Source organism: Lepisma saccharinum, chromosome 13 (assembly GCF_977018435.1).
Source record: "Lepisma saccharinum chromosome 13, izLepSacc3.1, whole genome shotgun sequence".
NCBI classification, from domain to species: Eukaryota; Metazoa; Arthropoda; class Insecta; order Zygentoma; family Lepismatidae; genus Lepisma; species Lepisma saccharinum.
Window position 1 is genome coordinate 48,706,833 of NC_139241.1, and position 72,089 is coordinate 48,778,921.

The 72,089-nt window shown below is 38.0% G+C and overlaps 2 protein-coding genes across 3 annotated transcripts in view; both read right to left on the bottom strand.

Annotated features, from left to right (window-relative positions):
• Positions 1-10,594: 10,594 nt before the first annotated feature.
• On the bottom strand, positions 10,595-49,770 carry eIF2Bepsilon (eukaryotic translation initiation factor 2B subunit epsilon). The gene is made up of 12 exons (XM_083134133.1): positions 49,421-49,770; positions 43,094-43,218; positions 41,336-41,521; positions 38,586-38,760; positions 33,126-33,367; positions 29,204-29,326; positions 26,228-26,381; positions 22,102-22,258; positions 17,529-17,732; positions 15,496-15,791; positions 13,627-13,779; positions 10,595-10,785 (listed from the first exon to the last, which is right to left on the bottom strand). Exons 1-12 carry the CDS (start codon positions 49,547-49,549, stop codon positions 10,723-10,725), a joined length of 2,007 nt encoding a protein of 668 aa, XP_082990259.1. The 5' UTR covers positions 49,550-49,770; the 3' UTR covers positions 10,595-10,722.
• Positions 49,771-70,782: 21,012 nt separating this feature from the next.
• LOC145997267 (uncharacterized) overlaps positions 70,783-72,089 on the bottom strand; it is an 18,828-nt gene continuing 17,521 nt past the window's right edge. For both annotated transcript variants that reach the window (XM_083134134.1, XM_083134135.1), the window contains exon 3: positions 70,783-71,437. In XM_083134134.1, coding sequence (XP_082990260.1) covers positions 71,333-71,437 — 105 coding nt within the window. In that variant the 3' untranslated portion in view covers positions 70,783-71,332. The remainder of the gene's footprint in view (positions 71,438-72,089) is intronic.

Below are 72,089 nucleotides of genomic sequence, written 5' to 3' on the forward strand. Positions count from 1 at the left end.
GATGTTTCTTGCAAAACTCAAATGAGCATTATTCTAAGGTTCTGTACACAAGATGGTCCTAAAGAGAGATTTATTCGCTTATATGACGTTTCTAGTGATAAAACTGCTTTAGGGCTATCAGAAGTTACTATTAAACAACTTAATGCTTGGAAAGTTTCTGATAAAATAGTGAGTCAAATCTATGATGGGGCCTCTGTAATGGTAGGTGATCGAGGAGGCGTGCAACACTTTTCGAAGCAAGTATGTCCACGAGCTATATTTTTACATTGCTATGCTCACAAATTAAATCTAGTGCTGTTACATTGTTCAAAAACAATCAAACAAGTCACGCTTTTCATTTATAATCTTGCAGCTTTCCATACATTTTTCAGTAAATCCTCAAAGAGAACAGTATTCGTAGAAAGTAAAGGATTCAGATTGCCACAAACATGTAGTACCCGCTGGAATTTTAATTCCCAAGCAGTGCATACAATTTATGAAAAATACAATGAGCTGAAAGACATTTTCCAGACAATTACAGATAATATTGAAGATTGGGATGCAGATTCGTTCAATTGTGCCTCGGGCCTGCTTAATACATTTAATAAAATGCAATTTATTTTCCTGCTTTACCTTTACAAAGACATTTTTACATATATAGACCACCTTTTTGCACTCCTTCAATACAAAGTTGCATCAGACATAAATATGTGTTACACAGAAATCAAGAAGACTATCGAGGTAATAAGGAATATGAGATCAGAAAATACGGTGAAATTATGTTTTGAAAACTCTAAAAGGATTTGCAGTCAAATAAGTGTGAGTGAACAAGATTTCGTGGCTCTCAGATGTTTAACCTACGAAATCTTGGACACACTGACTGTACAAATGGAAATACGTTTTGGAGATCTTGAAAAGATAAAATTTGTTGAATTGCTAGACCAAAATAGCTTTGGGGGATATAAACTACAATTTCCTGTGATGAAATTAAATAACCTTCTGTCCACATATCCATTTTTCAACAAAGAACGATTAGAAAATGAATTAAAGAATATCTATGCTGATGAAGAAAAGCATTTACCTCCTGCAGACCTTCTAAAATTCATAGTTAGCAATGATCTTCAAACAATCTACAAAGAAGTAACACAACTTATCAAGTTGGTCTTGACATTCCCTGTTACAACGGCTTCCTCTGAAAGAAGTATGAGCACCCACAAGAGAGTAAAAAATTATCTCCGTAATTCAATGAAAAATGAAAGATTAAGTTCTCTCAGTACAATAGCCATTGAAAAAAAAAACTGGTTAAAGAACTTTCTATTGATCAAGGCTTCAAGGAAAGAGTAATTGATAATTTTGCGACCAACAAGAATCGATGCATGGACCCGCTGTATAAAAAAATATAAGGTAAGCAGATTTTTCAGCCTACCCAGCCTTAGCTTCGCCACTGGTCTCAACTCTCTGGGCAACTTGTTATACAGGTCAACTGCTGAGTTTTTAGATCCTTCATTCGAATTTTATCTTTATTTCTCGTGTTCAGGCTATGGATATCTTCATTGGTTTCAAAAGTACTAATATTTTGTTTGATGTATACCAGACATTCATAGATATACAAACAGGGTAATGTCAGCAAGCGGAAGTTACGGAAGATATTTCTGCACGAATATTTCCCATTGACCTCTGCCACAATTCGAAGTGCTCTTTTTTGTAATTTAAACAGTATGGAGCTATGCAGTGACGGCTCGTGGTGAACCAAAGTGGAGGGGCGATAGCTCACAAATTTGCTCTCTTGATTTGCTATATTTTTACTTCGCCTTTTGTGCCACATTTGGCTAATTTGCGAAGATGGGGATGAGTGATATGATTAAATTGATGAATGGACACTCACAAACATCCATACCCATGCTGGGATTTGAACCAGGGACCCCTTGGGGTCGTAGCACGATGTGCTAACCACTCCGCCACGGGGGCCGGCACAAATTTGCTCTACTAGTAATATGAGTTTAAATGATGAATTTCGTATAACAGCCAACGTGATAAGAAAGTGATACGTTCGTGTTTACCGAATATCGTGTTTTACTCGTTTGCACATATAATAAATTAATACTTATTTAACAGTAATGTGAAGAAGATGGAAGAAGAAATAGAATTCTAACAGATTTAGTCGTTTACCAGGGGAAAATTCAGAAGAAGGGATATTAATTTTTCCACAACTTGATAAACACAATGATGAATATTTACATGCATTGATCGTGAAAATTTCTAGTAAAAAAGTTACACAGAAAAAGATTCCTGTCCAACATGACTAATTGATATGTGAAATAGGGCACCAAAATAAATATCTCACTGGAAAGGTGATATCTGTGTTACCAGAAGCTCTAAAGTAAAAACTTCAAACTTACCAGAAATCTTCAGACATGCTTGTAACTGAAATTCATCCTTCTGTCCTTCAATGCGAAATTTGCAAGTGAACTCGCGACCTCCTTTCTTTGACACTTGTTCTAGATTGAAATTCGGCCTAGGTTTTTATGTTTATTTCTTCATCCAGACTTCTGGTAGAAAAACTTCGCACCAACAATTTCTCCACACTGTTCATCGCGACAAATCAAGGAATATATGCACAACTACCGAAAAAGCTTCACTTTTCAGTCCATGGAACAAGTGTCAATACTATCGTCTTCCCATCCGGTCGTTTAATTGCTTTGGGGTTGCCAGACAATTTTGCCAAATTTTAAGAAATTTGTAGTTCACAGGTTCCTGTAGCGGCCCTTGGTGAGTTTAGATGACGAGTTTCTAATTTATTTAACATCCGCCTTGAAAAGAAATTGGACAACTTTGTCACATGATCAGGATTTTTCTCAAACGTGCTAATCAAAACATGTAATTAAATCTACAGGATGTACTCCACATCATTGTAATCCAAATGTACTTTTCACTAAACTCAGAAAAAAATACAACGCATATATACAATAATTTTGCGTGTAACAAGAATCTATAGCTACCTTCCGTGGCTAGCATACTGCATTACAAAGCCAGGGCTCCTGGGTTCGAATCCCAGCATGGGTATGTGTGTTTTTTGTGAGTGCCCCTCCATCAATTTCATTATATCATCACTCATCCTCATCGTTGTGATTACCGAAAAGTAACAAAAATCAAGCAAGAATCTGTACATTTTCAGTTACCGATATTTTCTTTCCTCATTGGAAATTGCGTTATTTATTGCTCTACTCTTATGTCATAAGTGAATAAGATTATGGAATACAGAATGATTTTTTTCAACGGTTTGGTAATTTTCTTTCTAATGTTACCTTCATTGCTTCTGGCAACTCTTCATTGTTTACCGTTCTCTGGAGAGAGGGCCAGTTTTGCCTAGGGGGTGGGTTTCGAACGACAAACCCTCCGTCCTCCCAGCCACAGATCCCGCGCCTGAGAATGCTCTACGTCTCGTAAAGTGGGAGGACGGCACCCCGCCACATTTCTCTCCATGTTGCGTATTCCCCCGCACGGTTACGTGCAAACTTCGCAATTGTCGCGGAAGAATGAATACAGAACTGACTAACCAACGATCTATAAGCAATGGAATATTTGCAATTCAGACAATGTAAAAGCTAATATATAAATGTTAATGTAATGTTTGTTCACTTGTGGTTATACACGGCAGTGCAGCGTCCGTATCGTCCATATGAGCGGCCACCCCTGGAGCTATGTGCCTTGTTTCCTCAGCTCATGATTCCATACCTTATTACTGATTCAAAGTTTGCTACAATGCATTGATCCCTGCTTCTTAAGGGCAGAAGTTTATCCAGAATTTTCCATTTGGAGGGGTGTAAGTTTGCATTGTAAGGTGGGTGTAAGTTTGCATTGTAAGTAGGGTGTAAGGGTAAATTTAGAGCCAAAATTACCATAAATTGTGCATGTCAAAAATTTTAGGGGGATTGGAGTGTGTGAATAAATCACTGGTTAAGGTGTGTTGAATAGCTGAAGAAAGACTCTCCTGAGTAACCAAGTGATCGAAATAACCTCCAAATCCTTGTCATAGAGTTCCCTGCGCCTTTCTCTTTTGTTGCTGGGTGAGGTTATTTGGCACTCATTGCCAAATGGCAGTTTTTTCTCATTTTCAAATCTTTTGTGGTGATGTTAAGGATCATCACTTTCCCCACCCCCTTTTCATGTTGCAACTGTTCAACTCGGTGACGTCGAAACTTGGGCTAGCAATCAGTGGCATGCCCAAGGGGGGTTGGTGTGGGTCATACTCCACACGTTTTGCGCCCAATATATAAAAAAAGAACGTCAAAGACAGGAAAAGATTGCAAAATTAGGAATGACTACTTAAAATAATTACACGTAACTCCCACCCCCTTTAGAAAATCAAAAACGATTTGATTTGACTACTAAGCCAGAGATCCCGAGTTCGAAACCCAGCTTGGCCATTGGTGTTTTCCTTATGTGTGTCCATTCATCAATTTTATCTTATCATCTTTGCGATTAGCCAAAAGTGGCAGGGAAGTGAAGTAAAATAAACCAAATCAAAAAATGGATCAGTGATTCGATTTGATTTTTATTACCTAGTGTCACTTTTTGGTCTCATTTGGTTAATGGCGAAGATAATACGATAAAATTGATAAAGGGACAAACACAAAGAACACCTATGCCCAGGTCGGGGTTCAAACCCGGAATTCCTGGTGTCGTAGTGTGTTGTGATAACCACTCCCCCACGGTTGGTTGTTTTGGTTCTTTAAGCCCACATTACGCACAGAAAGGCTAATCAGGACTGGCCCTACAGTTTAAAGTGAGATCCGAACCACTATATGCCTCCACTGGGTACCCATCCGGGATTACTTACACTCCCTCACGGAAGCCGGCTGCCAACGAAAAAGAGAGGAAAGCGTTAACCATTCTCATATGTGGGTACCGGTAAAGCAAACTGCATTTTTCCTCGGTGACAATTTTCAATTGGATTTTTCAGACACCATCTTTGTATATGATTAACGTTTTTTCAAAAATTTTGCATAGCTTCATTTCCCTAATTTTTCCATCTCACGATCTCGTTACTGAAGGATCCGGGCTAAAGCCCTGGCCTGTGCATGAGTGTTTCTTTGTATCCACCCTTCACCCATTTAATTTAATCAACATTCATCGTCATGGCACAAGTTAGGTAAAGTGATGGAAGAGCAACACAATAAAAGTTTTTTTTTCTTTTCTTAATAATAATAATAATAATAATTTCCTCCCAGTGCATCTGTAGGGCACCCTGAAATTAGGAGTCCAGGTTTCTCTGTTCATAATTGTCCCTGAGGACTTCCATAACCTCATTAGCTACTTATCGCGATTAAATTTATACAGCTAGAACAAGTAATGGGAGCTGGCAAAAATTCAATATATTACAGGGGGATAAGCAGGTAACAAAACACACTTTTTTGTAGTTTCTTCAAAAATATTCATTTGGCTTTTTGAGTTCTGGGATACATTTTTCATTCCAAAAATTATTTCATTATTCACTGCAGAGTACAACACATAGGAACAAGAATGTGTGCTCGTCATGGGTTCGAATCCTGGTCGATTGTTCTTTTGTGAGGTCCCTTCATCAATTTCATCATATCATCACTCCTTATTTTCGCGATAACCAAATGTGGCAGAAAAGCGAAGTAAAATAAACCAACAATAATAAGAATGCCCGTTCTCTTGCCCAAATAAATACATCCGTATTTATGACTGTTTAGCTTAACCATTTTCTTTTATTGGAGGCCAAGAGATCAGTATATTTAAATAAAACACTACTAAAATGAGAGCAAGAGAGAGTGTAAGCAAATATTTGTTATTTAATCATTATATATTCCATATTTAAAAAAAAAAGAAAGCATAAAACTTTTGTCTGCACATAATACGTTCCCATTTCATAAATAATAAAACTACATCCCATAATATACATACATATTGTACAACATGTAAAAAGTTGTGGTGTAAACACAGAGAACATAAGTACTGTAGAATTTTTTCCCGGAGTTCTTTAGAGGATTTATAAAGGAATCAAGGAGAAACCAAGCCCCTATCCGTTCCTATAGGAGATAGACTGGGGGTCCTGAAAGCAGGGGCTTTCAATCATTGCAGTGGGGGGGGGGGGGGAGGGGGTAGAGGCAGAAATCTTCCCTTTTTCCTTCGGACGGCTGTTTCTATGTGGAAGTGATGAGGCGGAGGAAAGGACAACTAGAGTAGCTCCTTCCAGCCTTGCCCGCTGATCGCACCGAGGGATGCGAGTGTCGCATGTGAACTGTGGCTTCAACAAGACAATAAATATTGTGATTTGATAATAATTAGAGATGTCAGATTGATTGATTGATCTATCTCTGCTAGACTAGCTACTCCTCAGTGCACGTCACTGGTTCAACTGTAACAGGTCTGTTGTGTATAATAATGTCAAAAACTTTCTCAATGATGGCCAAGATTTGAGATGTCTGTAGGTATCCTGGACTTACTTCCTTGGACAATTCCACACAATGTCTGTAAACGATTCAAGATCTCTGATCATGATACACCCTCTATCCAAAAAGAACAGGTTGTTCACCACTATCCGTGATAGTCACGTTCCATCATGGAACAGCACGAGGAACCCTTATTGTCACAACTGAGCAGAAGCCTTATAAACCTCATCTTCTTTTCAAAACATCAAGGTTTTCCTCACAGAATATCTTAAGAATAATCAATTTAATAGGAAAATCCACTTCACAGCAGAAGAGATATTTTTAGTCAAAAATTTAGATTGTGCTGGAAGTACGTTTAATAGACAATATATTTTTCAAAATGCACAATGTAATATGAGCATGAAAAAAATAGGTAGAATATAATTTAAGATATTCTGTAGATCTGAATTTATTTTTCAGCAAATTTTTGCTACCTGAATTTTCTTGAACAGAAAGTTTTGCCATACAAAAGCGACTAATTTCAAAGTTTGTAGAGGACATCAAGGCGAACAACTTTTCTTAGTAACAGTTTGCTTGTTGAGAACTCATTTCGGTGCTACAAGCCATCGGAAAATGTTGAACGTATGCAATTCCATGCATTGTTTCGTGGTTGTCACTGGCATGTATTTTTACTAGGGCTGAGTCGATACCGCCATTTGCCGATACCGATTGCGATACCTTATCCGATTCCAACCAATACTGATGCCGGTACTTGTATAATTCCAGTAAAATAACAAAGGCTAGTTACAGAGTCACAAAACTCATCACATCACTTTTTTATTAATGATATCAAATACTCCTAAATTATTATCATATAACATTAAAAAACTTAAAATGTCCTGTGACATTTTATGCGAACTTCTTTCTACCTCCAGTGGATGCAAAAAAAGAAGTTTTTGAAATGTTGCAAGCATTGTTAGTGTTGCAGATACACAGAAAAAATTGGTGTATTATTATGAGTGTCCCTGCCAGAGAAAATTATAGTGTGTGAAATAAAATGTATGTAGTGCATATAGCGTTCAGTTTGCACAAGGAATGCAAAATAAATACAAATGTAAACAACATTTTTATCATTTGGATTAACCTGGGATGGAGGAAAACGACGTAAAAATATACACAAATACACATATATATTTAATGCTCATTTAGCAGCTCTGTATATGTTTTGCTGTCCATTATTCTCTTGTCATTTGCAATAAAAACAAGTCACTGCAGTGTAGGCATCGGGCAACAAGTCACACAGAAGGGTAAGAGTACATGAAGAAAATCCACAACCCTCCCTCCCACAGCGACATTCATCCCTTTCCCAGGAACTCAGGAATGAGCCTTGTATTATAATAATGCTGGTTTTGAAAACCTCACGTTCATAACCCACGAGTTTGCGAGCAAGAATTGGCAATGAATGGTTTCTATTATTTCTACATAGCGTTGACCACCAGGCAGTTGCATGCCTTCAATGTCACTTTTGGCCGCAGCACTTTCACTTTAGCCCTGCCTTTGATCTTGTCATCTGCTTCCCAGGAGGGTGCATCATTTTCGGAAATGAACATGGAATTCTTGTGCGGGACCCCAACCTGTCACAAGGAAGGGTGAACGAACCTTTGAAAAGGACAAACCTTGATAAATGAGTTGTTTCTCTTGGCTGCTCTAGCCACTAAAAATCTTTGGTATCATCGCCGGCCCCTGTGGCAGAGTGGTTAGCACATCGTGCTACGGGTCCCGGGTGTGTATCCTGGCCTGGGCATGGATGATTGTGAGTGTACATTCATCAATTTCATCATACCACCACTCATTTCCATATTCGCAAATTAGCCAATAGTGGCACAAAAAATGAAGTGAAATAAAACAAATCAATCAATCAACCTTTGGCATCGGGGAAAAAAATTGAACCGATATTTACCGATGCCAATACATCAGTATCGGCTCAACTCCAATTTTTACTAAATATGACAGTATGCTATGGAAACAATATCATGACATCAATGGCTCTGTCATTGATCTTAGCAGTTACATTCAGTTAGTGCATTTATCACCACACACACATGTTGCTTTCTGTATTTAATGCGTATTTATAAAAGAAAGAATTCATAACATTCCACAGGATGTCTAGTCTATCCTTATTGTATTACAAATTTTGCCAGTTTCCATAGGCAGTGGCAACCGTGAATCTCCTCACAAGATTGCATACATATAGAACAGAAGATGGCATTTTTCTAGGATGTTCTATAATGGTTTGTCAAGCCTACATGAAAGTTAGGCTGTTTTGAGTATTTAAGATGGCATACGATCCTTTCAGATGGAATTCCATGTTACCTGAAGCTGATATAATAAAGTTATTTTTTGATTTAGTGTTTCTTGCATGTATTGTGAGAGGCCTGTGAGAGGCTATGATCATCTTGTATTGGCCTATATATTGCTTGTAACACAAACAAGTACATTTATACACAAGAATATAGTAGGGAGCAACTTAGTTCCTCTTATAGTAGGTAGGTTTTTGTTAATTTGGTTGCGTGCTTTCCTACTTTGAATACATATTGGGTGAGGAGTTTCTGTAATTTTTTGTGGTTGAAAAATAATAGGTAAACCCAGTCCATACTTGTTGATCAGTTAGTGTTATTTTATCTTAATTTCTTTATTGATTATGTCTGTCCCCCCCCTCTTATGCCAACTGCTAGTAGCAGGCTTGCTCAAGCTTCGGATTTCTAGCAAAATATACAGGAAAAAGCAAGTGATACCAATTATACTGTACATAAATGGGAAAATCTTGTTACTACCTTGATGAATGTACACTCACAATCATCTGCTTGTAAATTTTAATACTGAAGAAATTTTATGCAGGTATATATTTTCCGACCAGAATAAAACCTTGCATTGAAGAAGTACAGCTAATAAGAAAGGGACAGTTGGTTGTGCAGCCAACCTGCATATTGATTTAAGTGTTCACATCTGCAAATTTCATTGCAAAAATGAAAATTGAGGTTTCCAATATACCAATACTATGAACAGGGTTGTTGACTAAAATCAATGAACTTTTGGGGTGAAAAGAATGTATGGTACTTCTATATGCCCAATGATGCGACTAGGGCAAATAAATGATGTTAAGATATTAGATAACACCTAAGTGCCATTACATTTTTTACATGCACACTTGTCCATAAATTAAGAATCTACCGGACTTGAGGGGAAAACTTGCATGACTGGCATCTGTTCTGTTTAAATCCATTTTGCACACATAGTACTCTGCCACACTTGACACCTATGGGGAACATGTGATGGTGCTAGTAGTGTGGAATCATACCTCTCCAGGAAATGTGTATGTTGTGTGTGTTGGGTGCATGAATGCTATGTAGACAAATTGGGTATGGCACATTGCACACATCTGGATGACATTCGATAAGTTTGAATCATCGGTCGACTGGAACTGGGTGTAATGTGTAACACAACAGGCAGTGGTGCAGGAGATTATCGTTCCGCAAAGTTTCATTGCAAGGTTGTAGCGGAGGATCCAAGAGACCAGACATACGACGATGGACCAGCCGACGATACAGTAACCTCTACCCAATATCTCCTAACATCATTGTTACTACTGTGAGGAGCAATGCAGGTACAATATTCATAGTAATACTGTATATCCCATTTTTCACATACTGCAGTTTTTCATTATATTATTTCGCTTCTTCCATTCTCCCCATAGGTTCCCCAGGTAAAAGGTAAAGTCCTCCCCTGTGCATAGGGGGTGTGGGGGTAACGCCCCACACTTTCTTGATCTGGTCGTGAGTGGGGGTGATGTGATCAGCATCATGCCCCTGACCGCCTTTACCCCCCAGGGTTTCCCCCAGGTACCCATGTTATTCGACGCTGGGTGGGTGCCAGGGCAGCTTCCATCGTTAGAAAAGTTCCCGGATTTGAACCAGCTGGGGATCGAACCCGGGATCTTTAGCATGGTAGTCAGACGCGTTACCAACTGAGACACCGCAGCCACTATAGGTTCCCTAGTCAAGAGTTTTTTGTAATTCATGGTAGACTCGAACCAGTCAACCTCAAATTATCAGGACTCTACTGAATTTGCATTTCTGGATGAAACGGATAAAATGACCATGGAGTTAGGTTGCAATTGACATAAACATGGGAGTATTTACATTAAAACATATATATGGTTGTATAAATGTTCATTTTTTCAACAATTTTTATAAATATTCATCACATTTTTTCCTTACAAAAAATGTTGTGCAAACATATCACCAGTTCCAATACAATTGTCAGACTGAGGTACTAGAGTCCGTCACATTCAATCGGACTCTGCATCAGATTCTTCATCAGCCTCTTCTAGCCATTGAATAAATGGCGCCACCTTAAAAAGATCAAAAAATAATAATTACTTATGAATTAAGTATGAAAGTATTGGTGTTACTCTTTCTTAAATACAAACAAGTTGGAGGTGTACTTAATGCACAACTCCAACACGATTCAGGGGTACTATCTGCACTATGGATTGACTCTTGAACCAACCTGGGAAGAATTTACACAATAATAAAATAATAATAAAAAAATCTTTGTACATGTTGTAGTTTTTGAGTAATCAATAGGTAACAAACAGTTCACTTGCATCAATTATTAACATATTCAACACAAGTACTTACACTAGATATTCATTTATCCAAATTAATTTTCAGTAAATTTTAAAAAGAATATATAATTATTTTTCCATCTCTATAATTAATAGCGTACACAAGCAATTCCATACGGTATAATATTTTACACAAAAAGTACAGTGGAACCCCAATTTTACATTCCTGGATTTTACATTTTCCCACATTATACATTCAATCTTGATGGTCCCACTGTAGAAAATGCTATAAAATTTTCTTGGATTTTACATTTTCCCACAATTTTCAGCTTGGTCCCATGAAAAACTTAAAATCGAGGTTCTACGCATACTGTAACTTAGGGATGGGACAGATTAATTGCTACTCTATCGGTATCAGCCGATATACGCATATCTGTGTGTATTGGCTTATTGGTCAAATTACAGACTATTTTACTGATCCAATACATTTATCAATAGCTTATAATTTGGTGCAAAATTTTTCAATTTTGTTATAATTTTTATGTGTAATCTACATGCTCTACTTTTTTAAAAAAGAAAATGTCTAAATGTCCTTTGCACTTCACGCACCTGGAAACAAACATTATTAAGAAAGTCAATGAACCATTCAGAATTTTTATCGGTTCAGTACAATATCAGTTATTAGTATCGGTAAATTTTATATCAGTACTTTATCGGTATTGGTCCATCCCTACTGTAACAATTAACACCATTATTTTATTGTTTATCGTCATATTCACTGTAATTTTTAACATGCATTATATGCATATTACAATATATTCCAGAATATTCTAAATTCCATTTTTCTGAAATGTGCACACCCCCATGAAATTTGAATAAAGGTGTTTTGAGCATCCAGGACAGACAAAAAATTGAGAAATATTGTTCAGAAGGACAAAACATTCAATATATGAAGTTGTTGTGCCTCAAGAAGAAGACAATGTTGACATTTGAACCCATTTGGAAATAGATCATCCTTTACACCTTTGAATTAGAATTGGAACCTAAAACGTAGGCAGATTTGTACCATAAATCTACATATGTACAATAAAACTCTAGGACCCTGTAGTTATAACATTGAAAATGCAGACACGTAGGCTTAGGTTTCCAATAAATACAAAGAAAGAAAGAAAAAAAGGATTTATTCGTAAATACAAATAGGACTTGTTTAGGAATCATGGGCAGTGGTCAAACAGGTCTGTTCCCTGGAAATTTATATCATTCATTTCATGTTCCAAAAAAGAAGAGGGCTTGTTATTTTATTATTAAAAACAGAAATAAGGTTTAATTAAGATAAGGCATATGCCATCATTTCTCTAAGTAATAAAATCCAATTTTTTGGCATGTACTTACTTTGCTTTCTAGCTTTCACCACATCATGTGGCTTCTTCAGATGGACAAGATTAGTCAAACATGGGGAAGGTTAGTTAAAAAGGTTAAAACGATAAACAAGAGGATACAAGACAATGCAGTGCCCTGTCACTCCTTCCTACTCCATCTCTGGCTGGCAACTGACTTTTTTTCTTTTTTCAACTTACCTTTCCCATGTTTTAAACCTTGACTAGTCTTGTCCATTTCCTGAGGATGCCACATGATGTGGTGAAAACTAGAGACCAAAGTAAGTACATGCTAAAAACTGGATTTTTATTACTTAGAGAAATGATGGCATATGCCTTACTTAAGGTTTAATTACTTAGTTTGAACCAGGTTATATTTCCATATTCTACCATTTAATTCAAAGAATAAAATATTCCACAGTTTCCCAAACTCTAAAAATTAGACTGACTCCCTGATGGCATAGTGATAATGTCATTGCTTTGTAATCAAGGGGACCTTTGCACTAGATCCAGTCCTGATTAGCCTTTCGGTGCATAACGTGAACTTGTATAAAAACTAAAAGTTAGAGTTTTATGTGAGACATCACACAACATAAACTTTATGACTAAAATTTACCCCTAACTTCTGTGTGGAAATGTTAGTAACAAAATAGAATAACTATGCATTTGAGTACACTAACTGTAGAAAATATATTCAAAATAATGAAAAGTGGTTGTGCTAGATATTCATGTGGTGGATCGAGAAGAAGAGTCTTCTCAGGGATAATAATAATTAATTTAAAATAAAATTGGTTTTTACTGTTAGTCTATAATACATGTAGATTATTGTAAAATAATAATAAATATTATTATTATTACTATTATTTCTCCAGGCTTGTCCCTGCATAAAGTGGCTCTTGAGGTTCACCCACCTCAAATCAATGGGCATCTAGGGGCAACCTTGGGGGGTAAAGGCAACCATGCGTGATGCTAATCACATCATCCCAACTATGGCGAGTTGATGAACCTCCACATCACCCCATATGCCTTCATGGCATGTACAGGGATACCTTTACCTTTTTTATTACGCTATTCAACTTTTATCAATGCCTGACCCCTCTACAAAAATTATGCCGATTCGCATGATAAGAACATTGACCAGACAGCACTGAGCAATAGTGAGACATTTCTACTAGTATATCACAAAATAAGACTTATCGGTAATTTAATGTGAGTGTTTGAATCTTGTCCATGTAGTTGCATACACTACCTGTTTCCGAAGTTCAACCCCAGCAGTGGAATCCTCAGGAGGCTCATTGTACCATTCCAAGATAATATCTTCGCTCAGTATGTCCTTTTCGTATAGAACATGAAGTACTTTCATCATTACTTCGGCAAAAGCTCCATTATTGCACGAGAAATCCTGCAAGAATATTCATACTGCCACATTTTACTTTCCACATAATAAAAACTAAAGAACAACTCTAAAAAAGAACTCTGGCAATCAATTTAAAAGAAAATTATAAACAATTGACATCTAGTGAACCAATAGTTCTCTGAGGGTCGATTGTATAAAAAAGTCGATCCTCGATTAGCCAGTAAAATTGACCTGCAGTCACGCTGAACTGATTTTGTGTTGTAAAAGAAAGTTGAACTGAGATTAAGTCTCTGCAATCTCAGGTCGAAGTTAACCTGTAAATTTTCTCCGATCAGCAGACTTAGCCATTGTACCACGGTTGTACTAACGAACATTTGCTTTAAAAAAATGTGTTGCAAGTCAACATATGTGGCAAGATTCAAAGACGGGAGGAAATCAATTCATAAATCCTGTTTCCATAAAAATAATAATAAAGAAGAACCAAACATGCACAACGAAGTGAACAATGATAAATATTACTTTCCATTTTTGAAATGAGCAAAGAATATTATCATATGGCATTGTTATTTGATGTTTGAAATGTCATGAATTTTTTTTCTCAAAATTTACCTTAAATGACAGTTAGAACATATTGTTTAATTTGGAAGATTACGTATGTTACTTACACAGGAACGAATGGTCCACATGTACCATGTTATTGTGTAATCACAAAATACATGCAACAAATATCTCCTCACATGAACAAAAGCTCCAAATCAGAGTATAATAAAGTTGTTATATTTCTCCCCTTTGCAACTGATAGTTGCTTTCATCATTATTGACAAATCATCCATGTGATATGCACACCAACAATAAATGGCTGTATAGTATCTACTTTACATCATTTTAATAAATTTGCAGTATGTACAAATATTTACTACATCCAGAACCTCAGATTTATTCTTTATTCAAATACTACCTTTATACAACATGATAGAAGCTTGAACTTAGTTTATTCTCAGATCGTGGATCAAATCTGATCTCCAGTTAGTGATGTTTATACAACCGGTCCTGAATATTAGTGACAATAGTTCCACATCAGCATGCAATGTTAATTGGCATTATCTATTGTCTAGTGCTTTAAAATATACTTATGCTAACACTACGAGATGAGAGAAGAGGTGCTCTCTTGAAACATAGTGTTAGAATAAGTATAGTTTAATGTTCTAGACAATAGATAATGTCAAATTAACATTGCATGCTAATCTAGTGAACTGGCCTGAAATCAAGATCCCAACTATGGACAAAATTGGTCAGACACTTTGCTGTAGTTGGTCTATATATAAAACTGATAAGAATGCCAGTCAATACAGAATTTGATTGATTTTTCCAGGAAGTTAAAAATAAATTTCCATAATATTCTGTGGTGCTTAAACATACATACTAATGCTCAAACTTCAAGTATTCAAGAGAATAAAGTATACTCAACATTGTTCAAGATAGACGAAAGCAAAATATAGAACATTTTTGTACAGAATAGCTCCCTACAAGAACCTGAATCATTCCTAGCAAATACAGAATAACACTTCATTTATCCTGATTTTTTCAGCTTTTTTCATGTATTTTTAAAATTTCATGATTTTTTCACACGTAGGTTGAATTCTCTGACCTTTTCAGGATTACCAAGTCAGTGGGATCCCTGCGCATGTAAATCAAATAAGGCAACAAGCTTCTGAAAATAATAAAGATTATGTAACATACATTATGAAAATTTACACTAACCTCTAACGACTGCATGCAGTCCATTTGGGCTTCTTGGTTCCGAATGTAGTTTTTCAAGATTGGAAGAAAATATAACAGCAGGGGCCTCAATTTTATTAGAAGGTCTTTCGCATTAAGCTGTGCTGACGACTTATGCAGCGGAATGGTGAGAATAGCCTTCATCACAAGGAAGTTAACTTCCTTCACAGACAAGTTATATGCATAGCGTGAGGAATTAATTTCCAGTATCAAGTTGTCACAGGGCAACTTATCTTCATAGCCTCGTATTAAGCTATCAACAACCTCACTGAAGAATACTGTGGACATGTAAGAAAAGAGAGTGATTAATACACATCCATGTTAGCCAACTGATACTAAATACAAGTACATATTAAGACTAGATACCTAGGTGCATGCATATTTAGTTTTTGACGAAAACACGAATGTTGAAAAAACACATTGTAGTGTTAAGTTTTCATGTTTTTGAAAGGTGTGCGAAGCATTTTGCTACCATGTTTTGTCACGCAATGAACTGCAAAATGTGAAATAAACAACTCTTTAAAAATTTAGGCATTATTATTTACCAATGCGACACCTTCCGAGGTCTGAATTATCCTGAGTGTTATGTGCGATATATTGCAATATCAACTAGACAATATATCGTCACAATATTTTGACAATATATATCATGTTGGTGATATATTGTCATGATATTTTAACAATATATATATATATATATATATATATATATATATATATATATATATATATCATGTCGGTAATATATTGTCACGATACTTTACTTTGGTAATATATATTGTGGGAACAATATATCGCTGATATCACAATACATAAAAAATATCGTATCATATTATCTTTTACAATATTTTCTTGACTATATATATATCATGATATCAAATTCCCGATATCGCCCATCCCTATTAAATGATTATGTCACGTGCAATGATGAATACTTTAGGGCCAACTGTGGTCGACTGCTATCGCATAGTTCCAGTGGAACACTTATATATTAAAATATATAATTACACCAAACTACTTTGAATTGTTACAATTTTCAAGCATCAGTGTTGGTGGAATTCGGTAAGAGGATCAGTATGGTATTGGTATCAGCCAAAAGTGGTAATGCACTTGATATTCATGTGAATACAGTTAATTTATTTTAAAATTGCATATATTTGCCAGTTCTTACAGGAGGGTGTCCATGAGGCATTACCCTCTTCCAAAAAGAGTTATATTAAATTTAAACATCCTGCAAAGGAACTAAGGAAATGTTTTTAAAAAAATATTGGTCATTTGTTTTTAAAAAATGGGTCTTTTATACCTATTTTTAGGTCAATAAATGCCTTTTCCTAAATATTAGTATCCAATTGCCAATTCTTTGCAATATACTGTAGTTCTTCGAATAGAAGACGCCATCAAATCTAAGGCGCACCTGAATTTTCGCCTAATTTTTTCAGAAAAAAAAATTCTTTGAATTTAAGGAACAGGAATATGCACAAAGACGTTCATATTTTAACCTTTGCAGTGTTTATTATAGGGTGCATGTTTATTTGTTTACAAATACCTATACGGTACTTTACCTTGCAACATCGGTAACTTCTGTTTTTACAATTTTTAAAAAAAATATTTACTCTTTGTAACTACTGGTATTAGAGACTGCAGTAGATTCTATGTTGTACGTGCATGAAATACGTATATTGCAGTATATACACATCGAATTGAAGATGCCATCAAATCTAAGGCGCATCTGAATTTTGGATGTCTAAAATCTGACAAAAACCTGTACCTTAGATTCAAAGAACTACGGTATATCTAAAACTTTATCCAGGACTCCTAGTGTACAATCCATGGTCACATACATCCACACGGAACATGAAATTACTATAGATGTAGGGTTAAAACCATATGATTGATAATGCTGTCTTAGATATGTTCTCCCAGTCTAAAATTACCTGTACTAAAACAACCAAAACAAGGTAAAATGTTGACAAACAGCTATTTATGCTGTCTCATAAAAGACATGGCTGACGTACTGTTTGTATCATCAGGAACAGGAGAAGGGCGTTCGGAGAGCTCGCTGCTGCTTTCTGAGGATACGTCACTCTGTTCACTGTCGCTCCGTGGCATGAATCCCATCAAGGCTCCACTGGTTGGATCAATGCCCTCATCTTCAGAATCAGAATCTTCTGGGGGTTTGTATATGAGAGCCTTATCACTTAGTTTCTCAAATTTCACTCCTGAAAAATGAAGAAAATTTAGTTTAAAATAAAATAGTTTGTTACAAGAAAAAAAAATATTATGAAGAAAACTTATTTTTTCACTGTTAAAAATATGTAATTACAAGTTTCCAATTATTAATACATAACATGTTTCATAAGTCCCACCCAGGTTTTGAAGTTTGGCCATGCAGTAGCAACCCCACAGATGAAAGCATGCCAAGGGATAGGGGAAATGTACAAGTTTGTTTCGTGACAGATGCCATGGCTTAGTTAACCATTTCTCCACTAGGAAGCAGTAGTGTGCAAACATGGGGTTTACAGGTAAACAGAAAGCTTTTCATGCCCTGTAATTTGCTAGGTCACCTGACCTTACTCCATGTGATATTTCTATGTTAAAGATTGTGTTTATGTGCCTCCTTTACCAAGAGATTTACCAAAGCTTCGAGGATACAGTTTCTACATTGATTTTGATATGTTGGAACGTGTATGTCAGGACATATATTACTAGAGCTGAGCAGATACCACCATTTGCCGATACCAATGCCGATACCATGGCCAATACCCACCAATATAATTCCAGTATAAAATAAAAAGGCTAGTTACAGAGTCATACTAACTCGTCACATCACTAGGCAAGTATTTAGAAATATATAATTTGGGGAGCCAGTCCGAGCCAAGTGTCTCAGAAATATAATAATAAATTTGTTTCTATTTAATACGTTAATATAATTATTTGTAATAATATGAAAATTAATTAATTAGTACTTAATTTCTCTGATGTGTATGGAGTATTGTTGTATGTAACCACAGACTAAGAAACAAAGGAAAGACAACGTTAATACTTATTTTGTTCTTTCTATCTTGACTAAAAAATATTGTTATTACATAAATAGTGAAAAGACACTATAAAATCAGAGAGAAAACAGCAAATATTCATCATCTAGCTTACGTGTAGTTAAGTCCACTAAAATTTGAGTAAAAACAACAGTCATGGCAAGGAAATTTGTCAAAGAAGTAAACAAAATTAAATATTTATTGAATAACAAAAAGAATGATGAAAAAGTTCCTGATAAATATTTTATATACATTATTGTAAGTAGTGGTGTACATAAATCTTTAGAGGGGGCCTCCCGATGGTGTAGTGGTACCGCTGCCACCCTGTAATCAATAGATCCCAGGTTCGATACTCAGTGGAGGTACATAATGGTTCGGGTCCCACTTTAAAATGTAGGTCCAGTCCCGATTAGCTTATCTTTCTTAGTACTGTCATTCAAAGCCATATGTTCTCAATCTAATTTTTGCGGAAATTATTGATTAATTTGCTTTATTTTACTTCGCTTTTTGTGCCACTTTTGGCTAATTTGCGAAGCTCGGGATGAGTGATGATGTGATAAAATTGATGAATGGACACTCCCAAACATCTATGTCCAGGCCGGGACTCGAATCCTGGCATCACAGCACGATGTGCTAAGCACTCCGCCACAGGGGCCGGCTTTTGGCGGAAATAAATGCCCATCGTTGGCTGACACCAGCAGTCACACGGAAGACAGAAGTGAAGAGGATAAGTATAAATCAAACCCTTTTGCGCTTGAACGTAGATAAAACAAAGCTAATTTCACAGTGACCTTCATCCCTCTTTTCCAAGAACTCCGCAACTACCTGACCCGGCATTAGTGCGGCGGGGGGTTCAAAACATCCACCTTTCTTACCACCAAGAGCTTCAAGCAAGAATTGGCAATGAATGGTTTATTTCCCACAACGTTAACTAAGCAGTTACATGCCTTCATAGTCACGTTTGGGTTCAGCATTCACTTGCCCATGCCTTTGATCTTGCCATCTGCTTCCCAGGAGGGTGGGGGTTTATCCCAGTGTTTCTAGGAAAATCTATGTAACGTCCTGTTCTGGTCTCCCAGTCTGTCACAAGGAAGGGTGAACAAACTTTTAAAAAGGACAAATGTTGACACAAGCTGTTGCCTTTGCCCGCTCTTCTAGCCACTGAAAATCTTTGGTATCGGTAAAAGAAAATCAACCGATACTCACCGATGCCGATACCACCGGTATCGAGTCAGCACTATATATTACAGAACTGACATCTGTCGAGTCACCAAGGAAGAACATATCAAACATTTGGTCCCAGAGTTCCTGATTTCTAAAATCATGGAGGGACTTATAGAACACCCTGTATAATGTTATATATTTCACACAAAATCTTAAACAATTTTCAAAATCCAATAAGTAAGCAATAAGTTAGACATGGAAAGTGATTACCATATTTACGTGTGTATAATGAGCGTGCGTATATAATGCGCACCATGGTTTTTGATGGGGAAAAGCAACAAATATATAACTCGTATATAATGCGCAGTACAGGTTTCAGGTTCCAAGAAATGGCTTTCTTAGTTATTATCTTCTATACAGTGAGTCACCAACCCATGCCACCTCCTCCTCTCCCTTAACTCCAAAACTATCACTTCTGTAACCACCTTGTTGATTCTGTAGCAGAAGAGAGATCAAAATTATGTTATGCATTTGCAGCACTCAGGAAGTTATTTTCTACAATTTTTTGCCTGACAAATACCACTGATGTACATCCCATGTGACAGAAGGTGCATACTCGAATTCTGACAGAGAGGCGCAGTTACTCTCTGACAAAGAATTCTGCTGCCAAGGACTGGAACCATCGTGCACGCAACTTGCGAACTGCAGTCGCTGGGTGACGATCTCATTCAGCAGGGAACGGGAGATCTGCGGAAACTGACATGAAAGTTTGGACATTGTGAACCGCCGGTTCAGCAGCATTGCTTGCTGCACACTTTCCACCAATTCAGGCATCACCATGGACGGTCGGCCACTACGGTGTTCGTTGTACATATTGGTGCGGCCTGCTGTGAATTTTCTGCACCATCTTCGGACCATTCCTGCACTCATGACATTCTGTCTATACACTTCACACAACTGCCGGTGGATCTCTGCCGCCGACAGCTTCTTAGCGTGGAAAAACCTGATAACCGTGCATACCTCGCACTTGGCGGGACACTGTATGCACGGAGCCATGTTTCCCGTACCACACAACTGCGCTCACGCCGGGTTATGGCTGGCTACATGTTCCTCCTCCACTACTGCTCAAGCCTTTCCTGCTCTGACCACTCGTGCCATCTTGGGGCACTTTCGGAACTTACTTTCTGGATGCACCTCATATCTTCTAAATATACTATTGTCCAAGTTCAATGAGTTCCAGCCAGTTGCAAAATGTTACACTGTACACTTTAGTCCTACATGGGACCACTTTCACTCGCTCATATTCCAACCCTTGACTGTACTATGATCGTGCGTACCACATTTGTAGTGAAACGATTGACAGATATCGCCACATACAGGGTCATCCCTATTAACGAGCATAATAAGTAGCACTGCCAACCTAAAACCCATATATGGAAGGATACTACTCCAAGCAATTATAATTCTCAATATTAAGTCCGTACATTATATGCAATATCTGTAGACTGAAACATAAAGTGGAACCCATGGATATGCTGACAGCCTGCCAAAACAATTCACATCATCTCATCACAATGCAACAGATACCTATACATCATTGTTCACTACAGAAAAAGATAATCGTATTGTGTGGAATAATGAGATACAGTAATAACATATCTTTGAACACCATTTTAATGTGACAATAAACAAAGAAACACATGTAAAATGTCCACCTAGGCAGTTATAGCCCAGAATCATCTAGTCTAGTAAGTATGGTATCTGACTGCCACACAAGAGACCTGGGTTCGATTCCCAGGGTGGGTGATCTAAGGTCGGAATTTTTCTGGCCTTGTCCCCACATGAAGTGGCACCGGGGCTCAATCAGCCTCACATCAATGGGTAATGGGGGGTGTAAAGATGGCCGGAGCATGGTGTTCATCACATCAACTTCAAAATGGCCGAGATCAAGAATGTATGGGGCCCAACCCCACATGCCCTAAATGCTATATGCACGGAGAACTTTACCTTCTTATATTTCTGTATGGATAAGATACAACAAACTACATTTTAACATGGAGATGATGACTATGTTGACTTAATTTTCAATTTCACTTCACGATCCATATTTGAGGGCCCATTGCCACAGACAAATTATGGTCATACGTGAACTACTCGGCTTCGAATGTATACTGTTAATTTTGCTTGGTCGAGCGTTATTCGCTCAAATAAACAGCTTTCAATTCCATATGCTATCTAGCATCGTCAGTGCGAATTACTGTGCACTCAAGCGAAATACTCTCCCTGCAGCCTTCTAGTTTCATCGGAAGGTCTGGGAGATATCCTTGTAATGCAGATGGGCCATAGCACCAAGCCATTTACTCATTATAAGATATCTCTTGGTACTTACCAGTGCCAGATGCTGAAGCCACAAGAATCAGATTACTCTTTTGAAGATTCGGGGGGAACACCACTCCTGTACCAAGTATGCAGTTCCCTTCTAATTTTGAATTTGCTTTCGCAATAGCATTGTCATCCAGGACAGAGTATTCAATTATACAGTTATCCTGAAAGAATATGAAAAGCATATGTAAGGCAGCTATATATTACAGAGGCTCTTTAAAAACTACTTTCCCAAAGCAGCAATACTTTTGCAAAACTTTTATTACAGTGAAACCTTGATTTTATGTTCCCCGGTTTTACATTTTCTCCATTTTATACCTTCAGTAAAAAAAAGTACCTGGAATTTGGCTGGTAAAAGTCCCACATTGGAGGTATCGAGAATTCATTTTGTTCTTAGGATGGCAGCACTGTACTGAATTACCACGCAGAAGGGTAGAGTAATCTATCCATCAGTTTGTGCACAGCAGCTGTTTACGTTAGTTGTGTTGATGAGTATCCTGCGATTTGCAGAATGGAGACAAATATCGAGCAAAGAATTTGTTTGAAATTTTGTGTTGCCAACGGACTGTCATGTGCTGAATCGTTGAAAATGCTACAAAACGCCTTTGGTGATTCTGATTCGTGTCTGTCGAAAACACAAGCGTATGCATGGTACAAGGTTTTCAAAGAAGGATGAGAAGTTGTTGCTGATTTGCCCCGTTCTGGACTGATGAAAACGTCGGAAAAATCACGACAATGGTGCTTGAAAACCGGCATGTGAGTGTGAGAAAGGTGGCTTGTGAGCTTGGCGTATCACACATGTCCGTTCACAACATTTTGACTGATGTGTTAGGCATGAAATGCATCACGGCACGACTTGTTCCGAAGGAGCTGAATTTTGTGCAAGAAGCACATCGCAGGGATGTTGCTGACATGATTTCGCGAGCCTCTAGTGATTCAACCTTCATGAAACACATCATAACTGGTGATGAGACATGGGTGTATGAGTGACATGGAAACAGGTCAACAATGTTCGGAATGGCATTTCGAAAATGAACCAAACTCCAAAAAACCACGCCAAAGTCGCTCAAAAATTAAGGTCATGCTCATTGTTTTCTTTGATTATTGTGGTGTTGTGCACTCAGAATTGCTTCCAGCGGGACAAACTGTGAATAAAGAGTTTTATGTGACTGTGATGAGGCGTCTGCGTGAGAATGTTCGCCGAAAAAGACCAGAGTTTTGGAAAAACAATTCTTGGATTTTGCACCATAATAATGCGTCGTTGCACACGTCGAATCTTGTTTGCAAGTTTTTGGCCAAAAACTCAACACATGTCCTCGCCCAAGCCCCATATTCTCCAGATATGGTTCTGTGTTTTTTTTCTCTTTCCGCGACTCAAGTTACCCCTTTGGGGAAGGCGTTTTGAATTAATTGAATCCATTAAAGGAAATCGCAGAAGAAACTGAGGGCTATACCATTTTCTGCGTTTGAAAAATATTTTAGGTTAAGCATTGGCATATGTGTGTTGCATCTGATGGGGACTATTTTGAAGGCGAAAAAATAAATTTTGCCACATATCTTGTGTTTTATTCACAAATTTCAGGTACTTTTTGTACGTAGTAGTATATTTCACTTTTCTTGCTACCAAAGAGGCAAAACATTGTAAAATTTTCCTGGATTTTGCATATTTGCACAATTTAAGTTCTTTACTTACTACTACTACACTTCTATGTCAACCCAGCCAGAGGCAGGAAATGGCGAAGGATGTTACTCTTTAAAAACATACGAGGGACGTTCAAAAAGTAATAAGTTTTGCTTTTTATTTGCAAACTTGTTTCAAGAATTTGCACTGTGGGGAAGCCTTTGGTCCTTAAGCTATCAGATTGGCACACATTCCACGCGTAGTAGTTCTGTGGAACACCACTAGAGGGCCAGAATACCAAGATGGCGCAGCCATGGAACCAGCTGAGTTTGAGGAGTGATTCGTTTTTTGTTTTTGAAAATAAAAATTGCAAAAAGAAAAACCACGATGAACTTGTGGCGGTGTATGGAGGGAATGCTCCATCATATGACACAGTAGTACGGTGCATAGAAGGATTCAGAGTGTGGCAACAAGTTTTCAAGATGAAGAGTGCAACGGGCAGCCTTCTTTCTCAGAGGAATACCAGGAAGTGTGAAGAAAGTGGAGTCCCGCATGCCCGCAGACCATTGTACTGTATTACCATTGCAGCCATCAAAAGGAAGGTGAACATTAGTTATGGGTCTGTATTTAACATAGTACATAACATAATGCTGACGAAAAGAGTGCAGCTTCTCCACGATAATGCTCCCGCCCATTCTGCTCAGGAGACAGTGATTCATGCAGCCACTTTGCATTTTGAAATTCTCCTTCACCCTCCAAATTGCCGAACCTTGCACCCAGGGACTTCTTACTCTTTCCAGAAATTAAGAAGCTCCTGCATGGGAGGCATTTTGATGACGATGATGATGTCATTTGTGCAATAAATAACTTCCTGGACAGCCAAACACAGGACATTACAGGACATTTACAACAATGGCACCTGCAAGTTGGTACATCGATGAGAGAAGGGTATCACTTTGGGTGGAGTTTCTGTGAAGAAATACTGATTTATTCACAAAAACACTTGTGTATTTCTTGGCAAATAATTATTACTTTATGAACGTCCCTCGTATAATCAATGCTCCACGGTATGTACAAATTACAATGTACAATTTTACTAGACCCTTAGATGTGGGGATTGCCTCAGTCATGATTATCTTAACACTGTGGATGTTTTACCATAGTTTGAAATTACCATATTTGCTGACGTACAAGATGCACCACAGTACCCTTAACTCAGCATGTTCCCAAAGTTGCATATTTAATTACATCACCTCATGGGCCTCCCCTATGGTGTAGTGGTAGCGTCGTTGGCTTTCAACTTAGGGGTCCCGGGTTCGATAGCCTGTGGAGGCACATAGTGGTTCAGATCCCACTTTAAACTGTAGGTCCAGTCCCGATGAGCCTTACTGTGCATAAAGTGCACTTAAAACACAAACTCAAATTCAAACTCAAAACATCACCCCCATGGAACATAGGCAAAAAAGTGGATGGATGTGATGTTATCATACCTTGTACTCTGGGAAGAAATCGGGCAAGCAGATTTGCGATGTGTTAAGGAAAGCGTGAGAAACCTTCTTATAGTGAGAAAATTTGCATTTAACCAATTTACACACTTTTCATAGTTTCTGTAGGGGTTCAGAAAAGGTAAAAAGTACATACATATTCTTCATATGATCATGTTAATCACACCTTGAATCATTTCGGCAAAGACCATACGCATGTTTTCAAATAAGGATACGATCTGTCTGCCTGATTTGAAGGGGAACGGGGCAGAGTTGTTAACTGAAAATCATCCATTGCAACAGTATTACAGTTAGAACTGCTTACAAGTTAGACGTAAAACTATACACTATTTTTTAACATAGTTTCAAGACAATCCATTGTACTTCTCCTACCAGGAAACATTTGCTTGCAAGCAAGATATCTGTGGAAAACTCAGAAATGGTGAATCAGCATACATCTCAACCTTCTGCACCAGCCATGTTTGGCAAGCAGGCCAATTTCAAGTTGCTTCATCGATATCATGTTTGATGTTTGGTAGGCAGAAGTGGCTCATGTCTTGAAGTACGGGCAATGCAGACAGTTTGCGTATGATTGATAGAATTGGTATTTCAAGTCCTATTTATGTACAGAAGGATAACTGGAACTGGACCTACAGTTTCAAGTGGAATCCAAACTACTAGTGCCTCCACCAGGTATCGAACTCGGGACCTCTTGATTACAAGGCGAAGATTCAACCACTACGTCATCGGGGAGGTAGTTTGCAGATGTCTCTCTCTCTCTCTCTCGCTCTCTCTCCTAGGCATGGGACCCTTATGGCCACCAATCAGCATGCCATGCACAACTTGCTTGGACAAATATCCTTGGAATTCTACAAAATACTTTACTTTCATTAATCTACAACAATGTCAAGTCCTAAAAAATTAATGTCCTGACTAAATAGCATTAAAAGATGAGCATGACACAAAATAAATCGGCATTGACTTAGCACTAAAAATTATTATCTTTATGCAAGCATCATCATTCTTACCTCAACTGTAACACTGTTCCACAGATACGAGTTCCTGATTTGTACATTCTTGCCAATTCTGCAATTATTTCCAATAACAGAGGTGGTCACCTGTGTGTCCTCACCAAGGCTGGAGCCTTCTCCAATTACCACGTCCTCCTCCAACACACAACCTCTGGAAAACAGTGAAAAATAGAAAAGGTCAAAGTTATTTCAGTTGCAACATTACCCCAATTATGAATCAAAGAAAAAATATGGTGTGCATAAAGATTTCATCCAGTATGGCAAAAAAGATAATTTCAGACCAATGTTTTATTGCACAAACACAATTCGTGTCTTACATTCAAAGGTAGGGAGGGAGCTGTGGTGATCTAGTCGGTAGGGCATCTGAGTACCATGTGGGAAATCCAGGTTTGATTCCCAGGGTGGGTGGTCCAAAGTTGAAATTTTTTCTAGCTTTGTCCCTGTATAACAGCTTTGGGGTTCACCCAGCCTCTTAGCAAATGTTTTTAGCTTTCTGAGAAATGCAGGCCTTTTATACTGTTTCTGAGGATGTTTTTGACTATCCTTGCCTATTTTTAATGTGTTGTGTTTGTACAGGGCCTTTTACAACTTGCACAGTTAGCCCTTCTCAAAAAGCTCTTTACACCCCCTTTTCTTAACTCTGAGGTAAGGGTTTTAGATAAGGGGATTTTCCCTCATATACTTAGAAGGGAGCAAAATGGCATATGTGCCAAAGCACCAAAAAAATTCAATTCAATCAATCAATCAAATATGTGAGGACCTGAGGGCAACCCCAAGATTAGAGAGGATAAAGGTGGTCAGAGCATGGTGCTGATCAAATCACCTTCACAAATGGCCGAGATTGAGAATGTGTGAGAGCGCCCTTTGTGGCATCTTTCAGACCGAATTGACAAGCAATAAACAACATGTGTCACTTGGACATAAATCTTGAGAAATAAATGCAACTTTCTGTACTGGATTGATGCAACAGACTCCACATTGCTGGTCTCGTGTCACTCAGACTGGGCAATTTACCCAATAACATGCACCATTTTACTTTTTTTTTTTATCAACTGGAGCTGGCAGCTGCTTGTCACTTCAATGTGAAACCCTCCACATTATGTATCACTTGTAGCTTGTTGCTTCGGTCTGAAAGCTCGAGGACCACAAGGGTATCAAGCTGCCTCTTCGCCTCTTTCCAAAGAAATACAAGATGAAGAAAGAGGGATATTATTGGAACTTGAAATAGAAGAAGAAGAAGACAAGTTAAGCTTTCTAGATATATTGATGAAAAGGAAGAGAGGACAAGAAATTGAAACTGCTTGGCATCAGAAGAAGTGTGCAGCAGGGGTATTCTGCCACAAAAGAAGTGATGTAAGTGAGGTGACAAAAATAAATTTTATAAAGAATATGGAGGACAGAATCAAGAAAATATGCATGAAAGAATGTGAAAAAGAAGGCAAAATAAATAGCCTATGGAAACAGCTGGAAAAGAATGGCTATGAGAAGCAGGATAGACTGGACATAAACAGAAGAAGGAAGAAAACGGGCAGGGAAGAATTGGAAGAGAAAGAAAAAGAGGAAGAGAAAGAAAAAGAGAGAAGGTTTGTAATAAGGAGTATGGCGAAGACCACAGAAAAGATATGCAAAGTGCTTAAGAAAGCGGGAATTAAAACTTACAGGAAGGGAGGGAGAAGCATCTTAGGAATAGCGAGGAATGCAAACAAGAAAAAGGAAAACAGAGAAGAGGAAGAGGAAGGGATTATCTACGAAGTGAAATGTAAAGAATGTCAGAGTGTGTACATAGGAGAAACGAAAAAGAGGCTGAAAGACAGGTTGAAACAACATAGGGATGATGTACGACTTAAGAGAGAAAGAAATGCAATATTTAAACACACGAGAGAAACAGGACATGACATAGAGTGGGATGAGGCTAAGCAGATAGGAAGGGAGAAGAGAATGCTAGTGAGAAAATGGAAGGAAGCCAAGGAAATAGAGAAGAAAGGTGAAGAAGACACAATGAACTGGAATGGGGGATTGAAGTTAAACAAAGAATGGAAGATGTTAGAAAGAGTGGAAAGGACAAGAGAGAAAGAGGAGAGGAGAAGGAAGAAAAATGAAGGGAAAAGAGAGTGAGATTAAAAGTCCAACCACATTCTATATGGAAGTAATTGTGTTTAGCCTTTTAGGTGAAAGTAAAGTTGGAAAGTGAAAGTCACCTGCTAGAAAGTTCCAAACAACTTTCTAAATAGTCTGGAGGGAGTAATGTTTGTGTATATATAATGCCCTGTTTTTGTATCTTGTTACTTTTGTACTTGATACAGAGTCTGAAGAAGACCTTGCTAGAAGGTTGAAACGTTACGTTTAATTTATGTTTTTAATAAAATAAATTACTGCCTTGGTCAGCATATTTAGTTTTTCATAATCATGGAAACAAGGCTTAATGGTGTTATAAAGGGTGTTTAAAAAGGTAACAGCACAGTTTATATACAGGGTGTTTAAAAAACGTAACAACATGGTGAGTGCGGAGTTTCAGTTACCTTTTTTTTAGGACCCTGTACTACAGCACATATGAATGATTACTTCAAGATATTCACATGTAACTGAGAATAAATATAGACATAAGGACTATCCATATAAAACAATCATAATTAGTACATTCTTCACTCAATAAAAAACACGTTTTCCTCAATCATATACATAGTTGTGTCTAAAAAAGCTACCTAAAGAATCAGTCAAACATCTAGTGCATTTATTAATTCTGATTGGTCATTGAATTGACTTCAGAATGGTTTGGTTTTAAAGATTATACTTCATCTTGAGGAAGGGAATAGGAATACAGGAAATTTCTCTCCTGACGTGAGGTCAAGAAAGCTTTCACATGATCCTGAAGTAAGGAAGCTGGAGAGTAATTCTGAATCCACGTCTGAGTTAAGCACTGTGTGAGATTCACTGTACAATCACACTGAATAAGTATAGTAAAAACATACTTACTTGGATAGAGTGACATTTTTCTGCTTGTAAATGTGATGCCGGAAATAATCATACAAGCCAGTATTTTTAGATATTCCTATGTCAGGTACCAAAGGATACACCCATCTGTGGATGACATCATGGCTGTGAAAGTAACAAGAAACAATTGGTTAACAAATAAAACCATGTGCATATGTTGCATTCAGTCAGAGCACAAATTTGCTCTCCAGGACAGTGGTTCTCAACGTTCGTGAGCTGCTCACAGCCTGGTAAATGCATTTTTTGAAACTCACTGCCCCAATCCCAACAACTTTACTCGTAAATAGCATTCTAATTTTTTAGACTTTACAAGTTAACTACCATGCGTTCATTTCGAGCTTCAGCCGAGAGACCGGGAGAAGCATGGCGGTTGGCGCTGATGGAGATGCCGACATTTGCGGCCTGTAATGCCCGCTTATTTTTATGGACATATGCAGACATCTATATAAATATTGCAAAACGAGCACTAACCTGTGTTATAACACGCAAAAGTTCTTCTGTAATTCATCCAAGCTCTGCCCTTATATAGACAAATAAATATGCTTTAGAAACGATGTTAAGAGCCACAGATAATAAAACATTTTAATCATAGTTTTGACCAGTAACATCCTGCTTAAGTTTATATCCTTGAAAGAGTTTTGTGTTGATGGGGATCGTTTGGAGGTTTCGAATGTGCAACACTGTATCAAGATTACGCTGCAGACGAAACCGTTAAAAGTCAATGCTTTTTGTGAGCTTCCTTGCAATCCGAAATCTCCGAGCTCGAGTTTTTTGTTCCTTCGCGACTAGATGAAGACAGAGCTGTGAATATAGTGGCGAGCAGATGTAAACCAAGAGTGTGTTAATTTCGTACTGTGTGCAAGAGTGTTATTCTTGGTTACTTGCCATTACTTGTTTGTGTTATTGCAGTGTGTATGTGTGTTGTGTCAGTGAGACGATTGGAATGACAGCTGCAAGGTTCACGTTAGAACAAAGAATTTTTATGTATGGCACTTACGTGAAAACAGACTCATGTCGAGACGTGTGTAGGCAATTTGTACAGAACTTCCCAGGCGTTTCACCTCCACATAGAGATACGGTTAGACATCTTGTCCTTAAATTACGAGAAACTGGATCGTTAAATTTTAAAACACCTAAGCAAAAACGACGGATTCTAACCGAAGCAAAACTCGATGAAATTGGTGCAGCGTTAGAGCGTTCTCCAAACAAACCTCTATGCCGTGTTTCACAAGAGATGGGCATGTCAAAATCATCAGCACATACAGCCACTGAGCTACTAAAATTAAAACCGTACTCTTATAACACAGGTTAGTGCTAGTTTTGCAATATTTATATAAATGTCTGCATATGTCCATAAAAATAAGCGGGCATTACAGGCCGCAAATGTAGGTATCTCCGTCAGCACCGCCCGCCACGCTTCTCCCGATCTCTCGGCTGAAGATCGAAATGAACGCATGTTACCATGTACCCTGAAAAGCCATCCTTCCAGGGAGGCTTCCCAACAAGTCGTTTCACCCTTATGGATCTGACTCGAGAACAGCCAGTTCGTGAACCTCCAAGTTTGGAGGCGAGAAGCAACAAGACCCCTATCAGACTGTTTGATCCAGCAGCACCACTGTCAGAAAAGTATTTCTTGTTACTGCGGTCAAAACCCGAAGAAAAGATCATCTGTCAAGGTCGTGGCCTGCTCAGGCTCAAGTAGCAAACTACTAACCCCCTGGGTTCGGAGGTTGAGACACATTGGTCTAGGTAAAAGAACATGAACACAGAACTTTTAATGCTTTAGTAAGCTGTAACTACCATTCAAATCAGGAATCTAGCATATTTGTACTGTAGCAAACTTATTAATAAAAAAAAGATAACCTAAACAGGAAAGCCAATTTCTGCCTTCAAGACCTTTTTATAAAAATCTGGGACTTGAACCTGAAACCTTGGCTATATAGAAGCAGCTGACTTGAAGTATGGCAGGTAAAAGATGAAAAGATAAACTCAGAAAGTCATACGATTTATGGCACAAGTTGAAAAGCTACAGATTAGATAGAAATACAGTGGAACATTGATTTTGCATTTTTTTCTGGGGAATAAGCAGAAAAAAAACTTAAAATGTGGGAAAATGTAAAATCGGGGTTCTACTGTACTACAGTATGCGCATAAAGGGAGTTTTTAATCGAAGAAAGCTATGCAGCAAAATTACTGATTTTAGATTAAATTAGGAAAAAGCTGATACCATACCAATGTATAGGTATTGATTGACACCAATGGTATCAGTGTTGGAAAATATCAGTTGGAATTAAATCATCGATACCAGCCGATATCTTCTGAATGTGGGTGTTTTGCAGGGTCCACAAAAATGTCGTGCATCACTTTTATGGAGTCGAAATATTCTTGAAATTAAAAAACATAACTTTCTGTATTTTTACAACCTTACTGGAAGAAATGGATTCATGCAGGGTGATTAAAAAATCCGTCCAAGGTTTTGAATGTACACATACAGGAAAAAGGTGCATATCAGCACATGGAGAATCTTTCGAAGTTTGCACTCTTAATCACGTAATTGTAGACTTAGCTGCTAGGTGACAGTATAACTCAGTTAAGGCAAACATGGCATGCACTGGTGAACACAAAGCGTTCTGCATCTTAGAATTTGCTCAATGTAAGTCGATTGTGATGTTGCAATGTAGATTTCATACGAAATATCGAGCAGAAGCACCTACAGACAAGATAATTCATGCATGGTACAACAAGCATGCAGTTGTTGGTATTGATGTGATATGGTGGAATGTGTGTAGCAGGAACGTGACTTCAGGATTGATGTCTGCCACATCACTAGGGTGCACATATCGACTATCTTCTTTTTTAGACTAGTTCTTCGTCTGAGGAAGACACTGATAGAGGGTAGAAACGTTACATAAAGAGTTTTTATACATTCTGAATTTGTGTGTTTACTCACTAAATATATTCACAGTATAAAAAGTATAAAAAAACTTACGTGAGTGAGTATAATAGTCGTAACAATCCTTGCAAACGATGTTTTGCGAAGCTAGGCTTCGCTTCTTCAGGTTTTCTTATCAGTAAATAAAATACTTCGTCATATATATAAATAAATCCAGGATTAGGTAAAAAAGGGTATTGGGATATAGAATGTAAAATTACATGACGTTAAAAGTGCCATATAGGCTAGGAGATAATTCTAAAAGAACGGTGTACCCATACTACCATACAGAATGAATGACTACTGTAGTGTACGAGTGCTAGATCCCTTCCAATGTGAACTCCACAAATTCTGAAGCAGCATGAGTCACTTCCAGCATGACAATGAATTTAACAGACTCTTCACTGTTTTTTTCCCCAGCGTAGCTTCGCGAAACGTCGTTTGCAAGGATTGTTACGACTATTATACTCACTCACGTAACTTTTTTTATACTTTTTATACTGTGAAAAGAGTTTTTCAATCTTAAACTGACTAGGTAAGCAACTTTAAATGAGGCTTAATTATATTACTGTAAGGTATGTACCAAATTTGGAGAGATTCTCTATGTACTGATATGCACCTTTTTTGCTGTACATGTTATAGTTCTTGTACTATAAACGTTCAAAAACCTGGAGGGAATTATGAATCATTCTGTATAGTACTTTATAAACACTCTGAACTGCTTTGAATTGTTACAATTTTCAAGTATGAATATTAGTATCGTGGGAATCAACATTGGTATTGGTATTAGTGCATCATTAGTGCAAAGTGGTTATCAACTCAGCCCTAGACTAAATAAAAAGATAACAATAAAGAATTGGACACCAGGTCCAGGGGACGACAGAAGAGACATATGAGAAAAGACTAGAGTGGCAAGGTTTCATTCATTGACATAAGATAAATACACACAAAAAATGCAAATGATGTTCATACCTAACAGCATGGTACATGGGCCAGCTGGACACCCTGGCTGCATACTCATCTTCCAAAACATGGCAGTAGATGGTGCTCCCCAAGATTTCTTCATTGATGAGGAGTCCCCTCACAAAGTCATCTTTCGTTTGGAAATCAAAGTTGTCGGAGAACAGCGGTGGAACTGCAGGAGAGCAGATGCTGATGTGCGTGTCCATTAGATCGTAGCACACCTCTACATTCGGATGGTCCAAGAATATTTCCTGCAAAATGAATGTTTTTAATACACTGTATTGTCATTCTATTGGGTTGGCAACTAAGTTCCCGCCGTTTTTTGTAATTGGAAAAATCTCTATGACATTAAATACGTTTGGCACGAAGGTGTACATCATGCGAAAGAGAATATATTGTTCTACCTAAATTTATGTTTCTTTGTTACTAAGACACATTTTCTTGTTATTTACAGATAATTAAAATGGAATGTCAAGTTGAGAAGAATGAGCATTTTCGACACCTCCTCCTTTTTGCCTTTAATCAAGGTTCTAAGGCCGCAGAAGCTGCTCGCAACATTTGTGCTGTGTATGGAGTGGGTGCTATAGCTGAAAGAACCGCCCGTGATTGGTATGCGAAGTTCAAAAAAGGAAATTTTGACCTCAAAGACGCATCTCATTCTGGCAGTCCAGTTGAGTTCGATGAAGAGCGATTGAACCACCTGTTGCATGAAAATCCGCGTCAAACAACAAGGGAACTGGCAGAGACAATGGGTTGCTCCCACACTACTGTAGAGAAGCATCTTCACTCGATGGGAAAGGTTCAGAAGTGTGGAGCATGGGTGTCTCACTCTTTAAGTGTCACCAACAAAAATCAACGAGCCACAATCTCCGCTGGCTTGCTTGCTCGGCACCGTGCAACCCATGGACACAAGGAACGATTTCTTCACCGAATCGTTACTGGCGATGAAAAATGGTGCCTTTACATGAATATGAAGCGGCGTAAGGAATGGCTGAACCCCGGGAAACAAGCGACCCCACGCGCGAAACAGGAACTTCATCCGCGTAAAACGATGTTGTGCGTATGGTGGGACTGGGAAGGGATTCTCCATTTCGAATTGCTTGAAAGGAACCAAACGATCAACGCGGAACTCTATGTGCAACAAATGGAACGACTCAACACGGCTATTCAAGAGAAAAGACCGAATCGGCAGCATGGTGTTCTTTTGCTGCACGACAACGCCCGCCGTCATATTGCCAATATGACCAAGGACGCCATTCAAGCTCATGGTTGGGAAGTGCTGCCACACCCACCATACTCTCCGGATTTGGCACCAACGGATTTTCACCTCTTTCGATCTCTTTCAAATGCTTTGCGGGGAGTTTAGTTCAATACTGATGCAGAATTGAGAGCTTGGTTGGATGACTTTTTCGAGTCTAAACCACGTAATTTCTACCGACGAGGTATTGAAAACCTTGTTGAACGTTGGCAAAACGTTGTAAACAACACAGGAGAATACATTATTGATTAACTACTTGTATCTGTTTATTGAAAACTAACCTTTCAACACCTTCCTTCAAAAACGGCGGGAACTTAGTTGCCAACCCAATAGTAGTACTTATTTATTTATCTAACAAAGAATTCCAAATACAGTGTTAGCCATTTTAAATTGGAATGTATAACATTAGAAAAAGAACAACAAAAGATAACAACATAAACAAAAGTTACATCTGATAAAGAACCTTACACATTTTTGTAGAACAGCCTTTTAAAATGTGCCTGATTTTCAAAAATGTCTATTTGCATGTTCACTTCTTGAATTGGCAGAGTGCTTCTAGTCTGTAGAGAACGGAACACTGTATGAGGGATAACCTTGGCTTCTGAGAAGCGAAAAGTTGAGTGCCTCTTGTTCCTGAAGAAGATGGTCACTTCTGAAGGTACCATTAACTATCTCATTAACGTTTTATATCAAGAAAGGTACTCATGTTGTAAAGTTGTAATCCTATATTTTGCCAAGTTCACTTGGCTTCTCTAGGAATATATTCTAAAATAAGATCACTTAGGTGTTGGAGAATGCAATGATTAAAATATAAACGTGTTTTAAACTTCAGATTTTACACACAGTACTGTTAGCAGCCATCCTATGAATACTTATTTTCATATTTTTTTCATGCCCTTATCCAACTATTGGAGTCCTGTTTTAGAATTTAGCCCTGAAAGTGACATGAACTTGACAAAATATAGGATTGCAACCTTATGATGTGCCAAGGTTAAATATTACTATGTGGTATTAGCCACACAGTAAAATTAATATAAATGAAAAGTAATTTGCAATGTCCCACCTACACACAATTACAACACTCTAAACACTTCAATAAGGAGGATGGCAAAAGTCTACCCATAAGTGCTAACTTCTTTCAGTCGTTGAACATAGACTCAAGTATCTCAGGGCTTGCTGGGTAAAACGTGAACAACAGCTTTATATATATATGTTTATTATAAACTTATCATAAGAAAGTCTGTTAGCAAACTAGTCTTTAACCTTTATCACTTACGTGCATTTACATTTACCCTACACGTGCATTCACCACTTCTGGACTCAAAGGGGGGCAGGGACCATTCATTTATTCCTCGCAGTGAGGCGCCAGGGAGAGTATAGGGACCTAATTTTATTTAGGGTGCTGTTTGCGGCCGACGTCACGGGCTCCCCTGTAAGAGAAAGCAGAATGTGCACGGTACCCCCAACCACAGCTGGGAACTGGCCGTAGCCAGCCGGCACCTCCGACAAGCGGGTGCTGGGTAAAGGATTAAAGGATGCCGTGACACCCCCAGCGTTAGCTAGGAAACGGCAAGCCGACCGGTGTCTCCTGTACAAGGGCGGCAGGTTAGGAAGGAGGTCCTGGTGCTCCCAGACAAGCCGGGCAGGTAGAACCTGGCACCTATCAGCCGAAGCGATTAGACTGGGTAGTTAGGTTGCTGTTAGGCTCTTCTTCTTATTTCTTCCTTCCTTCCTTCCTTCCTTCTGGGATGGCTGCTAGGCTTCTGGCTGGATGGCCGGTTTTTCCCAGGATGTTTGCCAGTTGACATCCGGGAGCCAACTGAGCTCTGGTCTCGCTGCCCTGGGTTTTATAGTCGCGGTGGCGCATGGGTGGTGAAAATTTTAACTACAAGTACGCGTTGCTAACTCATTTTTTTACATATTGCAAACTTCGTACTGAGAAATATCAAGGTTTTGACATTGAGAAAATCACTAGTGGGAAAATCACTAGATGCACGTGACAATATAAACTAAAACTGTGTGCATTCAGACAATACAATTAATAATGAGCCTCGCAGGACTCTGCTATTCTAAACACGTTGAACAGTGTAAATGCCAATAATTGATAACATTAAAAAGAATATAGCGACCACGCAGGGTCTAATAATGAGTGAAGCTAGTAAACGTAGAGGTGGAACCGTTAACGTTTTCAGAATACATTTAAACTAAAAGCATACGCCTCGCAGGGACATTCCGCTTAACTCTTTCATCCGATTAAAAAGAATATAGCGACCACGCAAGGTCTAATAATAATTGAATGGCGACCAAGCAGGGTCGTTACAAATTAAAAGGATAAAAGACTTGGGATTAAAAAAAAAACTGCACCTGCATCTACTATGCTATCCAGTGTGTAGTGAAAAGTGCAAATGTTGAGTGCTAGGCTACAATTGAATCAATCACACGAACCAAGTTGTGTCCAACAAAAACCAAATGCCGCAGAAGCAGCACAACAATCAGCCATGTGACTTTCTCTTAGGGAAAATTCACACCGAAGACATGCGACACAAGAGTTTCACACTGAAGAGACAAGGTGCATGTGGCAAGCGACACTTGATTCTTTGCACAGTTCGCATGATGGTACCGATATAATTGCATTAATCAGTTTATTAGTCACCCAAAAAAACGTAACAAGAGACATTGTTACATGTAAATTTTTTGCAAGTTATTGAAACTCGGGAGAGGCATGTTGTACATGAGAAAACTGAGAAATAATATGCACTGACCTCAAACTGTATACGCTAGACATTCCAGCCTGAATAAAGCGAATACCTAAACACTAGAGAAATGGTTCTCAACGTTCGTGAAACCATCTCCTGGTATTTTTTTTAGTCAATGCCCTTAACCCAAGAATTTTCCTCATAAATACCTTTACAGTATTTAAGATTTTATGCACGAATTGAATTAACATGTACCTATGAAATTAAATATTGATAAATAAATTCTGGCATAATCGTAAAGAGTAATAATAGTTTCTTTACGTCTAGGATTGTTGACAAATATAAATATATGGATGACGAAGCGGTAATGTTGTCTCTTTGTAATTAAGTGATCCCGGGTTCGATAACCGGTGGAGGCACATAGTGGTGCAGGTCCTTCTTTAAACTGTAGGTAATCTCCTGATAAGTATACTTGGGCATAAAATGGACTTAAAAAACGAAAACTCACAACTCAAATATGATATTGGGAATTATGATAGTTGTAAACCAATTTCAGCAGAATCCTTCGCAGTTCAGTATAGTTGATAAGAGGGCACGGTATCACGTTGCAGCCTGGCAGTTGAGAAACAATGCACTAGAGTACTTTACCATGTTGACTGATCTATTTTGGACTAAAGTGCCTCCATATGCTGGCATTTTCAAATAAATGCAGTCACGTCGTAAATGACCAAAACACAGCATTTTTACACAATGTTGAAGGCAAATTACAGCCGATAACTGCATCAAAAAACTTGATAAAGCGAAAAGAATGTTGCGTTTAAATCTTAAAACATTGTACATATTGGTACTTTATTATATCAACAAATTAGAGGTTCAAACATGATGCCGGTTGGGCTCTCTTCCAGAGTGTAAATATAACTCGTTGGAAAGAAGCATTCGCTGCACATACACGAACAACAAACTGAGGCGACACGATGCATGGTATTGAGAAAACAGTCCAGTTCGAGAGACACGTAAGTGACATGCGACATGTGTAGCTTGTCGTGTCTCTTCAGTTCGAAAGGTTGCATTGATTACTGAGGGTTCGTTTCCAAGCGACATGTGGTGCATGTCACGTGTCTCTTCGGTGTGAATTCTCCCTTATATGTTATTCCTCAAATAGGATGTTCCACGATGCAGAAAACTCTTCTGTCTGTTCATAAAAGTCACTACTATAGTTTTGAAGCCAAAAACATTTTTTCTCCAATTTTATGTACCTGTCAGCAAAACTGTTAGTTATAACATTGTTTGCATGACCGATTCAATTGTAAGTCTCATATCAAGCACAATCCAATCAATAGTAGCGAGATGGCATATCCTAAGTACACAAGCCAATCAAAATTGAGTGGACAAACCATCACACTTTCATTTAAGTAACTAATGTAAAACTCACTGCAGTCTACTGTACCAATTTTGAACACGATTCATCCAGCTCAAACCTACATACTAGTAATATCAGCTCTGTGTTTTACTTACGAGAGGGAAAGGTATCTTCTTTATGCCCCCAACCTTCTGATGTGTGAGCACCCTCTTTGTTACAGAGTCCACTGTTACCACCATGTCACCCTCTAGGGACATGGACTTGTGGCTTGGTGCTGTTCTCTTGAAGATCATAGTCATCACGGCTCCTCTGTCAGTTTTCTGTATTTTCCTGCAACCAAGATGGCATGATCAAGTGGCAAATTAGAAACATCTTGTCATCATAATCAACTATTAACTCTTAAATGCCAAGATGCGACATGTATCAATCTTTTCACTTTTGGAACATACTGTGATGCAGGAAATATCTTGAGATACACGTTTTGAGTGCTACATGAGCCCTGAGGCATCCTATTAATATTTAGTAATATTTACTTTGATTTTGGTTATATTTGGGGGAAACAGGGGCAGTTTCCTGCTGAAAAAGTTTAGCTTTAACATTATAAAATATTTTTTTCTCCAAAAGTATCAGCAGCAAGTACACAATTCTTGCCACGAGAATGGAACACATATCACGCAATACGCAAGTACTGTTTCGAACTGTCATGTTCTGGCATTGTCTACATTGGAGCCCAACAAAGTTCAAATTTCGTAAATAAAATAAAGAAATAAGATTTTTACTTTAAAAAATATTCTGTAAATCTGTAAGTAAAGTTAACACCTGAATTTGTGCACTCTTGCAAGATGTTTGTGATGTTAATGGAAAAAAAAGATAAGGAGAGAATCAAGACACATGTGAACTGTTGCCTATTCAAAGCATTTTGTATGGTAATAAACATTTGAAAGTAACAGTGTGCTGGACTGTAGCAGAAAATGTGTCACATATGTGTTTCAATTCTACAACAGCAACTAAACATTATTAGTTCATTATTCTATTTCTCAATAACTTTTGGGTACATACAGTGTGTCTGAGAAAAAATATAGCAATAAAGAATTTAAATAACTCAATGATCGTTAATGATAGAAATGTCAAATAACGTTTATTTGGAAGAGGGAAGAAAGGAATTTTTTACCACCAGAAGGGAAAAAATCGTAACATAATTAAGCGCATGCGCGGCTTTGTTCGTTGAGTAGTCTGTACAATGGCGCCGTTTACTGTTCGTCAGAGAGTTGAGTGCTGCTTTTGGTTTGCAGAATTGAAGTCTCCTGTAACGGTACAAAGAAGATTTCGGCAACAATATGGACAGGAAGCACCAGAATGTCATTACATTGTTAAATGGCATAAACAATTGCTGGAAACAGGGTCTTTGTCGAGGTCTTTGTCATCATCAAAGCGTGAAAGCACTTCACTAGCCTAATCAAACCTAGCGGGTTTATCACTGCACTTTAGTTTCTGAACAAGCTGTAACTTGTAGGCTCTAAGCCTTAACCTTTTATGTATGATATCATGCACAGTAGAACGTGGACTTTGAAGTTGAGAACTAGCATGTCTCACAGATTTACGCGGGCTTCTCTGGAAAGCTTCCTGAACTGCAACCACTTTATCCTTGCTCACACGCTTCCGACCACTACCTTTCTTCCTCAACAAAGACCCTGTTTCTAGCAATTGTTTATGCCATTTAACAATGTAATGACATTCTGGTGCTTCCTGTCCATATTGTTGCCAGAATCTTCTTTGTACCATTACAGGAGACTTCAATTCTGCAAACCAAAAGCAGCACTCAACTTTCTGACGAACAGTAAACGGCACCATTGTACAGACTACTCACGAACAAAGCCATGCATGCGCTTAATTATGTTACGATTTTTTCCCTTCTGGTGGTAAAAAAAAATCCTTTCTTCCCTCTTCCAAATAAACGTTATTTGACATTTCTATCGTTAACGATTGTTGAGTTATTTAAATTCTTTATTGGTATATTTTTTCTCGGACACACTGTATTTCACTGTAAATACCTTAAATGGTAGCAGAATTGATAAGAAAAAACTGATGGCTGAGATCTGGTGTGTGATTACATCTTGCACCAATGCCAAAACCACGAATGTGCAAATTTTGACTATTTCGCCTAATGCATTTTTTAATACTTTATGTTGATAGATTCTTATAATAACTTATATAACATAATAAAGAGCCATACGTAGGAACATATTTTACCGATTTATTTCTTCATTTTTCTTTTCTTTTCTTATGTACACCCTTGTTTAAGAGAGCATGGAAAACGTCTAGCTACAGAATAGTATATGTAGTATATATTACTAAAACAAAACACAAGAGAACACAATGTTTAGTAATTTGGTATTACATTGTTAAAACAAGATATTACATTGGAAATTTCAGACAGGAAGACTGCCATTTGCCTCTTTCATGAGAGTTTAACCAGATATAAAACCTGTCTTTTTTTCCAGAACCTTAAATATTAAAATGCCTTATCTCAAAAGGAAGGTTTAGCATATTTGTGATTTTGTTATTGGAACGACGACACATTTAAATTTTAAAATAACAATGAGCAGAAGAATGAAGCTGTACAGAAGCTGTGGGCAAGTTAGAAACATTCCTAATATTTCTACTGTATGTATTGGCACTTTTTTGGTGTTACTATGCTACCACTTTTAGCTAATCACATCGACAAGGATGAAAAATTGATGAATGGACAATCACAGAGAACACCTATGCTTGGGACTTCAACCTGTAAACTTTGATATGATGAACCAATTTGTGCTGACACCAAGCCACATGATATCTAACATGATATGTATTGCTATCACATATATGTGTACATGCTCATAATTTACAGCTCAATAAAACTTACTTGTGTAAATCTAAAATAGGCAGCAGCTGTGCATTGGACACCACATCGCCGCAGAGGAGGATAAAATCACTGCGAATAACACCTTTTGCGTCCAAATCCCTCATTGCATCTCCAAGCGATCTGCAATCTTCGGAAACTATAATGGTAACTGTCATTGGTGAAAGCCTCTCGTTCCATTTGGACTTGCTGCAAGATGAAGAAATTATTACACTAGTAAGTATAAGAAATAAACATAAGTTTCACAATATGGAATTTAAACACCGATTTATGTTTGCGCTAAGATTTGGGAGGTGCTTGATGGGCATGTAAACATTAAAGAAAAAAAGGGGGGAGATTCTGTTGAGCATTGGCAGCTGAATTTTAGTTACTGGTAAACTTGCCAACATGTCTTGAAAACAAATTTAATTCTAGTTATTCCTGGAAAAATGGAAAATTTAACAACCGGTTTCTTATACTCCCTTCATGTGAAGCCCAGTGTGAAGACACAGCCTGCACAGTCCAGAGATTGCAAATAATGACACTACAACAATTTCAAGAAGTATTTTAACTAACGTTGGTGGACTTTACTTCACTAATAATACAACTACTAATAGTATTTTAGTTTTCCATTTGATTCAAGAGAGAAATACACCTCAAGTTACACTGGATGGAATTTTTGTGTTAAATTTTGGATGTAAATCATGCATATTAGTTTGAGCCTCATTATTGACTAATATTTCAGACATTACATTTGGTTCTAAAGTTCACTTTAAAAACAGAGTTAACTCATAGTGCAGTGGTAGTGTTGTCACCTTGTAATTCAAGGGTTCCCAGGTTCGATACCCGGTGGAAGCACATAGTGGTTTGGCTCCCACTTTAAACTGTACGTCCAGTCCCGATTAGCCTTCCTGTGTATAACGTGGACTTAAAACAACCTCAATGAATAATATAAAGTTCCAGTTTTGGTTACAGAATATCCAAGTTGCCAAAAAATAAAAGAGAATATTTAGCCAAGATTATACACTACCATGCAGTGTTAATTGGGCATTATCCATTGTCTAGTGCTTTAAGCTATACTTATTCTAACACTATGTTTTGAGAGAGCACCTCTTCTCTAGTCTTCAGGTGAAATTTCTTTTGTCCGTGATTTCACTACAAATCTGGCTCTTTAACCAATTACTTCACTGCCTCCAGTAATTGGAATACAGTAAAAACCTCATTAATTCAGACCCTGATAAGCCGAACAGGTGCACAAAAAGCAGAACTCAAGGTTTTAAATGTAGCTAGAAGTCAACAAGAGAACTTCCTAAAGAAAAGGCAGTCAACCACTGATGAAATTCTGTTTCCTGCAGACTTTGTACTGTACTGTATAGTGTATTTAGGCCTATGCCCTTTAAATACATCATAATAAACATGTTTTGTTGCTATAAACGGAGTTTTAATGCACTCTCTACTGTTTTTTTAGGTTATTACAGTTAATCCGGTCAACTTATCCCCCTCACCATTAGTCTGGATTAATGAGGTATTACTGTAATTGGTTGATTGCATGATTTCAAGTGGCAATTTTTTCAGCAATTTCCTTGCATTTAACAGCTCTGGGGTTTACCCAGGCTCTAATAAATGGGCACCTGGGGGAAGTAGTTTGCTTATATCACCATCGCAAATGACGGAGACTGTGAATGTGTGCAGGGTAGTGTAGTTTTTTAATCAAATGGCACGCAGTACATTGCAAAACAAACTACAGTCAATATTTCTGCACAACTGGGAGCAGCTTCTTACCTGATGTGTTCCTTAATTTGGTCAGCATGAGCACAACAAAACAAGAAAGTCTCCTGCACTCCCGACGATCCTAAGCATTCCAGAGTGTAGTCCAACAAAGGTGTGTTCACCAAAGGAAGCAGCACCTACAAAAAGAAATCGCAGAAATGTGATTACAAGAAAAGAATTTCCCCACTTTTTCTGTTACGAGTACATAGAGTTAAAGAATGCAGGGGTGCTTCACAGGGGGGAGGATTGTGGTGCAGATTGCGCCATCGAAATTTTGGGGGGATTTTTACCTTAATGTAATATAAAATTCAACATTTATATATTATTTCCAAAATAAATGTAAAGATGTTTATACCTTAGGTACACCATATTTAATCCATTAGATGAAGAAAATGCAGTATTTAGAGGTAGCGATGATGCCCACAGGTGGGTTAGTGTACTCATGTTACGTCCAAGCAACATTTTTTTTGGGGGGGGGAACGATTTTTTGTGATGGAAATTTGATGTGATACAGTACAGCATTTGGCACTAGTTGAATTACGTTATTAACTATCCATTGCTGTTACATAAATAGCAAATTCTAGACTGGCAAGGGAATTGTAACGGATAATATTATTATTATGGAAGTGGGGATATCCAACTCTTACACATTGGGTCTTAAATCTCCACGTGGATTCTGGTGCGGGATTGAGGATTAAACATTTGGGGAGGGGGGGCAATATCTGATTACTGAATATCATTGTTAAATCTTAGATTATCGTGGGAATTTTAGTTAGGAGGCTGAGCATTAAATTTGGGGGGGAAATCCAACTCTTGTGTATTAATATTACGTCTGAGATTGCAGCGGAAAATGTGGTTTGGAGATTTTTATCTTTTGGAGGGAGTAATATCTAGGTTGAGAAATTAAATATTGAATTTGAGGCGAGGAGATGTGGAGCTCTTAATAAAGTGTAAAATCTTACATTGTCAAGGGATTTCTTTAGGTTGCGAACATTATATTTGGGTACCATATTTAGCGATATGGTATGCGCACGTTTCGGCGCCGAACATGGGAAAAGAGAAGCTGGAAATCATTAAATATCGAGGGATCCTATGAAAGTATTGAAGTCCCATTAAATTAATATTCTTGCAAACCTGCCAAGAAACGGATATAAAAATTTTCTTGCTTGCTTTGCTCGCAATGTTGCGTTACAAAAATTTGTGTCTGGCATTTTCATGAGACGATTGTGAAGAATTATACTGTAGCTGCATTACAAAACAAACAATATTCTCGATATTTATTAATAATATAATTTCTTAAAATATAATGTTTAGTGTCGGTATACTGCTTAATTTAAAGCAGGTGAGTCAGTTTGATGATATCATTCTATTAGCGATATTATTCTATTATTGATTCCCTGTAGGCTATGCTGCAATAGTTGTACTAACTGTGTACTTCATAGTAACGCCTTGCACATTACTCGATAAAACAGGAAAATAAATATTGTCAAATTCACATTTCTAACTTATTGCAGCGTAATTTTGCTTTAGCAAGTGAGATTTGCACTTAAGATTAAATCCATGTAATTATTGCTATGGATTACTAAAAAAAAAATTAATTACCCCAAGCAGAGGGGGTGAAGGAGGCACCTTAAATATTTTCGTCCCGGTCTTAGGGATTTCTAGCCAGGGTTCTGTAATTTTCGATCTTAGGTTGAATAAGACTTTGTGTTAAATACCCAAATTGTGGGTTATTGAAATCTTGTTCCCCAACCACAAACACTGTTTAAATACATATTTATATAATTATGACACCCGAGATTGCTAGCTTTCCGCTATTTCGAAAATTTGAACCAATAACAAATATGGACAGTTTGACAGGCTATTGTATTAAAATAAAATGAATTATTACGTATTCACCAAAATATTTTGAGGGGTAATGCATCCACGGTCTAGCTGGGGCATGGAAACCTCTGTTTAAGGAGGACGGGCAGATCAAGTATCATGTTCAATAAAGCTTTCAGTAGACACGCTATCGTAATTAAATACTTCATGTGGATTACCACATGATTTGGGGGGGGGGGGGGGCACATGACGAGATTTTGGGAGATTGCGCCATTGGCCTTGAGGGGGATGGGCACCCCTGAAAGAATGTACAGAATTTTATTTGTGTAGAAAAGACACACAATGATGATATAATTAGACAATTAGACAATCAGAAACTGACTCATTTGGTTTAATGTCTCTCTCTCTCTCTCTCTAAAAGTAATCTATTCTTGTACTGGCCCTTACTTTACAGTTCTGTGTCTGTGATTTAACACTCAGTGGAAATAATGTCACAATTCCATCGATAGAAAAACATATATAAAACTTCAGTGTACCATAGAGGAAATTGTAACATCTTGAAATGCATTCCAATGTTTACAGCTGCATAAATACAATTTCCCACTTCTAAACACTTTTGATATAAAGCAACAAATTCAGAACTAATGAAGTTAGAAAGTTGAGGTAAAATCACAGATGTCTACCATTAACATTAAATAAGAATAACATATTTTCACTGTGAAATCAGTACATTTTTGTAAAACTCCCTACCAACAAATATGATGATAAAAGGTAAATAAATGAGTCCGATCTGTACTTCCTCTCTAGAACTATATTTAATTCCCTCCTTTGTTTCATCATGATTCTGAGTATACAATGCCCCCTCCCCCAACACACACATGCACGCGCCAAGTTGTACTGAAGTATGTAGAATGCAGTCTAGAACACTGGAAATGACTGTGGAAGTATGAAGATTGGAAAAACTAATTATGTTTCAAAGAGGCAGAAACAATTAAGGCACAAGTTCAAATTGTTTAACTTAAAACTAATCATAGTACACATGCATTTTTTACATGGTTCAATTTGTAGTTATGGCTGTTAATACTTACTTCAGAAGCTCAGTGATTGCTTACTGTGTTTTTTCTGGAGAATGCTTTTACCCTTCCACATACTACATTGATATTGTCTTAGATATGGATGGCTACTGCTACTACATCACATGACGTGAGGTACAGAGGGATATTACACCTGAATGCTTCAGTAGTTAGGTTAAGCAGGTCAGGTTTTACACTCTTAGCATCACAATGACTTTGTAGTTAGTTTAGGTGGGTTGGATTTAGGGCTCTTAGCATTAAAAGAACACCTCCAAGTGTTTTCAACAGCTGATCACATAGTATTTAGTCTCAACTGCATAATACTTCAAGTCACATGTAAAATTCAGCAGTCATTGGTGCCGAAGGTAACAGTTCGCCGATAGTTTTATGATTTTTTCAAATTCTCCTAGCAGAAACACCAATTGTTGTAGAATTTCGGCAATCATTGTCACACGAAATTTGAACCTTCCTTAAAGTAATGAACACTATTTGGATTTTGAAAAACGTTATTTATGTTGGTAAAAAAAACCTTAAGATTACCTTACGCAAGCATACACACTGCCCATGGACAAGATACTCTCCGTTGACAGAAGTGACATTAAGTATCGTAGACTAGTGCGAATGAATGTAGAAGTAATTTAGAACCTTTTTTTTAGGAAGCATTTAGGGATTTTATTTTAATGCTAAGAGAACTATACCTGACCCACCTAACCTACCCACAAAAGCATTCGTTTGTAACCAAGGCGATAGTAAACAAATGACTGCTGGCAAGTACAGATATATATATAGAAGTACATGGAAGTGAAAAACCATTGTCAAGTAAACATGCAGTAAGTCATCGCTAAAACTCTGCAGTATGTTTTAACAGACGTAAATCGAAATCGAACCATGTAAAAATTGCATCGATGAAATTGCAATAAAACAAAAAGAACTTGGGTCGTGCCAAAGATTAGTGTAAAAATGGACATTAAAAGTTTAGTATCCCTGAAACGTCTGAAATTCCTTTATTTTCTTCTTTTCCACATTGGTACTTACATATTCTGCATTCCTAAGCATTCTTGAAGGTGGCATTTAATTTTTTTCACGCAAATAATCGCAATTTTCGACATATCGAGTAATTCTTGTTTGTTCGTTTTCACTTGCGTTACACGCAATATGGTGGAGATGATGATAATCAGTGGTTATGCAGTGTTGCAACCATCTTCACTGAGAAATACCTACTTTCGTGGTACTGATTTTGTAATTTTTTTCCAGGTTCGAAAACCTCACGAACCATGCAGGTGGCCCCACAAACCATTCATAAATAGCCCCACGAACCATGCACGGCAAGGTTAGGTTAGGTTCGGTTAGGCAAACAGTTAAAATTGTCATTTTCAAAATTATCATGTTCTTGGAAAACAAAGGTGTGGTTAGAAACACTGACTGGGGGTTACATCATCGAACGCACGCAACATTCGATTCACGTTGTGGAAGGGCATAGAGGCAACAGCTTTCGTGCATTGGAGAGACATTAATCTTCAAAAATACATGATTTACCGGCGATATAAATTAAGCGATGGGAAAAAACACTTCCACGACCTTTCAAAAGTGTACGGAAACTCAGTTCAGTAAGTACTTTCTCCTGTAAAATTGAAGAAATATGTTTCGGGCATACTAAAATTTTATCAAATGGACAACTCGCTGGGAAGCGCAGATGATTGTGTACGCTATTTTTGAAATCACGTTTTCTCAGATATATGATACTCTGTGAATCTATCAACTGCTTTCATTACTTTCCCAAAGCTTCAAACTTAGGTCCACAATCATTTCCAGTATTCTAAAACACTCCCAAATACTCCTACAAAACTTGCAAAAATTATTAGACATTCGTAATTGGGTAACACTTTACTATACCGGAGACGGATTTCTTCAAATTTACAGGAGAAAGTACTTACGCAAATCATTTTCTGTAGCGTTGTTGATGTTCGGGAATGTAGTTTTGATCCATTTTACTGCGAATGCATGTGGTTTTCTAAGAAAATCTATTTCCGACGCACTATTGCTGCTGCCGCCATTCGGTTTCTGCACGAGAGCACAATACGCGCTATTGCTGCTGCTACAAGCCGATGTTGACCGTATATGCTAAATTGAACGAAAGGAGTGCTAATGGAACCTAATCTAACAGGCCTAACCTAACCTGGTAGGCATACCTCGTCTCCGTGATGGTTCGTGAGACTATCGTGAATTTTTGGGTAACATTATCGTTTGAGGGAAACGGATTCCTTCAAATTTACAGGAAAAAGTACTTACGGAAATCATTTTCTTTAGCTTTGTGGAAGTTCCTGAATGTAGATTTGATCATTTTAATGTGAATGCGTGTTGTTTTCTGTGAAAATCTCTGTCCGACATGCTGTTTCTGCTCCCGCCATTTGCTTTCTGCACGAGAGTGCAATGTTCTGTGTGTTAAGATGATGCAAACCTATAGCCAGTGTTTCAGCCTCGCCGTGTTTTCACTAGAACATGACGTGTCGAGTATTTTTAATTTTTTTTTTTTAACTGTGCTTGCCTAACCTAACTTAACCTAACCTAACCTTATGGAAAATGGTTTTTGGAGCTAACGTGAATGGTTTTTGGGGCTAATGTCAATGGTTTGTGGGGCTAATGTCAATGGTTTGCGACGTATTAGCATAATATCAAATCCGGGCACGAAAGTAGATATTTTCCGGTAAACCAGGTTGCAACACTGCATAAATCAACAAGCACTCTCAGAACGCCCCTAAACCAGTACGCTATCACGGCCATAATGTGTTACAGATTCGAAACAACAAGTAACAGTAAGTACTCGTAAATAGAAGAAATAGACATTGATATGCATTATTTCACTTTAGGAAATGTTCCACATTCGAAAATAACACGTTAGCAATGTAAAGAAGTCCGAAATATATGATTCGTAGGTGTTTCCGTCATACGATAATAGTACCAATTTTTGGGCTAACGTCAATGGTTTTTGGGGCTACCCGTTGATGGTTTGTGGGAAATAAGGAACAACAGTAAGTACTCGTTAATGTAAGAAATAGACACTATTTTCGTTAGAAATTCATTATTTCACCAAAAGAAATGTTCTGCAATGCAGAATAGTACGTTAGCAAAGTAAAAATTGCGAAATATATCATTGATAGGTGTCTCCGGTATAGTAAAGTAGTACCCGGAATTGTTACCAAAATTAATTTGCAAGGAATTACGCCATGAAGAATACGTTAAGTGAGTGAAGAATTTCAGAAACAAAAAGAACATGCCTGAATGCAACAACAAATTAAGTCTTCCCTAATCCACTATCAGATGTCAGGAAGAAAGTTTGGGATAAAAACTAGAAATGTAGGATCGTCCCCACTGAATCAGGTCTGGAACTCTTGTATTACTTGCTGCAAGATCACATCTTGAAATATGCATAAAGTGAACTTACGCGAGGTTTCCTCAATGACACAGGTGCAAATCGTACATTAAAGCTGTCAGCAATAATTACAGCTTGGACGATATCCTCTTTCTCTACGGCATTTTTTGCCAGCTGGCCGCTTTTGCCTTTACTTGCCATCTCTTCCTTTATATCAGTGTTTCACGAAATATTCGGAATTTACATCTGGATGTTCCCTTCTCTGCAGTCTCACTAAACCGTCTGAGTACAACAACGCATTTTAGGTTGTCCAGTTTATCGTACAAGATAATAAAAGTCTTTGTACACTTATACAATGTGATACCACTGTCACGAATTTCACTTAGAAATGCATCAACATATGTTTCTTCTTAAAGTGTACGATGTAAACAGAATTATCATGTAAATGTTACATCGGGATCAGCATGAACATAGGTGTGAGTTTTGGCTGAAAGACATTTTAATGCAAATATAAGATTGAACAGGAGTATCAATTCACAGCAAATTTATCCATTTAAATAAGTCTGGGACTTAGTTAAATGAATACATATCCATTATACACCGTTCATGATGTATACCAGAATGTAGAATAAAAGTGGAGTGGAGATGCAAATTGTCCATCGCGATGTATATTCTCTTTGTTTTGCGAAATGGAAACTTCAGGAACTGAAACAAACGCGAAATAAGCTACTTCCAACCATTACACCAACATACCTAAAACTCATTCCATAAAACACGTAGAAAGCAAGAGAAAAAGTAATGGAAATAGTCTTGGGCAATTTAACGAGCAATACTTGCACATTCTACTCATCTACTGTCCATTTGTTTGAAACACCGGACCGGTGACAACATAGCAAGAGTTCAATGTGTTTTATTTTACCTCGCTTTACTGCCACTTTTGGCTAATCGCGAAGATGAGGATGAATAGTGATAAGTTGAAATAATGGATAAAGAATTCGCAACACGAACCCCACATTGGATTTTTATTATACTGGCTGAGTGTCCAGACGTCAGCGCCTCGTTAGTCTGCAAAATACAGTCCAGATTAAAGTGTTCGTCCTGAGAGTGCGACAAAAAAAATATAGGAAATTGATATTTGGCATTATTCCTGGTTTGTGAAGTAATTTCCACAGTGTTGCATGCCTTTCCTCCCTGATGGCATAGTGGAAACTTCATTGCCTTGTAAGCAAAGGGTCCCAGTGGAGGCACATAGTGGTTCAGATCCCACTTTAAACTGTAGATCCAGTCCAATTAGCCTATCTGCTCATATTGGAGTTAAAAAAATCCATTTTATGCACAGATAAGCTAATTAGGATTGAAGCTACAGTTTAAAGTAGGGTCTGAAACACTATTTGCTCAACTGGCAGTGGCGTGCGGTGCTAAATCAGGCAGGGGAACAGGTGACATGCACTTGCCCCCTCCCCTCCCATACCTATCGTAATATAATACAGTAGACCAAGTAAAATTCAACCCTTGTTCAAATGAACCAAATAAACATACGAAACATATGCTGAAAACTTTCAGAAGTCACATACATGAAGCACGTTAAAATTATGAAAATACCAATGTTAAAGCAAATATGATATAATGTAAAGAAAACATTAAAAACAAAATTGTTGATGCGCAACATAGGAAACATTAATAAAAGCAATTTATGAGTGATCAGAGAAAAAATGTTTTGTTGAAACCGGTTTCATCTCTATTTGTAGATTAAGTTGACATTTTTTTTATACTTGAGCATTGTAATTCAAACGTCCTCAATGCAATAATGGCAATCAGATGGCCGAGATTTTTTATGACGTCCACTCATGGGCGTCCAGAAGGGGGCAAGGGGCGGCCTTGTCCGCCCCCCCCGGAAAATGAAAGTCAACAAAAATTATATATTTGTCACATATAATTTCATTTCAGCCACAATAATATGTGTTAATTATTGCATGAATATGATAAATTCAAATTCAAGCAATGTTTTTTTGAGGGTACAACACTATTATTGGGGAAAGGTACCTTGCTTGTCCCCCCTGGAAAAAATTCTGCGGACGTCCATGCGTCCACTACATTTGTAGAAATTGTGACAAAACCCGAACTGTTCCAAACTCCCTTCTCGGGAACAAACAAGGACAACAATAATTTGCCACTGGAAGAGTATCCAGTTACAGAGTTGTAGTAACTTGTTTAAAAATGCCTTGTGTACGATTTAGTTTTAGTTTCTAATTCGGTTAGGATAGGTGTTGGTTTGCTGTCTTTTCTGTAAAGTTCAATGAACTAAAATCTTTCGTCTTCAGCCGGTCGATCATACAACACTCGCAACATTCGCTTTGTCCTGCCGCTGCGTGGTCTTGGGGCTGGTGGAACAGGTGGATGCGAGCTGTTCCCTCGGAAGCTATTTCGCAGCGTTTAGCCAAGGCATTTAGCAGACGCTTAGACTGTAGAAGATTTTTCCAGTTCGTTATGAATGACAGACGCAATTTTGCAATGAGATTAGGAAACTATAGACTTACTACACTCAAAACTATCACTACGACGCAATTAAACTTTAGCACATATGCAAAAACTCGAAGGAAAACGAATTCGCTATGTCTCTCGTAGGGAACAGCTAGAGAGTTCAGCTTCCGCGGCCTGGTCGGAAATACTCGGCAACAGACAGCAGAGCGTGGGACGACGAGGGTGGGTGAAGTAAACAAACGTCCAGTCACGGTGAAAGTTTTTCTTCGGCGTGTTGATTTCGGAAGAAAGAAGTGTTCTTATTATGTAATTATAGATAATTTAAATAGCTAAAAAGGGCGATAAGTAGAAGGGAACAGCCTGTTCCCTCTGTTCCATGGAGGGACCACCACTGTCAACTGGGTATCGGACTCTGGGATCTCTAGGGGAAGCTTAACACCACAGATTACATATAGGTTCTTAACACAACCTGTAAGTGGTCATGCACGGATCATCATGACCTGCACCTAACTCTTGTTTCTTTACCAATCCGTTAGGGTTGAAGGTAAGTGGGTCATACTCGCAGTAGCTTCTTATCTCCATCTGCCCTTCACACTTCCACAGGTGATATTCGGTTTGCGTTCATGTACCGGCAGGAAAAGTTGACCCACCGCGACCGTTTAAGTTTCTGCAAATATTCAGTGCTGTCAGTGACGTGCGGTGACGTCGACACTTGGGGTAGCAGTCAGTGACGTGCTCAAGGGTGGGGTGTGGGTCACACCCCTCCTCCCTTTAGGGCCAGTATTACTACAAAAAAGAAGAATGTCAATAAGATGATAAGATTTCAAAATTATGAATGAGTACTATAAAAAATTGCACGTAACCCCCACCCACATTCGAAAATAAAAAACAAAACTATTTGATTTGACTCTAAGCCAGAGATCCTGGGTTCGAATCTCGGATTGGCCATTTGTGTTCTTTGTGTGTGTCCCTTCATCAATTTTGTCGTACCAAAGGTGGCGGAAAAGCGAAGTAAAATAAACCAAATTGAGCAATCAATCAATGATTTGATTTCATTTTTGTTACTTAGCGTCGCTTTTTTGTCACATTTGGTTAATTGCGAAGATGATACGATGAAATTGATGAAGGGACGAGCACAGGGAACGCCCATGCCCGGGTCGGGGTTCGAACCCTGAACTCCTGGTGTCGTAGCGGGCTGTGATAACCACTTCCCCACGCTTGGTTGATTTGGTGACAGGTAACAAAACACAACACACTTTTTTGTAGTTTCTTCAATGATATTCATTTGACATTTTGAGTTCTGAGATACATTTTTTATTCCAAATTATTTCATTATTCACTGCAACACATAGGACAAGAATGCGCACTCATCACGTGTTCGAATCCTGGCCTGGATTGTTCATATGAGGTCCCTTAACCAATTTCATTATATTATCACTCAATCCTCATTTTCGCGATAACCAAATGTGGCAGAAAAGCGAAGTAAAATAAACCAAACCAACAACAATATGAACACGTGTTCTCTTGCCCAAATAAATACATCCGTATTTATGACTGTTAGAGACCAAGAGTAGTATATTTAAATAAAACACTACTAAAACGAGAGTCAGAGAGAGCCTGAGCACATATTTATAATTTAATCATTATATATTCCATATTTGAAAAAGAAAAAAAAGAAAGCATAACATTATTGTCTGCACATAACACGTTCCCATTTCATAAATAATAAAACTACATCCCATATTATACATACGCCCATATTGTACAACGTGTAAAAGGTTGTGTAAATACAGAGAACCTAAGTATTGTAGAAAATTTTACCCTGAGTTCTTTATAGGATTTACAAAGGAATCGAAGGGAAACGAATCCCCTATCTGTCCTATAGGAGATAGACTGGGGGACCTGAAAGCCTGGGCTTTCAACCATTGCAGCGAGGGGCCAAGGGAGGTAGAGGTAGAAATCTTCCTTTTCCTTGGGCCGACCGTTTCTACCTGGAAACTGGTCTGGCGGAAGAAGATCGAGCTAGGGTATCCAGCTAGCTTTGCCCGCGGAGAACCCGATGGACGAGAAGCGCGTGGAAAAGAAAGTGTTGCGTATGAGCTGTGGTGGCTTTAATAAGGCAATAAATAATGTGATTTGAATATAATTCGAGATGTGAGATAGATTGATCTATCTCTGCTAGACTAGCTACTCCTCAGTGCACGTCACTGAGTGCTGTTTCACTAATGTAGTATTCTTACTTATTGTATTGTAAAATGTCTAATTGAACCAATATCAGGTGTGGGCCGGAATGTAACACATGATAATTGGTTCACTAGTGTGCCATTGGCTGGATAACTTCTGCACCAACACAACTTCTTTTCCACTCACAACAGTGGGGGGGAATGGTAAAAGTTTACTATCCGTCGGACACCTATAACTTCTGAGTTTTCGTCAATTTTTGACATTCGTACTTACCTATCTGCTTCGGGAATGGTTTTTGGGGCTATCCATCCCGGAATCGGTGCGAAATTTAAACAAAAAAATATTTTCGTTTGAAATTTTTGACTCAAATATCCCACCGATTCCGGGCTCCGCCCCTAGGGTAATTGACCTACCGCCCCCAACCGCTAACGTGACCCTGCCTCCGCTCCGGCTCCCCAGCTTTTTCCATAGACTCCCTGTTAAAGGCATGTTAGAAATTGGCCGGAGTCACCTGCCCCAAATGAGCCCCAAACTTTTAAATTTGAAGAAATCCGTTTCCAGGATACGGAAAACTTACCTGAATTTCACACAAAACACCTTTCCGATGTTAGACAATACTACAGGAACTTATTACGGTAAGTAGTTTCTTCTGTAGAAATGAAGAAATCTGTCCGACGGATAGTAAACAATTATAACACCATTAAGCCTTGTTTCCATGATTATGAAAAACTAAATATGCTGACCAAGGCAGTAATTTATTTTATTAAAAACATAAACTAAACGTAACGTTTCAACCTTCTAGCAAGGTCTTCTTCAGACTCTGTATCAAGTACAAAAGTAACAAGATACAAAAACAGGGCATTATATATACACAAACATTACTCCCTCCAGACTATTTAGAAAGTTGTTTGGAACTTTCTAGCAGGTGACTTTCACTTTCCAACTTTACTTTCACCTAAAAGGCTAAACACAATTACTTCCATATAGAATGCGGCTGGACCCCTAATCTCACGCTCTTTTCCCTTCATTTTTCTTCCTTCTCCTCTCCTCTTTCTCTCTTGTCCTTTCCACTCTTTCTACATCTTCTTCCATTCTTTGTTTAACTTCAATCCCCCATTCCAGTTCATCGTGTCTTCTTCACCTTTCTTCTCTATTTCCTTGGCTTCCTTCCATTTTCTCACTAGCATTCTCTTCTCCCTTCCTATCTGCTTAGCTTCATCCCACTCTATATCATGTCCTGTTTCTCTCGTGTGTTTAAATATTGCATTTCTTTCTCTCTTAAGTCGTACATCATCCCTATGTTGTTTCAACCTGTCTTTCAGCCTCTTTTTCGTTTCTCCTATGTACACACTCTGACATTCTTTACATTTCACTTCGTAGATAATCCCTTCCTCTTCCTCTTCTCTGTTTTCCTTTTTCTTGTTTGCATTCCTCGCTATTCCTAAGATGCTTCTCCCTCCCTTCCTGTAAGTTTTAATTCCCGCTTTCTTAAGCACTTTGCATATCTTTTCTGTGGTCTTCCCCATACTCCTTATTCCAAACCTTCTCTCTTTTTCTTTCTCTTCCTCTTTTTCTTTCTCTTCCAATTCTTCCCTGCCCGTTTTCTTCCTTCTTCTGTTTATGTCCAGTCTATCCTGCTTCTCATAGCCATTCTTTTTCAGCTGTTTCCATAGGCTATTTATTTTGCCTTCTTTTTCACATTCTTTCATGCATATTTTCTTGATTCTGTCCTCCATATTCATTATAAAATTTATTTTTGTCACCTCAGTTACATCACTTATGTACTTGATACAGAGTCTGAAGAAGACCTTGCTAGAAGGTTGAAACGTTACGTTTAGTTTATGTTTTTAATAAAATAAATTACTGCCTTGGTCAGCATATTTAGTTTTTCATAGTAAACAAGTACCAAAAAAACTCTCCTCCTTTTGAAATATTTTTTAACACTAGTTTCGTATGTTCTCAATAAAGATAAACGTGTCACATTATTATCAACTATGCACAAGAGCAAGTCCATTGATCCACAGACTGGCGACAGAAGTTGTTACATTTTACAACATAACAAAGCGGCATAGACACGTAGGATGAAATGTCATAAGCTACTCTGTCCTTAGAAAAAGCAACAGGTGGCCACTGACGATATTTTACAACATGCTAAATGTAGCAGCCATAAATGCTTTGATTATATATCTGCACGTAACAGCAAGGATGAAAGCTGGTGCATAGTAAGGAGAAAGTACTTGAAGGGATTAGTCATGTGTCTGGTGAGACCACATAAGGTGTCGTTTGGAAATTCCAGGTCTCAGCAGAAAGCTAAGAACTGACATCCTCGAACTTTTGAAGGAATCAGATCAACCACCTCGTAGTGATGATCAAGAACAAGAAAAGTAAAATAAAAATATGTGGAAAGTGCATGAGAACTGGCAATAAGACTCCCCAATATTGCGTGCTTTGTCAGATGTCAATATGTGTGATACATGAAAAATTCACCTGTGCTTGCAAAGAAACTAATTATCACCTAATTTATACACAAATGTACTGTATTTCTTTCCTTATTATAATACTATTAAAAAAACTCTCATTCTATGTTTTTCCTTAAGATATTATTCGAAATACGCAAAAATTGTGCATTTATCGAACATGTATTTACAAATATTACTAAGAACACAAAAATATTAGTAAAAATAAATGTATATTTATTTATTTGTCCCATGATATAAAAAATAACAACCGAAGGAGAAAACTGAATAATATCTTTAAATATTGAAAAGAAGAAAGTTTAAATTTGCGGGTCGCAGTGACTCTTTGTGACCACCACAATAAATTGTGAAATGGGCACAACCTCTCCTGGGTTAAGTGGTCGTGCAGATCACAATAGTGATCCACTCCTTTATATTTGCATTGTTGACTTGTGATGGTGTTACCACTGTGTGGCATTGGAGTAATTGCAGGTGTTGAATTTTACACGCTTCAAGTAGATGTAGCATTTGGTACACTATACCGGAGACACCTATCAATGATTTATTTCGCAATTTTTTACATTGTTAACGTACTATTCTGCATTGTGGAACATTTCTTTAGGTGACATAATGAATTTCTAACGAAAATAATGTCTATTTCTTACATTAACGAGTACTTACTGTTGTTCCTTATTTCCCACAAATCATCCACGGGTAGCCCCAAAAACCATTGACGTTAGCCCAAAAATTCACGATAGCCCCACGAACCATGGGACGAGGTATGCCTACTAGGTTAGGTTAGGCCTGTTAGGTTAAGTTCCACTAGCACTCCTTTCGTTCAATTTAGCATATACGGACAACATCGACTTGTAGCAGCAGCAATAGCGCGTATTGTGCTCTCGTGCAGAAAGCAAATGGCGGCAGCAGCAATAGTGCGTCGCAAATAGATTTTCGTAGAAAACCACATGCATTCGCATTAAAATGGATCAAAACTACATTCCCGAACATCAACAACGCTACAGAAAATGATTTGCGTAAGTACTTTCTCCTGTAAATTTGAAGAAATCCATCTCCGGTGTAGTAAAGTGTTACCTAGCATTTATGATGTATAACATAAACACAGTTTTGTTGAAAACTTAATTTTTGAAAGAATGAATTTTAGTTTTTAAAAGGAATATATGGCATTTAACACTGTTCCAAATTTGACTGAAAAGTTAATTATTATACGAAAAAGTGTATTTCACTTCAGGCATGGTGGTATTTGTAGGTAGGGAGGGAAGATTCTCCCACCTCAGGTTCTAAATCTCTAGCCCTTGATGGGGGAATACTATTTTATATACCACAAAACACAGACACGCCTTCACAGCACATTATTATTATGGACCTTAAGACCTTGTTTCTACACCGAACCCTCAAAAACCAACATTTTCTATCCTGTATGTATGCATCCAGAGAATAAATTATTTGGTTTATTTTACTTCGCATTTTTGCCAATTTTGGCTAATCGTGAAGATGATAATGAGTGATGATATGATGAAATTAATGAATTGACACTCACCGATGATGTGGTACAAATTCCAGGTTGCACTGCCACTTATTTCTTCTTTTATGTAGTATACTAAAAGCAATAATATGCAAAAAGATTACCATGTTAGCAGAAACTACTGTTGATTGAGTTGCTGGGTTTAACCACTACCTCTTAAATATGCATTTATCACTTTCTATGCATGCTGCTTATTCTATCTTATTTCTTTGCGTTAAAGAAGGGCTCCATATTTTGTCAGAAAGTCTTTACACTTTAGAGGTTGACCCTTGTCTTAGTCAATCTGTTGGTAGTTTCCGGCATAAAAAATAATTCCCAGTGGTAACTGTGAAGCAATGCCATGAAACTGCATACAAACGGGATAGAAAATGCCAGTTGCCACGTCCCTCGCGTAAACACCTACCAGCTTAGCACAGGGGAGAGACAATGAGATACCTCTGGGCACAGATCAGGGTTACTAACGCTACAAATATATGGAAAGAAACAACAGATTTAACCCACTACTGAGGGTACAATTTGTTCTATATTCTTGATTAATTATGTACAAATATTAATTAACTTTTGAAGTCTTTTCATACAGTAATGTTCTTCTATTTTTATTTTTTATTAATTCTAACCAATCTTCTTCGGGCTTCTTCTTCTTATAATCAATATGGCATCTTCTTCTTATGGCCTCTTCTTCTTATAATCAGTATGGCATCTTCTTCTTATAATTAATATGGCGTCTTCTTCTTATAGCCTCTTCTTCTTATAATCAATATGTCATCTTCTTCTTATAATTAATATGGCATCTTCTTCTTATAATTAATATGGCATCTTCTTCTTATAATTAATATGGCATCTTCTTCTTATGATTAATGAATCTTCTTCTCCTTGCATTTAATAATTAAATTGCCTTCTTCTTGCAATTAATAAGGCTTCTTCTTCTTATAATCGCTAATATTCCTTCTCATATATATTTACATCTTTATTCCTCATCCTTTCGTTACTCTTTATTTACATCTTTTGTTTCGTTCCTTGATTTTTCTAAGGAACATTTTATATCCTTGCTATCTGGATTATTCTTTGTCCGTGGATCATTAAATGAGCTTTCCTTTATATCTTTGTATACACTCCCTGGAACGGTATGTATATCTATGTGCTGCAACTTATATCCACGTTCTTGTTTAGAAACGTCGTGCAAAAGACCCAGTGGATCATAATTGATAATTGGAGGTTGTATTATTTCTCCTCCTTCCCTTACTCGTCTTGCCAGAATAGATTCTCTTGTTTTTCTACCTCCTCTCTTTCCTCGTTTCTTTGGCATCCCTTTATACCAATTGACGTAAATATCGATCTTCCAAATAAACAAAGAGAAAGCGGTTAGTTAAAGATCGCCGCCTGGCCGGCGCTAACCTTAACTTGGAGCTACAATGTATGCGCTTCCAAATGTGCTTGGGTGCTGCCGAGAAATGGAGCTACACCAGGGGAAAACAACCCAAAAGCCGCACGAAACTCTCAGTTCGTGGGAACTGTAATAGACACAAAATCGAAATTGCAATTCGACTTCTTTACTTTTGTATATTAATCGCTTATGTCATTACTGAATGATAATTCCCCTTTTCTCCTTATTTATATCCTGTTATTATTTTAAACTTATTTATTTATTTCCTTATAATTAGTATTAATATATACAATCGTTATTTCATCACATCTGCTCTTTCCGTTGTCTCTATTTACAATCGTACAAGTTCTCCTGGGTGGTGCCATCTCTTACCCACTTTCCAAACTTATTTATGCAGCATTTTTTATAACCGTTGCTCCTCTTGCATGCTGCCATCTATGGTCCTTTATTTCAAAGAAAAGCAACGCAGTTTGTGTACGTGACACAGTAAATCGCATATATTATCAAAATGAGGTCTTAATGAACAAAATGTTAAGGAAAGTGGTATTCATGTTCTCTACACACCTCCTACATTATCATATCATTGTTGCTGAACAAGAAAAACAAAGGAAAAATGTGCTCCACATGTTCCATGAAGTACAGGCTTCAGTTGGGGGTGTTGACCGTGCTGGCGACAAGTAACATGCACTCATCAGTGAACACTTAGGAAGTCCAAAGAAGCCCCATTGCCTTCTATCTGGTGTAACATGTCATGCGGAAATTCTCGTGAACATTATCATATCAATAGGACACACAACAGTGTGTGCAAACATTCCCATAACACTGCCAAACTGCCTCAGATGCGTATCTCAATTTCTGAGAGAACTGAACAAAACTCTCTCTAATCTAATGTGTTGTACGATAGCACCACTAATGGATGGGTGATTTTGCATTGCACACAGAACATCCGAGTCCCCACAAAAGTTTTGTGACATGCATAAGCCTGCTGGAAGAACAATGTGGAATTCAGTTTTTTTTTTTGTTTTTTTTTTACCTTTTGCATCGGAAGGGAGGGAGGGTACCATGAACCCTTGATCCAATCAAGTTAGTCCAGTTGCCATGGTGAAGGGGAAATTCTTGGGGTGTACTGAATCACCAAACTTATGCCTCAGAGCAACACTTTGAGGCTCAAGGCATGGTTAAGCCTCATGCTCACTTTCCATTAGGAAATGAATGGGTGAACCATTTTCTACCTCTGTCAAAATTGTTTGAATTGCTGAACCTAAAAAACAACTTTCAAGATATACTGCTTAATGTATATTTCACAATAACCTCACCAAATTCTACCATTCATCCCCTCCCCATCTCTCTCTCTGTCCCTTTCTGTCTCTGTGTGTACCATTGCATTACCTGTGTCATCTGAATCAAATTTATCAAATGGTATCTTAATTTTTCATATCCTTTGAAGGGTTATACGTCAAAACATCGACGCAAGAACATCGCCTACATTTCATCGACATTACAAAACATCGACAGCACAAAACATCGACAGTACAAAACATCGACAGCACAAAACATCGACGACAAAAACATCGACAGCACAAAACATCGACAGTACAAAACATCGACAGTACAAAACATCGACGCCAAACCATCGACACCAAAAACACCGACGGCAAAATCATCGACAGCACAAAACATCGACGGCAAAAACATCGACTGCAAAATCAACGCCGGCAAAAACATCGACAGCACAAAACATTGACGGTAAAAACATCGACGGCAAAATCATCGACGGTAAAAACATCGACACCAAAAACATCGACGGCAAAAATATCGACGGCAAAATCATCGACACCAAAAAACATCGACGCCAAAAGCATCAAGGACACCATCACATCACGAGTTACGAGACCAAATGTCCGTAAAAACCTGCGTGCCTGCATTTGTAACGGAGATGCCCACTTTGAGCAAGACGTGTAATGTTCTTTAATTGTTTTGTTCATTGATTCCATTCACATGAAGATGAATGAAGTATTATTTCTTGTACACAAATGTGAATGTTAGCAACATTTGTACCTTGTTGGATAGCAGATGACACAAGGAAGTAATTAAAGTAATTTGTACGCTTCGTGTCATACCATTTTTGTTATTAATACTTTGCCAAGTAAACTAAGAGTGCATTTTTTTATCATCACTTGTAAGTTTAAACCCACCCGGTACTTACATGTGATTGTTATTTGGGAAAAACTTCTTTTTTCTACGAACCACTTATTTGTTAGCTATCAGAAAATGCTGAAATAAGTTCCATACAATGAGCAGTTTTTTCTCAATTCATCCTTTTATGTGGAAAATTGTCATTTTTTAAAGAAACAAAAGAAATTCGATTATCTCGAAAACTACTAATTTTCGGACGGGGTATCATATGGTCAAATTTATTGCAAGTTGTCTATACTTTAACCCCTTTCAGGGAATACATCTAATTATCAGTCATCCTGTATATATATTATATATATATACACATGTATATCCTGGCCTAGGCATGTGTATTCCTTGCGAGTGTCCACGATTAGCCAAATGTGGCAGAAAAACTAAACTAATTAACACACATAATATATACGTACGAGGGTCACTATTTATATTTTGAGCCTTGGCAACACTGATTGAAGTTAGGCGCGATTTGACGTTTGCACGGAATCGTCTGGCATTATTGACCATAACGTACTTCAAATGTTTTGTCAATAGCTTCATTTGTGTTGCTTATGTTGCCTTGGAGATTGCGCAACAACAATAAAATGGAATTAACTCGTGAACATTTGCGTGCGATGATTTTTTACGATTTTCGACGTGGATTATCAAGACAAGAGTGCATCGATCAACTTACTTCCACATTTGGCGATGAAGCTCCATCCTTTGCCACAGTGAAACGCTGGTATAACGAATTTAATCGTGGCCGCCATTCGCTCACCGACGAGATTCGCCAGAATCAGTTGTTGTTCAAGAAAACATTGATGCTGTGCAAAACCTAATACTGCAAGATCGTCATGTGACATACTGTGCGATTGAGGCAACCATAGGCATTAGTTCCACCAGCACATATAAAATATTACATGATCATTTAGCTGTGAGAAAGGTATGTTCTCGTTGGATCCCACACAATTTGACAAAAACTCAAAAAGACGCTCGCGTCAATTGGTGCAAACAAATGCTCAATAAATACAATCGTGGTGCTTCAAAAGATGTATATAAGATTGTAACAGGTGACGAATCATGGATATATGCATATGAGCCGGAACGTAAACAGCAGTCGACTGTATGGGTGTTTCAAGATGAACCCAATCCAACAAAAGTTGTTCGCGCTCGAAGCACATCGAAACAAATGGTCGCCTGTTTTTTCGGGAAAACTGGTCATGTGGCAACTGTGCCTTTAGAGGAACGTAGAACGGTCAACTCTGAATGGTACACAACAATTTGTTTGCCAGGGGTCTTCGGTCAAATACGGAAAACAAACAAACGCCGTCGGATCATTCTTCATCAAGACAATGCCAGCTGTCGCACATCTCGTCTAACAACCGACTTTATGAACAGTCAAAAAATCGAATTGATGGGTCATCCGCCGTACAGTCCTGATTTGGCACCCAATGACTTCTTCTTGTTCCCGAATGTCAAGAATAAATTGCGTGGACAACGATTTTCGTCGGCGGAAGACGCCGTTGATGCGTTCAAAAACCATATTATGGAGGTGTCTCAAGAAGATTGGAAAAACTGCTTTGACAAATGGTTCGAACGAATGCAAAAGTGTATTGACCATGAAGGAGAATACTTCGAAAAACAATAAAGCAGTTTTCAATGCCAAATTCCTGTTTTTTCATTGTTAGGCTCAAAATATAAATAGTGACCCTCGTATTAGGGCTGAGACTATACCGATGTCGTTGTATCAGTATCGGCTGATAACAATAGTATCGACATCGGAAAGTATCCGCTGGATTGAGTGGCGGCGATTGGGTTCCAATACCGTGGGGCAAGATGCCAAAACTGTGAGGGCAAAGACAGTATATTTCCCTTTGTTGATATGTCCCTCTGCGTAGTGCGGGGGCAAAAGTCGCAAAAAATGGGTTGGCAACTGACCCCCTCGTGCCCCCTAATCGCCGCCACTGGCTGGATTTTAATTTCAGATACTGGCCGATACTTTTCCTGCGTCTTGAGAGTTGGCGGGTCCATAAAAATATCGCGCGACAATTTCGCAGAGTCTAAGTTTCTTGGGTGTCCAGCAAAATTTAAGTTTCCATTGATTTTGTACCAATATTGAATGAGAAAACTATATTTTGTGATTCCTTAACACATATATTTATATACTGGTACAATTTTTTAATAGTTGGATGTATTTGGTGGTTGTGGGGTTGTTCTTTTGTTGAAGGTTCAAACGGTGACGAAGAATCTGTGCTTACAGCTAAGTGTGTATAATTCCCCTATAAATCGAATAGCTATTTTTAGAATAGGTCTAACAGGTGAGAAAATATATATTTTATAAGCAGGAGGACGTTCAACATCTAAAGAACCTTTAAACTTCATTTCTGTTTGTTAGTTAGTTCCTCATTCGAGTACCGACAATATTAATGTTAGCAATGTTCTCTCATTCGTGTCATAATTATACAGTGCCTTTCACGGCCGAGGTGACAAGAATTCGTAATGACGTAAGGGTCCTATATAAAAATTCGTTGTTTAAAATTGTACGGATAGCGTGGCATTATTAGACTGTAGAATAAACCTGGTAATACATAAACTAAAACAAAACAATCTAAAACAATTGTTAAGAATTTAACACTTCACAAACACGTGCAAACTGGACAACAGCTGTCTGGATACTGAAGGACTGACCTGTCCAATGCCAAGGTCAGCGTACAGTTGTGGGTTTAAATGCCGGCAGATGTGCTCTTACTTTCCGGCGCGCTTGCCGCCGCCCAACGACCAACTCGGCCGTGAAAGGCAGCGTATAGGTATATATCCTTATCGCTAAAAATTCCGAGAGAGAAATGCGACATTATGAAATCAAGGAGTTAACAAACTATGAATTAGAAATATTAAAATTGAGCTCCACACCCAGGTAGTCTGGCAATAATACTGCTGCCTTGTAACCAAGGGTACCCGTGTTCGATCCCTGGTGGGGTACATTTCATTAAGTGCCTCGAATTCCACTATAAAATACTGCAATTTGTGCAAAAGTCAGAACGCTTGGGTAATTTAATGCTCTTCGGAGTCTTAGGAGTTATAATATTATACTCTAAAAGATCTATTTTTAAGCCGATACATGTCCAAGCAACTATGGGTGAGGGGGTTGCTTGCATTACTTTGTATATAATTGAACTACTCCACTCCGTTTTCTACGAAATTTCTTGTGTTGTGAGTTGTGAGCTGTGTAGCTCCCGGCGAACTTTTCTTCAGGTAAACCTATTAATCATAAACAGGTCCCCTTCAAAACTCTACGTCATATAAGCAACAACGCCCCTTCGCCATCCCTACGATTAGATATTACCTCCCCTCCCCCCCCAAAATAATTCACCAGTTTTATCTGAAAGTCCTTTTTCAATTGATTTTATAACCCGTCATCATTTATTGTAACTCTGCTCCACTACCTTTTGCTCTTTCCTAATTTTTCCCTTTTTTGCGCTTGTTTCATTCTCATCGCCACGGATGCTGCCGGACTCATGACGACCACCGGCTTGTACCACCGAGCGAGAGACCGAGGCTCATCGCAGAGACCGACAACGATTTTGTGGAATTCCAGCACCAAAGGACCCGTTCCCGTCTGAACCCCATGGCTGATTTTTCCATCTCCCAAGCCGCGACCAGATGTGGAGCGCTTTACCCAGGACGTTTCTTGCCCCGAAGCGCCATCGCAAACTTGACTTCCAGACTGAACTTCCCTGACGTCACGGCGACCTACATCGCCAAGGCCCCTCCCACTGAGTGCATCCTGCCCTTGTTTCCTGACGTCATATGATGCATATGTTATTTTTCATCGGCTAAAAGTGTTCCGGTGTTCATCTACTTCAACTACCGTAAGGCACACGCTATTAGTACACACGCATGTCCTTTACAGTGCCAAAGTTTGTGCCCATGGGTGCTGCCCATATTGGATTAGAGATACGTCTCTTTCTTTTGTGTTTTTTTTTATCGTCAGCTGCACAGAACGTCCAGCCTATGGCGACATGCAGTCTACAGCGTTGCCATGGTAACATACCTCAAGGCTCCGCCCAGCATCGTGTGTTATGCCGAGTGTACTTTGAACTCAGCAAACAGTAAATACAACCGCGTGCGGTTTCCGGCGTTTCTTCACACTGTGCTGACATGTTTTTTTTTTATTATCGTGCTGTCATCATTCAATCAAAACTAGTTCAGTGTCACACTTATGTAATTATTTTTATCTATGCCTCAAGACTTAGTTATTGTGCTCGTACTTTTTGAGTTTATAAGAGGCTATGACCTACAATTTAATTTTTTTTTCTCTACGTGTTTTTATATTTTTCTCAACGGTGTTTGGTGCCATGTTATTTTTGATGCTATGACTATTCTGGTGATTTCAATTTTTTTACGGTGATGTGATTCTTCTAGTGATTGGCTTGCTGTATTGGTTTTCTACGAGTTTGATTTGTTAATAAATAATAATTTTTAAATATAACCTACTCCGGAGGAAGGTAGTCGACCATCACAGAGTGGCTCGATTATCTCAACAAGGGGAATGTAGAGATATGGAGACTATTAAACCGAGAAAACCTCGTCATGTTAATATTCACACTTGTTTATTTCCTGAACTTGTCCGACCAGCGAGTGATCCCAAGAATGCGCTAACTTGTAACTTCCGTAAAACAAGGAACTGGAAGGCAAACGCGTGGATCAAAACAAGATGTACCGCGTTCGAAAGGTTTAACAACCTTTCGACGCCTGAGATTATAAAAGCAAGCTCCTACCCGGAGCTCGCTCTCTATTAGAATTTGACACTCATCGACGCTACATGGATAATTAGTCTAATACTTTACAACACATTACACTGCTGAACTACGACGATGGAACACGGAGTTACCGCTGCCTAGCATGCTAGAAGTCGCAAGGGATCGCTCGGTCTGGTGAGCTGAGGGTCGCTGGATAGAACCTTGGCAACTTTCACGATTCGGTCATCAGGACAAGACATCACACACACCTACCAGGTATGAACAAGCGTGAATAACCTTACACCAACTTTCCATATCTCTACCCTCCCAACGGAGCAGGTTCAGCCAACAGATATTATTAAGCTCTACCTAAATGTTTAAATGAAACTTCCCTGTGACCTCAGATCCCAGGTAAAACGGGATTACAACAATAGCTTAATTGCAAGTAGTCCAACAAGGCATGGTATCTTCGAAAGACAGTCATAAATTCTTTCCGTAAATATTTGACATCAGGAAATAGTCTCAAATACAAAAGGAACTGAAGTGAAGGCAATAGAAGAGAACTGCTTTCGCAAATGAGAATGGCGGAAGCAAAGGGGGCATTGGCCGTCTAAAATTTGCAGGTTTATTAAAATTTACATGTCAATGGTACTTTTATTGACCTCTTCGGGCCAGAGGAGCAATTTTGATCATTTCACAAATGTGACAGTTGTTTCACAAAATAAAAATAATTTTGGACGCTATTTTTATGGCCTAGAAAACTTTTTAATCCTCCCCAAAAAAGTTAAGCGGCAAATTCGATTGTGACCCCCTAAAGTTAGATTCCAAGTTACGCCCATGAACTTGAATAGAGAAATTCCTCGTCAAACAAAAAATAGATAATACGTGGCAAAATGATGTCTAAAAGTGGAGGCGATTGGTTCCCAAAACTGGGGGGGGGGGGGGGGAGGACAAGGACAGTTTACTTTCCCTTGGTAGATAAGGTTTAGCATAGTGCGACAGAAAATGTGGCAAAATGTATGGGGTGGTGCAACTGCCCCCCACGCCCCCATAATCTCCGCCACTAGTTAAATGTGAAAGAACATTTTTTCTACTTTGCAGCAAATCATGGGTTACCTTCGTAATGGGATTGAGTGCTGTATTTTATGTATTCCCTCAAATGTAACAGTTATTTAACAAAATAGTCCTGGATATTATTTTTATGGGATGGAAAATCTTATTTATTCTGGATTAGTGCAGTGGCGGCGATTAGGTTGGCACGGGGGTGCAGATGCCCCCCCCCCCACTTTTTGCCGCTTTTGCCCCCGCATTATGCTAAACCGTATGTACGAAGAGAAAGTAAATTGTTCTTGCGCCCCCCCCCTTCAAAGTTTTGTAACCCAATCGCCTCCACTGCATTTAACTGTTGACGAATAACACAAAGCTTATAAAGTTCGTTAAAGGCAATTTTGAACTTTTCAACCATTGCAAGCAGTTGCTGAAGGGTTCTCATTTCTAATTCCCATCCATATCATAACAGTAGTGAGCGGCGGAACATTGTAGCTTTCCGTAGTTCATAAATTGGGAACTTTCTGAATTGAAACGGACAAATCCAATTAACACATCACTTAGTGTCCTTAGTAAAGCTTTCCTTTAATTTAGAAATTAATAAATCATAATTTTAATATTCTCTTCACATGTAGCTCTTCTGCTTTCACATGCTGGAATCGAAATGGGCTACTATGACAGTGTACAAATTATTTTCTAACGTCAGAAATGAGGTTAATATAAATACAACCAACTAAATACTGCAATACGATGCAAAAATCAGCACGCTTGGGGAATCCCTGATACGGTGGACATAAGGGAATAAGAGCGAATATTCTGAGGGAAAGTGACTCACTAGATGGATAGTTTGATTCAGATGTTCATTGATACCAATCACTGTAACATTTGTAAGAGTGCAGTGAAAAATTTAAAAATATTTTCAATCACCAGTTACTTTATTTGCAAAAGAAACTAATTTTTACAATTATCTCTGCAATAAACGCAGTGTTACCCTGTAATCAATGGGTCCCGGGTTCGATACCCAGTGAAAGCACATGTTGGTTCAGATCCTATTTTAAACTGTGGGTCCAGTCCCAATTAACTTCTCTGTGCAAAAAAGAGGACTTAAAACGATTATTATTATTATTTTTATTTTATGGGTGTGTATAACATTGAAATTTTACGTATTTGGAATATTATTTATTTTGTCCTGTATATTTTTTTAAAAAAAATTGAAACATGCAATTCGTAGTTTTATACAATCTCAATTGTTTGCAAATATATTTATAACAAAAAAACAATATATATATATATATATATTTTTAATCGTAATAATTGAGGATTTGGTGTTTTAGACCTTTAACATATATTAAGAGCCCGGTCTCTGGCACCGTGAGCGATCAACAAGGTAATTTTCCTCGTGTGACCCACGAAGGGTTAATGGGAACTGAACCTATAGTTTAAAGAATCCATACCACTGTGCAACTTTCCTCCACCGGGGATCGAACCTCGGACTGATTCAAATACAACAGCGGTACTAATACACAGTGACGGCGCTTCGTGGTGCGGCACCCGGGGAAAATGTCTGGAGGGGAAGGGGGCAAGACAATATTGCAAGGGGGGTGTAAGGGGTGCTCCTTCCACGTAGTACACCCTGGACTGCAGACTAACGAGGCTCTGGCAACTGGCCCACATGGTCAGTATAATTTTATTTGTGTTGTCCTTATTTGTGCCGAGTGCTCCTTTACAGCCTCAGCTTTTAACGAAAGTCAGAAGAATTTAATATTTTATAATTTTAGTTCTGCAACGTTAGAGTTGTTATGTGTAACGATAAGGGGCTGGACCCCGTATAATGTGACGGGTGCAAAATAGCCTTAGTGCTGACGCACCCAAAATTTTAAATTCAAATCAAATCAAATCAAAATATTGAAACGGGGCAGTTATATTACTTGCACACGGTGTACGAGTATACCAGTGCATGAACCGAAAGAAAGTCACTTCGGAAAAGTCAAGTTGTATATTGGTCCTTTAGGTCTCTTGCATCTAATAAACAAGGAATAACAATAGTCGGTGGTCTTTTCATCTTTCGCACGGAGGAGCCTTCCTTTCCCTTTCCCCCGACCAAAAACGTTGCAGGTGAGAAGTGATAAATGGTTAGCACGTTCATGCGCAATCTCATTGTTTGGAATTTTATCAATAATAATAATAATAATAACGTCTTTATTGAGAGGGCGTGTTCCGGCGTCGCAGGCTGTTCTTACAACAATGACCATTATACATTGGTAGCACGGTAGCACTGTAAGTTGGCAACTTGAGTTCCCTCATTACGCATTGTTCGTTTTACTGAAACACTTTATATTTTTTAAAATATTCGGGATTAGATTTGCATTCCTTAGTTTGAAAAACTTTGTCAAAAAATGATTCTTGGTGTCGATGCTGTTACCTTTGATGTTTTTGCCGTCGATGTTTTTGCCGTCGATGTTTTGTACTGTCGATGTTTTGTGCTGTCGATATTTTGTACCGTCGATGTTTTCTCGGCGATGATTTGACGCTACACCCTTTGAAGATATATGTTGTTTAAAATATGTCTGCATAAAATAAGGGTTTAGTGTTGATCTACCAAACTGTTGAAGGAGAATACATAAAGATTATTTGAGTTAATGAATAAATTATGAATGAACTACAGTAGTTCAGATGCTTAAATATCCTTTGGAAAATGCGTGGCCGAATCAGCAGCATGAAAATGAATAAATAACTATGATGTCCCAAGTAACCTACGTAAAAACATATAGTTGGGCAACAGTAATTTTGGCCGTGGTTCCAACATGTGGTTTTTACGTTATTGTAAGGCCAAAAGAATAGTACAAATTATATATGAAAATAAAAATACACAGCACTTTCATAATCACATGGTATCATTGTTTTTAAGGCACCATACCTTCAAGTGGTAGCACAAAAACTTTCTAGAGGGTACGTAGTTTTCCACCTTTCATGGAATTTAGTTTGCACATAACATTGATTAACCACCTTCACAATAATACCTGTAAGAATGTTCTTGTTCTACTACAGCTAAAGAAACAAACAATAAACAATTACCAACACATCTTTCATCCATGATGGCTGACAAAGGACTGGTGAGTGACAGCAAGTTAAAAATAGCTTCTACTTTTATTAAAAATAGGTTATATTTCCAGTATGTGCTATGATCGAGATATTAGAAAAGAAACACTTGCATGTCACTTATTTTACACTCTAGAATTTACGGCATACTCCTGAAAGTTGTCTTAGCATGAAAAAGTTGTTTCAAAACTGATTTTGACCCACGTTTCCATGGTTGGGCAAATGGCCGAACGTCAAGTGCCAACCAACGTACATCCAACCTTTCCCATGTAAAAACTGACTTTGGTTAACATTGTGGTTACTTGGGGTGTGAAGAAATCAAACAACGAATATGGAAAAGTAAAACAAACTATTTTTTATTTCTTCTCTGTAGAATTATTCCTCTTGTAGTTTACCATTGTTACAAGCAGAAATAAACTATTTGATGAAACGTTTTTGGAGAATACATGCTCCCTAAATCAGACATTTACTATTAGTTGAACTAAAAATAAATGTCTAATGAAGGAGGCATGCATTCTCTCAAAACATTACATGAAAAAGTGTATTTAAATGCTTGTAACAACAGTAAACTACAAGACAAATAAAACTATTTTAAATACACAAATTTGTACACCATTAGTGTTTCTGTACAATACCAAAAAAAAAAAGACTTAAGCTCACTGTTTGTTGTTTGTGGCACATACGATTTTTGTAACACAATATTGTACTTAATGTGACAATTTGACAAAATGTATGAGTTTGGATATATTCACTGGTTAAACAATATCAAAAAATGGAAACACAGCACTAAGTGAATAAACATTTTGTGAACAATAGAGAACTAAAAAAATACAAATATTCCTGTACACAAACTTAGATGCTCCTGCTTCTTCATTCACAGCCTCACCGCAGAATAACGCCTTTTGATGCATCTGCTGTGAACTCCTGCATCATAAAAAAGTAACTGCCACAGTGTGGGCATCGCTCCATATCCATAAGGAATACAACCTGAAGAGAAAGAAGCACAGGGTGAATGTAAAGCATACACTTTGAACCATAATCTTCATCCAAGATACAACTAGACCCCAGCAATAAAGAAATTCCCATTCCTTCCATTGCAGTTGGTCCAGACCTCTCCCTCAAAAGATGTCAAGTTCTAAATGAATAAAATATTAAACAAATAAAATACTGTATGCACTTTGTTTGTGTGACATTCAGTTATTTATTTGAGGGAGATATGAGGGCTTCAAGAACACAAGTGGCATAACTCCATTCGAGACAATTTTGAGAAAAAAACACATTTTAATAACTTAGTACTATGTTTAGCTGTTGAAGCAGTGGCGTCCAGCAGCAACTATGATGGGTAGTGCCAACGTGATCAAGCAATTTGAAGGAAAAAAAAAAAAAAAAAAAAAAAAAAAAAAAAAAAAAAAACACTCCGCAATGCCCACCCCCGCCCCTCCTTTAGGTTGTGCCACTGGCCAAGATGTTTATCCTTATTTGGTAACGTGGAAAGCAATGGGTGTTTAAGTAATAACGCACTAATCTGGTTCATCTTCACTCATTAGCCTATCTGTATACACTACAGGACACTTCCCTAAAAACACAGTTCCATTACAAGAGGAAGGGAAAAACAAATCCTCTCACCTTCTTCTCCCCC

Excerpts from the sequence above, each read along its gene's own strand:
- eIF2Bepsilon (XM_083134133.1), bottom strand. The coding sequence starts at position 49,549 with ATGGCAAGTAAAGGCAAAAGCGGCCAGCTGGCAAAAAATGCCGTAGAG. Across the intron at positions 41,522-43,093 it reads CAAATTAAGGAACACATCAG|CAAGTCCAAATGGAACGAGA; the intron begins GTAAGAAGCTGC and ends TTCATCTTGCAG. Across the intron at positions 38,761-41,335 it reads CCTATTTTAGATTTACACAA|GAAAATACAGAAAACTGACA; the intron begins GTAAGTTTTATT and ends TCTTGGTTGCAG.